This window comes from Thermobia domestica, chromosome 15 (genome assembly GCF_964235325.1).
Source record: "Thermobia domestica chromosome 15, izTheDome1.hap1.1, whole genome shotgun sequence".
Taxonomy (NCBI): Eukaryota; Metazoa; Arthropoda; class Insecta; order Zygentoma; family Lepismatidae; genus Thermobia; species Thermobia domestica.
The window spans coordinates 176914707-176986795 of record NC_137468.1 but is presented as its reverse complement, the minus strand read 5'-3'; the positions used below and the strand labels follow the sequence as shown (position 1 = coordinate 176986795).

General features: G+C 37.2%; 2 protein-coding genes across 2 annotated transcripts; both read left to right on the top strand.

The window, feature by feature from the left end:
- Window positions 1-38791: 38791 nt before the first annotated feature.
- On the top strand, window positions 38792-39238 carry LOC145671732 (uncharacterized). The gene has a single exon (XM_081740936.1). The coding sequence runs from the start codon at window positions 38792-38794 to the stop codon at window positions 39236-39238; it is 447 nt and encodes a 148-aa protein (XP_081597062.1).
- Window positions 39239-39268: 30 nt separating this feature from the next.
- LOC145671731 (uncharacterized) lies at window positions 39269-40582 on the top strand. Its single transcript, XM_081740935.1, has one exon. The coding sequence runs from the start codon at window positions 39269-39271 to the stop codon at window positions 40580-40582; it is 1314 nt and encodes a 437-aa protein (XP_081597061.1).
- Window positions 40583-72089: the final 31507 nt, after the last annotated feature.

Below are 72089 nucleotides of genomic sequence, written 5' to 3'. Positions count from 1 at the left end.
ATCCTATCATCCTATTCACCTCACTAGCTGTCTCTGCAAAATCTTGGAAGAAATCCTTGTCCGTCGCATGCACGACCATCTTCACTCACATAATCTTATTCCAATACACCAAGCTGGATTTCGACCAAATTTTAGTACGCAAGATCAACTATTCCATCTCACCACAGCTATTTACAATCAATATAATACAGGTTTTCCTTCTTGCCTTGTAACGTTTGATTTGGAAAAGGCTTTTGACAAAGTTTGGCACCCTGGCTTACTATATAAATTTCGTAACTATCTTCTGCCAACTTCGTACATCCGCTTCATACACTCTTTCTTAATAGGACGACTAGCTTATATCTTAATCAATGGAACGCTCTCTCATCCTATCTTGCTGCAATCTGGTGTACCACAAGGCTCATCATTGTCTCCTTTATTATACTTACTCTACGTCGCTGATTTTGTTATTCCTAATAACACCATAATATATCAGTTTGCTGATGACACTGCTTTTTTCACATCTGGCCGCACCGTACAATCTCTTTAAAAAACCATGCAAGTAGCCATTGATGCATTTGTGCGATGGTGTTATGTTTGGAGGTTAAATATTAACTCTTCCAAAACACAAACCATAGTTTTCTTACCACGTCGACGCCGTTCACGAGTACATCGAAACCCGAATCTACTTCGCCTTCAGGTCGATCTTACGCCTATTCCAGTTTCAAGTACTATTACGTATCTCGGTGTCATTTTTGACACTCATCTTACCTGGACTCCACATCTCAACAAACTCATAAGTCAAGCGCAAAATCTACTTAATCTTCTCAAACGATTAGTGGGCTCGACTTGGGGATTAAGGGCACATACCGTTCTCAATACATATAAAACCTTCATGCGGAGTACATTAACCTATGGACATACAGCCTGGGCATCTGCGCCCCTAAAGTTCTATCAAAAACTTGCTATACTAGTACGCCATGCTATACACCTAGCATACCGCATAAGCCTACCTCATCCAACACGTTTTCCTTATGAGATGATCGATTTTCCGCCATTATTAACGCACCTCGAACAACTACGTATACGTTACATCAGCAAACGTATGGCACAGCCCCATCCTATGATGCTTGATATACTCCGCTACGACCCTGACAACGATGCACCACCAACTTTCATTGACACCCCTCTCCAACACTTCATGACATTATATCATTTACAATTAGATTATGACATATTGGACCCCGAAATCTATACAATCTACCGACCGCATGAACTTTCATCTCATATCTATCCATCATATGCACAGTAATACCTATTAACAAGGGTCTCCTTCGTCTTCATCAGTTCCTGAATCGCCCCAGGAACAGAAGATAACTTCATTCGTCTGAACTAACATAACCTTGTGATGTGACGTCCAAAGCACTGCATTTCATCCATTCATTACATTTGTTCATTTTATTACTGCAGCCCTCAACTTTCTTTTCCTTTCATATTTGTGTTTATGTAATAACTGCCAATATTCTCTTCTAGCCATTAACCTATTAATGTTTGTGTTATATATATGTTTTTTCTCTCCTGGAATCATTTCAATCCATGTATGTTTAATATTAATATGATGAATAAAGAAATAATAAACCTGGCAACTCTTAGACCACCTACATTTCCATAGAGACACTTGATCTCCAGTACAACACTTACCCGAAGAAAGGGCACAACCCTTTAAACGGGACGACGAACAAAAAAAAAAAGAATTACAAGCAGTATAACACTTCTTATCTTCCGTCGTATAATTTTATTTAAAAATATACAGTGAATGTAAAAACTATTCATACACCTCGGAAAGTGGTTACATGTAACTTATTACGGTGAACAAACACCACTTGAACTGAAAATCTGTATTTTATTTCTTCAAGTTTAAAAAAACATAACACAAAAATACACTGATATGAAACAAATTAGGACTGTAGCAAACAAAGAAGCTACTATTCGTGCAGGAAATTCAAAAAGGTAGTGAAAAGAAAGAAATATCAATCAACAATAAGTATTCATACATTTCACTTAGTGTCTTTGTTTACGTCAGATTGGGCCACTTTAGTACTTCGTAGGACATCCTTTTGCTGCTATAATAGCTTTAATACGCTTTCACATTGACATTACCAAAGCCTTGGTCTTTGATGAGGAAATTTTCTGCCATTCCTCTTGCAGAGCATTTTGTAAGACTTGTTTATTTGAAATCGGGCGTTTTTTAATCTGTTTGTCAAGGTAGTCCCATAGATGTTCAACTGGATTAATGTCGGGGGATTGCGGAGGAGTTAGGCATGTACTTCGGCGTATTGTACAAGATTCAAAGGCGTGTGTTTAAAGCGGAATGCTTTAGATCGTTGTCCTGCATATATATATATGAAGTTTTGTCTAATGCCCATTTGTTCAGCAGATGAACGGAAATTCGATTTTAATATATCAATGTACTGATAATGGTTCATCGTACCATCTATAAACTGCAAGGACCCCACACCAGATGCACTCATACACCCCCAAACCATGAAAGAGCCACCACCATGTTTCACTGTAGGTTTCAAGTTTTGTTTTCGAAACTCTGAATTCTTTTGCCTCCACATCATGGTTCGTCCATCCGATGCAAAAATTTTGAATTTGCTTTCGTTCGTAAATATCACACGGTTCCAGAATTCTTGTGGTGTATATATTTGTGTACTTTCGCAAATGTTAACCTTTTCTTCCTATTGACTTCACTCACAAAATATTTTCTGCGAGCTACCCGACCATGAAAGCCACGCTTTCACAAGTAATTGCGAATCGTAGACTGTGAGACATGCACTTCAAGTTCATTATAAAGCTCACTTGCAAGCTCTAGCACACTCAGATGCGGATGCGCTTTTATTTTTCGAACTATCAATGACTGACAGCGCGTATTAAAATTCACTGGACGACCTGTTCTATGTGCATTTTTCAACTCTTTTCTCTCTCCCCCAACAATGCTTGCGATTTCAGAGAGTGGCTTACACTGGTTATGCGGACGAATTATAATTCTTCGTTCCTCTTCTGTAGTTTCACGACCTTTATGCCCCATACTGCCGCACTTCCAAACTACACGATAATGTTGTGAACTTGAATGCACTCCACGGAAATGTAGAACAAAATATAGTGCCCTTATAGGCCTGTCGTTCGTTTCTGTACACGGAGAGTGAGGTATTCCTATTAGAGTTGTAATACTGTATGAATACTTTTTGCAAATTAATTTTCAGACTTTTCCATTTTTGTCTCTGTAAATCAAGGTTAAAATAGCATTTGTTGTTTATACTTCCCCCAAGTCTTCCTTTCCGAAACATCTTTTTCTAATTGCCCAGTGAATTGGATCTACATATAATGGAAGCGGGACAAAATCACATTTTTTACAAAAATATTGCCTGTATGAATACTTTTTACACTCACTGTATATCTCAGAACGCTTTGCTTATGACAGAAAAGTACAGCCAACTTAGATTATCACTGTTATTTATAAAATATTCTGTTATTAATGGAAGGAGTATTTGAATGTTGCTTGAACAACTTCGTGTACGTTATATCTGCAAACGATTTGCTCAGCACCATCCCCTGACGCTTAAAATCCTCCGCTACGACCGTGATAACGGTGCACCGCCCAATTACGTTGATACTCCTCTTCAGCACTTCATGACACTATATCATTTACAGTTAGATAACGCTATGCTGGACCCCGAAATCTTTGCAATTTATCGCCCGCATGAATTTTCATCTCATATCTATCCATCATACGCACCGTAAGAACCTATTAACAAGGGCCTCCTCTGTCAATCATCAGTTCCTGAATCGCCCCAGGAACTGAAGATAACTTCATTCGTCAAAACTAACATAACCTAGTGATGTGACGTCTAGAGCACTTCATTTCATCTATTTCATCAACTCCATTTGCACCTTTATTATTATTATTATTATTATTGAGTTCAATTTACCTTTTATTCCATGCTTTGTGTTAATGTAATGCCTGGCAATGTTAACATATTCATTTGTAGCACTTAAAATATTCCTGTTCATGTATGTGTGTTTCATTTTCTGAATAACTTCACTTAATCCATGTTTAATATAATGAATGAATGAATAAAGAAATAATAAATATGAAACCTCTTAGACCGCCTATATTTCCTTCAAATCAATACATCAAATTGAAGCACTTACCCGAAGAAAGGGCGCAACCCTTCAACCGGGATGACGGACAAAAAAATATAAAATTTTGCCATATATACTTTCCCAGAGCTTAGCTTTGCTCTGCTCTGAAGCGCCACTAGAGCATATTGACGATTTTTGTACGTTCCTTTCCTCTATCCTGATCACTGAAGCTTGACATCTGTGTGTATCGGTTGAGAGCCTGATCTAGCTCAACTCATCAGATACCCACGCAGGTTGATAGCCTCTTTGGCCCACCTAGACCACTATCCAAGCGGGTGGTCTTCAAACCTCTAACCTAGACGACCTTCGCTATGGCTTCTGGACAAGGTACTGGTCATACTGGACTACCTCCTATTGTTGCTCAGGGTCCTTCTCTGACGGCGGCAAAGATCGACAAACGTAAAGCCCGCCAAGAATCAGAGCCGAGCAGTCCGACAGCTCACTCTACAACAGCTGCTACCTTTTCTGCTGCACTTCAGATGACATCTCCAACAAAAAGTCACCATACACTGAGTGAGTTCTCGTCTGCGTCTAGTAATAAGGATATCGAGATTCAAGGAAAATCATCCAAACCAGTAGTCCACTCTTTTCTTCTCCCCAACTATGACGCTAAATACCATGATTTAAAGCATATTTACTTACGTCTACTCAAGTACGTGCCACGGTCGGATGTCACGCAGCTAATACCAACCAAGAATGGTATTATCATCCGATCATGGCAGCCACTCTCCGTAACACCTACTCCTTCGAGATCTTTGGCACCTCGGCAAACCTACAAAAGCTTTCATCAAACCAGGCGAAGCAGCCTCCACCTCCTCGCAAGCCTCCAGCTCTATCTGTTGTAATACGAGGAGTAGATCCCCAGTTCACGGATGCCGAGGTCGCTGATGAACTTAAGCTGGAGGGACATTCAATCCTGAAATGCCTTGGCATAAAGAACGCATCCGGACCCACTTATATGGTCCGAGTTCTCACAAACCGTCAAGAGACCGTGGATGAACTTCTTAGCAATGGTGCCTACATATAACTGAAAAGACCGTCTCACTCACCTCCGCCTCTTCCTGTACGTTTGAGCGATGTCAAGCTTATAACTCCCATCACACTAACGACTGCAGGAACCGTTTCAAATGCGGGTACTGTGCAGGTCTCCATTCCACCAAGTCTTGCCCCAACCTCAGTAATCCACCGCAATGCTCGACCTGCCCAGATCAGCATCCTACGTACAGCTATAAATGTAAGGCCAAAACCGCTTCAGAGATGCTTAAACCAGAGCTCACTGTACCTATCTGCATTCATAACACCGATTCTACTACTCCGCCTCCTAGTTCTGCACAACAACCCATTACCATCGACAAATTTTTGTCATTTCTCACTGTTACCCTGCAGAACATACATCCATTTCTTCGTCAACATATCCTCCAACAAGTACAACTCGCTGCTAAAACTATCCTGCATGTCAACTTGAACGGCACTTATTTCAACAACTACGCTCATTTTCATTCTACAGTCCATGAAACTGCAGTCTAACTTCTCTCTCCATCTATTCTCGTTATTTTTCATTATGGCAGTTCATTTTCTCTTTCTGAACAATCGATCTCTACAGAAAAACAAGCCTTTGTTTGAGCAGCTACTTTTGGAGGAACACGTTCATTGTTTTCTTCTCAACGAAACATTTCTTACTCCTAAAATCTCATGCAAACTCTCACCTTATCTCCTTCTTCGACACGATAATACCGTTCCCACTCGACGTGCTAATGGTGGCGTCGCTATTGGTTTTCCACACTCTATTTCACATAGAGTACACGCTACTGGAGATACATCACTGCCTGAACATCTTATCGCTACTTTATATTTCAAACAATGCTACGTCACTGTTGCTACCATCTATGTACGAACAGTCCATCCTATTCCTCTACGTTTCTTTCAATATATTTCTGACAATTTCCGGACCTACATCATAATGGCCGATATTAATTACCATAGCCGCTCAGATAATCAAAAAGGCACCTTTTGCAATTATATTCAGACCCAAACGACGGGATTCATATATCCCATTCCTAAACCAACTCGACCGGCTTCGAATACAACTCCCGATATAGTCATAACATCGCCCAATATTCTCTCCAAGCTAACTCTTTCTGTGCTTGATCCGCTTGGGAGTGATCATATCCCAATTAAAGCTACTCTTCAAAATCCAGGTACACCAAAACTCGCTCCGCCTACAACTCCCCGCACAGTGGCTCGTTTCGACCGTGCTCGTTGGCCTAACTATAGGGAATACCTATCCAACAGGTTAACACCTTTATCAGCACCAACTTCAGAGTCTGAACTATACGACACTATTGATGAGATCACTGATAGTATTCATCAGGCGTCCTCGCAGTATATTCCTCAGACTACAATTGATCCCTATAGACCAACATTGTCACCACAATACTTACCTTTAATACGTCGTTCTCGTCAGTTGTATCGTGATTTTACTCGCACGGGCAATCTGGAATCGCTTCGGCAACATCGTCAATACCAGCGGGCGGTGCATAACTATCTCGTTGCCTATAAGACCAGAAGCTGGATTAAAACCTGTAACACTCTCTCTGATACAGCACATCCAACTAAGTACTGGAAACGCTTTCATCAGCTCACTGGTATAACTTCTCGCCCTTCATATCCATTCATTCTCAACGATACGCCCTTACACAGTGACATGGACAAAGCCAATGACTTTGCTCATCAACTTCAAGATGTCTTCACGCCACTTGGACCTCCTCTATCTGCTCGCACTCATCCTACTAACCGGCTCAATCTCAACTCGCCTTCTCTTCAACCTCATGTTGACCATCTTCTACCCGCCAATTCTCCTTTGACAGCTCCTGTCACCGTTACAGAAATCACCTCCAACGTCTCTGGTAAACGCAACACCGCTCCAGGACTAGATTCTAATACGTATAGCCATATCAAGGAAGGACCATACATTCTCCATTATCTTCTGTCTCTCATCTTCACGTTCATCCTCCGTACTGGTTTTATCCCTAGCGATTGGAAAACATCCAAAACCTTAATGTTCCTGAAACCGATCAAACCAGCTTCGTATGTGTCTTCCTATCGTCCAATTCAACTCACCCTCGTCTTCAGTAAGATACTTGAACGGATACTGGTCTCTCGCCTCCACACACATCTTGCCGATCACAACCTAATTCCACTTCATCAGGCTGGATTCCGCCCAAACTACAGTATCATTGGTCAACTTCTCCGTCTGACCACGTACATCACTGCTCAGTTTAATCAATCTAAGCCTTCCTGTCTCGTCCTTTTCGATTTAGAAAAGGCTTTCGATAAAGTTTGGCATCTCGGCCTTCTGTACAAACTCTTTTCTTTCCGACTTCCAATCTGTTACATTCGCTTCATTTACCACTTTCTCTCTAGCCGCCTGACCTACGTTTCTTTCAATAATGTTCTATCTCACCCTGTGTTTATTCACTCTGGAGTTCCTCAAGGCTCTGCCCTATCCCCGCTTCTTTACTTATTGTATGTTGGTGACTTTCCTGCTCTTCCTCCAAACGTCAGTCTTTTTCAGTATGCGGACGGTACGGTATTCCTGGCAACGGCGACAACTATTCAAAATATCAACCACATCCTTCAAACTGCCATCGACGCATTCATCCAATGGTGTGATATGTGGTGCCTTAAACTTAACGCCAATAAAACCTAAGCAATTATCTTTCTACCACCAGGTAAACGTAGTCGTGTCCATCGCAATCCGGCCAACCTCAGAATCGAGATTGCAGGTACTCCCCTTGCTGCAAGTCCCACTGTGACATACCTGGGCATTGTTTTCGACTCCCACCTAAAATGGTCTTCTCATCTTAAGAGTCTTGCTCTTAAAGCGACAAACCGTCTGAACCTACTCCGACGCCTAACTGGGACTAACTGGGGATTAAAACCTCACATCCTTCTTAACACCTACAAAGCCTTTTTACGACCTGTCTTAACATATGGATTTACAGCTTGGCTTTCTGCACCCGAATCATACTACCGGAGACTCCAAATTCTTGAGTGCCACGCCCTCCGCCTTGCCTTCCCCATTAGATTACCAAGCCCAACCAGAGACTTGTACGAGCAAACGCCTTTTCCGCATATCCTTTACCACCTGGAAGATCTCAGACTCCGATACGTTACGAAGCGATTCCAGAGTCACCATCCGCTACTGTTTGATGCTATGCACTACGAAGCCACTCTCCGCAAACCCTCTTCTATTATACAGCCTTCTCCACTTTCTCTACTGTTGACTCTCTACCATTACGTTCTTTCGCCAAATAGTCCGGACATGCAACTTCTTGATGATTTTCTCATTGCCATCCCCCCACCATACATCATTCCATCTTATGTTGCACAGTAACCCTAGCGTACTAATTGGGCTCCCCTCGTCCTCATTGCGTCCAGAGCAGCCCCTGGACAGAAGATAACACTCATTCGTCTCTCTAACTTCCTATCTGTGTTGTGTTGTGATGGGAAGAGCACCTCATAGTTTCATTTTATCACCAAAATTCAGCTCTTATCATTCCCCTGATGTATTGTTAAATAGTGTTCCTATCCTTACCTATGCTTATGATTATGGTTAAAGGCCATAATGTCCTGCAATATGGAAAACATGGTTATAATAAAGTTTATGAAATCTCCTTTGTCTCCCGACAATTGCTTTCCACATATAGTTCCTCCTCCATTCTCCTCCCAAATAAAGGGCGTAACCCTTTGGGTGGGTTCTAGCCTCGGCTAGCAAAAAAAACAATGTTGCCACTCTCACTTAACCAAGAAGCCTAGCCTCTCTAGTGTTAGTTACTGTGCCAGCGAGGAGCAAGTATTGCAAAACGTACTTGTGAGCATAGCACACTTACGCACTTAGAGGATTGACGAAAGTTCTCACTTTAGGAGGGCAAGCTTGCTTTTTGAACATCATCTCATCATCGTTCATCTTGCTTCTATTTTCATTTGGGCTTCGGCCCTAGGGACTATTCTCATCATGACAGACCTTGGCGACGCTACGGGACCACTGTATTCCGATCAACAAATTCCTATTAATATCGGACCAACCGGACGTCAGAAAACTCAGCTCCGTCTTGTTACTAAGGGAACCAATAATGCACAAATAGGGGACAACACTGATACCGGGGACAGCTCACCTAGAGATCAACGAACTCGCTCTAGATCACCACTCGGACGTGACTTTACCTCTGATCATTCAAAACGGCCACGCACTGGTACTGACGACAACTAGCAAACAAATAACATGGATTGGGCTTCAAACACTAATGGATCAGATACCTCAACAACCTCTACTTCAGACATAATCTATAACTTCTTATTAACCGATTTTGACACCAAATACGATTCAGTACTTGCCGTATTTCAACAATTAGTCAAATTTGTACCACAACCTGAGATCCGTGAAATTATCAAAACACGTAAAGGCATTATCATAAAATCAACCAGGTCTAATTTTGCGACGCATGTCCGGAATAAGGCCACTTTCGAAATCTTTGGGCCAAAAGCAAAAACCTCTGCCTCGACTCCTTCCACACGTAAAACACCTACGCCTCCTAAAAGTCCACCAATGTTATCGGTGGTAATACGCGGAGTAGATCCATACTTGACAGACGAAGAAATCTACGAGGAACTGCATCAAGAAGGGTTTACAGTAAAACGTTGCATCCGAATAAAGAATATCTTAGGAGCAACCTACCTTGTACGAGTGCTTACAGACCAACCACAACTAATCGATCAACTTCTGTCTAAAGGAGCGTATATCTATCGCAGACGCTATAAGGTCGAGCCATCCCGTACACCGGCACCTCTTCCATTGCGCTGTGAGCGATGCCAGCAGTATAACTCACATCCCACGTCGGAATGCACTAATATCATTAAATGTGGCTATTGCTCCATGCAACATCCTACCAGGGAATGCCTTAATCAAAAGGCACGACCACAATATAGTGCATGTCCTGAAAAACATCCGACATACAGCTACAAATGCAAAGCCAAACCACAACCTGAACCTTCAGAACCGGAACTGGTTGCTCCTATTCGCTCCGTTGATCCGCCGACTCCACCTGCCAACTCATTACTTCATCCAGTTACTGTTGAAGACTTACTACGCTTTCTCACCATTACTTTACAAAATATCCATCCGTTTCTTCGGACTCACATACTTACTCAAATCATTCATGCAGCAAAAATACTATTTAATATTCAGCTTCATGCCACCTATTCTGGGCCCACAGTACACTTTCAAATCCAACCTCTTGAAGTTTATGTCTAATATGGCGAAATTCATCTCTAAATTTTTCTGTGTATTTATTATGGCTTACACCTTACTCTTTATGAACATCCGCTCCTTACTGACCCATAGAGTGCTTTTCACGCAATTACTACAAGAAGAACGAATATCAGCTTTTGCGTTGAACGAAACATATCTGGCTCCTTACTTGAATTGCTACATACCGAAATATACCATACTCCGTCACGATGCCCCTGCAGGACCAATTCTTTATGGTGGCACAGCTTTCGGTATTTGCAATCGCATGCCATATCGATCCGTAACAGCACCTCATAAAATTACTCTTCCTGCACATAACAAAACTACTATCTACTTTCGAAGCCTTACCGTCACCTTTGCTACGATCTATTTTCGCCCAGGAAAACAACTCAACTATGATTTCTTTCGCTACATTGACTCTCACTCTAAGCATTACATTATTATGGCAGACTTTTGGATCGGCATTTGTAACTGTATGTAGGGTGAGAATGATCTTGACATGTGGAGCAGGTTGGAGGTAATTGCAAATTTGTACCGCTTCTCGTAGGGTGAGGGCCGGAACAATAACCAGATTTGAACGGATTTTTACATTAGGAAGTAGAGTGCTGACCATAGACCTGACACCGTTCACAGCTAATGGGTAAAGGAGCGGAGGTGCGTGATGGTTCAACACGATGGCGTTGTTTATAGATATAGGCGCCACGGGTGAGTAACTCATCGATAGTCTGTTGAGAGTTTGTGAGAACCGGCACCATGTAGGTCAACCCATAATCGTTTTTGATTCGGATACATTTTATAATATTGTCCCCTTCCAGTTTAAGTTCTTCAAAGACCTCCTCGTCACTATAGCTCGGATCCACCCCGCGTATAACAACAAAAAATGTTGGTGATTTCCTCGGTGGTGGTGGCTGTTTCGGGCGTTGGTCGCTAAGCTTTGTCATGGTTGATTTAGAGCCAAAAATCTCAAAGCTGCACTAGTTCAATGTTGTATGGAGAAACTCCGGGTCAGGCGTCTTAATAATCATGCCATTCTTGACTATTTGAGTGATGTTCGCCTGAGGCATGTATTTTGTGATCTGTACTAAAAGTAGCTTTGGATTTGAAAATTTTGGATCGAAGTTCTAAAGGAAGAAAGAATGGATGGTTGGTCGACTAGGAGGAAGCGGGTTTGGAAACTGGCGGTCATCCTGAATGTCAATGATCATGGATGGCTCAGAGCTGGCATCGCTTAGCTTATGATGACGTTTAGCGGGTGGTAATTTTGTGGATGCTACAGGAGAACGTCGACGAGCTGATGAACCTCGACTGTTGGAAATCCTTTCCAGAGAATGGCAGCGTCGTCTAAGCGGTTTCCCGGATGAGCAAGAAGGTTCCGGTGCTATAGGTGGTAAGCCAGAATTTTGTCCAATGACAGGCTGGGACGCCATAAGTCACGGTGTAGGTAATGAATGAAACAGTGTAACGAAATGAAAAGCTGAAATGAATGAATGATGAAGCTAAGCTTCCAAAAATATGTACACTAATGTGTACGGTAACGCAGTCTCCATTCGAGTGAAACCCTTAATCTCTCCCACTCTCTCGCCCGTTGTTGAGACTTGCCGTACTTGCGTTCACAAATACGTAATAATCACAGTCTGGACTTGACACTGAGAAAACAATTCCTCCAATGGGAAAGCTGGAAACCAGCGTAGTATGATGTGCAACATTGATTTTTTTGTCGTTTACCCGGTTAAAGGGTTTTGCCCTTTCTTCGGGGGAGTGATCATAAACATTTTGGACTCCATAATATTATAGTAGGTCTATGAGATTCTATTATTATTCATTAAGAATTAAATAAGTTAGACATACAATTCTGATAATGATTAATCAAGGGAACGATAACTAAGCAGTAACAATAATTCGTGCGGTTGGTATGCACATATTGAAGCTGTAGTACAAACACAAAATACATAAATACCTTAAGAAAAATATAAATATCGCTAGCCACCACTTTTGCCCATCTGTCAGGCAATGTACGGATTCCGTGGCGAAAGAAGTCCTCATCCTTGGAAGCGATCCAGTCAGAGACCCATGTTTCGATATCTTCTGAAGAAGTAAACCGCTGTCCAATCAAATCGTTGTTCATGCAATCGAACAAGTAGTAGTCCGAAGGAGCAACGTCTGGTGAATACGGCGGGTGGGGTAAAACTTCCCATCCGACATTTTCTAAATAGGTTTTGACCGGTTTTGCGACATGTGGGCGAGCGTTATCATGTTGAACAATAAGTTTATCATGTCTGTTCTCCCATTCTGGTCGTGTTCTGGCCAGAGCTTGCTTCAAACGCATTAATTGTCGTCGATAACGTTCTCCATTCATAGTTTCACCCGGTTGCAGCAGCTCATAGTACACCACACCTTTCATATCCCACCATATGCACAGCATAACCTTTGCACAGTGAATATCTCGTTTTGGTTGTGATGGACCTGGTTCACCTGGTTTCACCCAGGCCTTTTTTCGTTTAGGGTTCTCGTAATGGATCCACTTCTCATCACCCGTAATAATTCGATGCAGAAACCCCTTTCTGCTCTGTCGTTGAAGCAGCAATTCGCAAATGGTTTTTCGTCTTTCAACGTCTCTGTTTTTCAATTCATGTGGAACCCAATGTGACATCTTTTGAATCATTCCCATGGCTTTCAAGCGTTTGGAGACTGTTGTTTGATCAACGCCTAATGCTGCTGCAAGTTGTTCCTGCGTTTGACACGAATCCTGCTCGAGCAATGCTGTCAATTCTTCGTCTTGAAATTTTTTTGGCTGTCCAGCTCGCTCTTGGTCTGCCAAGCCGAAATCACTACTTCTAAACCGTGCAAACCACTTCTGACACGTTCGCTCAGCTAGAGCATGGTCACCATACACTTCCACCAAAATACGATGACTTTCAGTCGCACTTTTCTGCATGTTAAAGTAATGCAGCAGGACACCCCGCAAAAACACTTTATCAGGCACAAATTGCGCCATGTTCACTTAACTACAAACTGGTGTTGTTGACGCTTTAATCCACTGCCCTATACTACGAACGATACGCGATGACAGGGGTTTGCAACACATGTGTGGATACACGGATCTGTGGGACGCTCCGTTCGTTGCGCCATCTCTTGTCCACCCGCACGAATTAATTCCTAGACCAAATATATTGATATAGTTTATAAATAAGACCAGGATGCCAAACTTTATCAAACGCGTTCTCGAGATCAAGAAGAAAGAAAACCCCGGTTATATTGGTTATAAACGGCCGTGGTAAGACGTAATAGCTGATCTATAGTACTAAAATGAGGCCGGAAACCAGGTTGATGGATAGGCAGAAGATTGTGACTTCGGATATGGTCATGAAGTCGGCGAACAAGAATACGTTCCAAGATTTTACAGAGGCAGCTTGTTAAATGAATTGGTCTATACGACTGAACATCCGGTGGGGGTTTCTTTGGCTTGGTAAATAAAAGAACCTTCGAGTATTTGCAATCAAGTGGAAAGAATCCAGTACGAAGTATGAAAGTATAAAGTTGGCTGAGGAATAGAAGAAAAGATGGAGGCGCATGTTTGATGAGTACATACGTGATGCGATCAAAGCCAGGTGCAGTATTGCGTTTCTTTTGTAGACTTGTAGTGACATCGTCTGGTGCGATAGGCTGTGTAATTGGATTATTTGGTTCAAGAAGATGATTATCTGACGGTTGTAAGTGAGCTGAGGTCGGATCAGTGTGGCGGTTAATGATTATTTGAAGTCGTTGTGGCGTGCGCCACCAAGGCAACGGAGTAAAGATACCTTGAAAAAAGAGGGCGAAGGTATTTGCTTTCTCTAAGTAAGTAGTGAGAGCTTGATTGTTCTGAGTAATGGCGTAGATGAAGTTGTGCCAGTAAGTTGATGAAACTTACGCCAGTATTTGCTTGGATGAGTTTCGGCAGCAAGAGTATTAAATGTACGGATCCACTGTCGTTTCTTGTACGCAACTGTGTAGTTATGTGTTATGCGTAGGTACTGACGATGGAGTCTAAGTGCTTCTAAGTTGCCACTCATTCGGTACTCTCGGTAAGCTCTACGTGACGCAGTTATTAATGAAAGGTAATGTGGGTTTATGAAGATGTGTGGTAGTAGTAGGAATCGAGCGGTCAGCCGCATTTTGAACTGCTTCAGTTAGTGTAGTGGCTTGGACAGCGAGGGCGAGGGCCAAAGGGCGAGGGCGAGGGACAAAGGGCAAGAGCGAGGACAAATTCCCAACACGAAGGCGAGAGCGATGGTCAACTCTCTTCGAAGATGAGGGCGAGGGTCAATTCACTGTGAGAATGAAGGTGAGTGAGGTCGGAGTAAAATGAACACCTATGGTACTAACATTACAATATTATATATATCCCACTTGCGTGATCCTAATAAACATCAAATGAAAGACTTAAGACGTGACTCGTTTATGGCGATCTTTATAATACTATTAGGGTTGTCACGTTCTGGAAGGATTAATATCAATTGAAATAAGATTATAAAAATAAGGAAATTGAAAGGTAACCAAAAACATTTCGATCTGTTTCATCTATGCAAGACAAGGAAACAATAAACCTGAAAATTAGTCATTTCTTCCTATGTGTGACGAAAAAAACAACATAAGTGGCGTTTTTTAGCGGAGCTTCCTGAATCAATGATTGTTCTGCCACACTTAATACATTTACTCAAAGTCGAACAGTTCTAAGAAAGACTATGAGTCACCAACATAAGTAAAATCCTCTTATTAGTTTCCTTTACTGTTTCCTTTCCAGGAAAAAAAAAGAAACAAAGAAACAATGAATCACACCACAAATTCTAATTTATATAAAATTTCACCGTTATTCGATTTCTATTTTTTCAGCAATTGTTAAACGAATTACTAGAATGCTTTGAGAACAGTAGCGTAACTAAGAATGCATACCCCCCTCCCCCCGCGAAAATGTCAAAAGGGCTCTTCCTGTTTCTACGTTCATGGCACACGTACAATTTATAGAGTAGTAGAGTTATTTTTCCATCTAGTCAGACACTACTTGCTAATATACAAAAATTGCACATTATCATCATCATTATTATTATTATTATTATTATTATTATTATTATTATTATTATTATTATTGTTATTATTATTATTATTGTTATTATTATTATTATTATTATTATTATTATTATTATTATTATTATTATTATTATTATTAAGAAATTACATGGGACTAAAAATTGCTTAAAAGAAATAATTTCTAGGAATTAGGAATTAGATTTCTGGGCACCTAAGGCCACGTTAGCCCATCCCGTATGAAGGATGACGTCTCTCAGCGAGCCCATTATAGGATGAAAGGGAAGGAAGAAAGGATTGGGAAAGGAAGGAAGCAGCCTGGGACCATTATATTAGGTACCTCCATCCCGGCATTTGAATGGTATGAATGAACGAAACCCAAGAAAGACTTCACTCAAGATGGCAGGTCTGAAAAAGCTGTTACACTCTTTCGGCCGAGTGTCCCCACCATGAATCGAACCTGGGACCGCTCATCTCAAAGGCAAGAGCAGAAATAATTTCTCCCTAACGTTCACATTACAACTAACATATGAAAACTCGTCAAAACTTCTGGAACTTGCTCACATATTTGTAAACCGGCGTATTTTTTTTTCGGAGAGTAATTCCGTTGACTACTTTCTCAATATCAATGTGGTGCCATTCTTCGCTTTCATTGCTCAGGATAGGCAAAGGGCTCAACCAATGCCGTAACTTTTGCGGGGGAATGGGGGAAACTGCCCTCCCAATTAAGCTTCCAGTTGTTTGATAGGATTCATGTGAGTTAAAACTTTGTTGCTTTGTATGATGTGATATGAACAGGAACTTATAAATAAAGGTTGGAATAGGTTTACCACATAACAGGAAAAGAAAATGAAACGAAAATGTGTTCCGAGCCTCATTCAGTAAAATGTGTCCTATTAGAGCCCAAGACAAAATATATATTTAGTGAGGCTTCCAGCTGGGTGAAATATTGTCTCACTTAGTTAACTTGTGAAGCACCGCACTATTTTCAAAAGCATTGCAAATAATTTAAGGTGTTTCTGCTGCCCCACTATCTGAACGAAATACATTCCTTTAAGATGTACCATATATGTAATCTGGATCTTACTTTAGTAAACCATCAACTGGCGCCACAAGAAGTATCGAACACGTTTAGTAAGGATTTCACTTCAAATGACATCATTATTCTAGGGGGACTCAACTCGACATATTTTAGGAGGTCTAATTAATGTTTGGTCTTCCAACAAAAAGCCCAAGTTACGGGGCTGAGCTCAATTTCATCTTCAACCTTGTTCTACGAATATAAAGTTTGATGTCTTTTAGTGTACAGAATGATCGCTCAGGATTGGCTTCGTCAGAGGCACAGTGAGATACAGTTGCAAAGAAGTACACAAATCCAGAACACTACTAACATAGGAAGTTACCTACGACTAAATAAGTGGCTAATTAATTCCAAGTTAAAATTTCACTAAATTGTTTCTTCACTACTCATCGGAAACTTGTTAGTTGTTACAACAAAAGGCGATACATTTTCCGAGTAGAATTCACTAAATCTATTATAGCTGGTTCCGTGATTTCTTTTTCCTCTAAGTAGAGTACTCTTGCAATAATATAAAACCTGCAAAGTGCTTTTGAATGGAGTTGAATTTCAGTTTAGCGTCCCTTTCAGCAGCGAGGCTATGTGAGACGTGGACCTACTGGTTGACGTGTAATCCGAACCACATGAGCTCCCGCCGGGAATCAACGCCGCGTACGCTAACCGCTTAGCCACGGAGGAACTCTGCAAAGTGGTTTTAACATCCAAACATTATAAAGTTATACTCCGAAACTTAATTACCGGGAGCCTGTTAGTTACGCCACTGCTTGAGAATACAGATTCTTTATTCATAGAAAGGAAACTTAATGACTACATATCAGGGTTGGCTGGTTTAAACCAGCTGTTTTTTTCAAAAAAAAAAAAAAAAAAAAAAAACTGGTTTCAACCAAAAAACGAAAATGTTCGTAAAAGTGTAAGTGTTTGTAAAATCTTGATGAACACACATTTGTGGGTTATCACGTTTCACTCCGTATATTATTCGTATTATATTCAGACCTAAATTCCCCATTCATTACTCAAAAACATTATACTACAAAAACAACTTTTTTTAATGTAAGTTTATAAATGTTTGTTTTGTGTATTTTTTTGTTATTATTGTTATGTAATTGCAATCAAAGAAACATTCTAAATATTGTTTTGTTTACTATTGATAAAATACATCGAAATGCCGTACTTTGTGTGTGGGGGGAGGGTCATACAGACCCCACGAAAGGCATTTAGTGAAATGAGAAGTATCTTCGATATCTATTTAGTATAAATGAGTCTGAGCCAAAGTGGACTCAAATAATTCGTATCTTTCTGATATGCAAATTAAGTCGTTGCATTTCTTTAATTTGGACCAATAAGAGTCGTTGTTAACTAACTTGAATTAAATCAGTTCTTCTGTACTCCGTAGTACTTTGAAATTGTCAATATGTAATTCAGTATAATGGTTTCACTTGTGCAACTGTTTATCTTTTTGTCCTTCTGAAATGACTCTTGAGAGCTATATTAAGAAGCATGTAAAGATCAGTACAATGTATTTTTATCAGGATTCCTTCGTGAGTGAGTCGGCAAACGTATCGCATTTGTGGCCAATTAGTTCTGGTTCCGAGTTCAAATGGAGGACATTTTCTCTCGGATGTAACTCGAGAAGCAGTTTTTATTCCGCTTTAAGCTTATGTGACCCATTCCAGCATAACTCGGCTGTAGCATAATAACATCAAGGCGAAACAAACTTATTTCTGTGCATATATGATATAAATATATGGAGCAAATTATTTAAACCAAAAAAACTGGTTTAAACGAACAAACCCGTTTTTTTTTTGGTTTTTCAATAAAAGCCATGTTTTTTGCAAACCCTGCTACATATACAGATGACGTTAGAACCATCCATTACTATGCAAATCAAATTATTGATAAAACCATCCTTCTATTAAGATATTTCCAAAACGTATAACCTGGAAAGTAAATGTATTAACTCTGTAATTATGAAACTATGACTACAATTGAACGATAATGGACATATTCCTAATCAGGAAGGTATACAAAAATTATGCGTCCAATGAAACCCCTGACACGACTTATCTGTAGCTCTGCAATGACGTATTCGTGGCTCCTGTAAGGTGCCGGCCTTCTCCTTACTATTTTAGCTCCTTTCTTACGTATGATTACACCTTGTGGTAGTAGAAATGGAAGCAAATGTAGTGCGCAATTGATTGCTATAGAGAGAAAATATGACTAAGTCAGTATATAATAATGTTTGGAATTAGTAGATATTGCTATTGTCTGCCAAAATATTTTTTGAAGTACAATGTAAATCACACTAAATTATTCAAAAACTACTTCCATGAGTTGAAATAAGGTTTTATTTAAAGTGTACTGCTTACTAAAGCCCTAGACAATTGTTATATTCCTTAACACAATGATGTTGAAACATTTTGGGCCGCAGGCCAAAGAAAAACAAAAAAAATATAGGTGGGCCAATATAATTTTAAAAAAATAACAACAGTGATTGTATCACTTGTAAAACCAAGCTCTATTAATACTCGAAAGATCATGAAGGGGAATGTGATTAATGGTATTGTGAATGCATTTTTAAACATTTCTCATAATTTGGCTGGAAGTATAATCCACTGATTCTCAGAAGTGAAGTTATATTCGTCAGGTAATGAATCACGTCGTGGGCTGGGTGGAAACGTTTAAGGAGCTACATCTAACCCGCCGGCCATGCTTTGTCCATCACTGTCTTAAGACGTGAAGATAATAAGCCAAAGATGTGCAATTTTGAGTTTATGTACGTTTATTTAAAAGGTATTACGTGTTTCAAAATACTGACTTATTTTTACTTCTCAAAGTAAAGCATATAAAAGCTACTATTTGCTGCGATTGAATTATAACAATAAAACAATGTTTGTGAATAGACACTATAAAAAGATAATGTAAAGAAAAAAAAACAAATGGGTGCTTTGCCAGAAGTAGGGTTGTGTTGATAACAAATAAACTCTTGTGTACATATTTATACATGCAACCTGAAATATTACAAATATACACGAAAACTTAAACTTAGTCACCAAGAACTTTCTCTAGCGAAACCTTAAAGAAAATTATCACTGCCAAACAGATGACATTGAAAACATACTCTGTCCCCCGAACCATTTTTTAAATTCAGCATCGATCTGAAATATAAAGATTTAATTGTTATACAAATATATCCTATTAAATAATATATTTTACCTTTTTCTAGTCATGAAGTTCCAAAGTAGTTCATTATCATAATGTTTTACTGCAATGTTAGAAATGCGCATACATGAATAATGTGAAGTAGCAATTAGACTCTTGTTCAGGCAAAGTAAACTATGATAAAACCAGGCAGATCGTGCTGTTACTGGTTGTACGTACAACTAATAAGTCAGATATTCCCGAAATTAGTATGATAAATTTCTACCTAATAACATTTAGTTTTATATTAATTTGGTATCTGATAAAACACTGAAATAAGACTAAACTTTCGAGCTAAACGTGTAAACCTGTTCTTCAAAACCTCGAAGTACTTTCAGTTTACCTCGTGATCTTTAGTATTGAGTATTATATTAGTGGCATTTCGGTAGCGATTGCTACCTTCTCAGCTGCACGAATAACTCACACGGAAAATATTACACCTCTCACGATGTCATCGTAGAGTTTTGCATGTATGCGTTGCTTGTAAAATTCCCAACTCTAATGAGGAAGGCAGTAGGGGCTACCGAAATTGTTTGGATTAGAATACTGACTACTATAAAAGACAGAATAAAAGATAAATGCCAGAAGTATTTCGTTACTATTAAAAACCTGCCAAATCATATCGTTGCAAACATTCAAATGAAACAAATGAAATCAAAGTTTCAGTATAATGGCTTACATTTATACTCTGTATGCTACAGAGGTTGAAGTCTTGAATGCCGAAGTCCCATAACAATGAGGTCGTGTGTTTTGTAAAGCTGTATATGAGAATGGTTATTTCTTATTTTGAAGGGAAAGAAAATCAGAAGTTTATTGGTTTCTTCCGAAGCCTACTTTTGTTTAATTGTAGTAATAACTAAATATGATAATGATTGATAGACTTGGATTTTGGGGACTAGTCCTTTTCCATCCAGTGGCGTGTACAAGGAAATTGCGGGGAGGAGGAGTAGAATAGTACATAGTAGTCATAACTATTGAATCTTGTCAAGGAGATTTTTAATTGTAGATTCCATTACAGGGAAAACGAGGGTAGTAGTTGAAAATAAAAAAAAAGCTTGAAAAAAGCTGTATCCCTTAAACAACGTGCTTTTCTTTCATGTGTACGCAGAAAGAACGAGAGATGAATTTGTCACTTGAGAAATAAAGGAAATGGGGGAAAGAGAAGTGGGAGGAAACGGGAGAACTCTGAGAAAACCCACGCACACGGTGTTTCTCTACTACAAAGTTCACTTGGCGGAAGTTGGGATCGAACGAAGAACACTATGCACTGTCAGATTGATATCCTGACTGAAATGTACCCATATAAAGTCCCAGCATTGTACGGACAAGACATTAACCAGGTTTAACTGCACCAAGCCAAAGAATCTAACCAGACGGTAAAGGGAGACAGTGATGGATGAGACGTATGAATAATAATACAAAAATAGGTACAATGAAGGAATTGACATGAAACTCAAAAAAACTAACCTTCTGTGCAACTCGCATACCTTCATTTTTCAGGATCCCACACTTCCCGATGAGTAACGAAACCAACACCCGTGTTAAACAATAAGTAATTCAACTGAAACAGACACCGTAGTGTTCGTAGTTTGAGGGAAAGTTCCCTAGTCTGGGGCTCTAATAGGACACATTTTACTGAATGAGGCTCGGAACACATTCTCGTTTCATTTTCTTTTCCTGTTATGTGGTAAACCTATTCCATGCTTTATTTATAAGTTCCTGTTCATATCACATCATACAAAGCAACAAAGTTTTAACTCACATGAATACTATCAAACAACTGGAAGCTTAATTAGGAGGGCAGTTTCCCCATTCCCCCGCAAAAGTTACGGCATTGGTTGAGCCCTTTGCCTATCCTGAGCAATGAAAGCGAAGAATGGCACCACATTGATATTGAGAAAGTAGTCAGCGGAATTACTCTCCGAAAAAAAAAATACGCCGGTTTAGAAATATGTGAGCAAGTTCCAGAAGTTTTGACGAGTTCTCATATGTTAGTTGTAATGTGAACATTAGGAAGAAATTATTTCTGCTCTTGCCTTGGAGATGAGCGGTCCCAGGTTCGACTCCTGGTGGGGACACTCGGCCGAAAGAGTGTAACAGCTTTTTCAGACCTGCCATCTTGAGTGAAGTCTTTCTTGGGTTTCGTTCATTCATACCATTCAAATGCCGGGATGGAGGTACCTAATATAATGGTCCCAGGCTGCTTCCTTCCTTTCCCAATCCTTTCTTCCTTCCCTTTCATCCTATAATGGGCTCGCTGAGAGACGTCATCCTTCATACGGGATGGGCTTACGTGGCCTCAGATGCCGACAGCCCAGAAATCTAATTCCTAATTCCTAGAAATTATTTCTTTTAAGAAATTTTTAGTTCCATGTAATTGCTTAATAATAATAATAATAATAATAATAATAATAATAATAATAATAATAATAATAATAATAATAATAATAATAATGTGCAATTTTTGTATATTAGCAAGTAGTGTCTGACTAGATGGAAAAATAACTCTACTACTGTATAAATTGTACGTGTGCCATGAACGTAGAAACAGGAAGAGCCCTTTTGACATTTTCGCGGGGAGAGGGGGGGCATGCATTCTTAGTTACGCTACTGTTCTCAAAGCATTCGCCGTCACTTTCGAAGAGAGTTGACCATCGCTCTCGCCTTCGTCTTGGGAATTTGTCCTCGCTCTAGCCCTGACAGTGACAGTTGGCCCTCGCCCTCGCTGTCCAAGCTTGTCATTGCCCTCGCGTCATTATGGTGGAGAGAGAATTTGAGGGTGAGGATGCCCTCGAGAGGGCCATCCTCGCAAGGGTAAACACCTCTGGCTTAGTACGTTCGTTACACCGCTCAATAACTCTTCAACAAAAGATAATTTTAAAATTGTTTTCTGCAATCAACAACTAGATAATAATCTCGGAGGAGTTCGTTAATGGATGTGATCCACCTACTTGTAGTGATAGAAATAAACCATTACCGGTTAACGTTGACCACTATAGAGCATAGACAGTAATCTCACATTGCATATTTTTTAATCGATTAAGCGTCTCCAGAATATATTCCATTTCCACTCTAATCACTCTGCTAAAACACTAAATGGTAGATCTACTACAACTTCTGGTTTCAATATTAATTGAAGAAATATTGTGTAATTCTCTTTACTGTCTTTACCAGAGTCTATATTATCGTATTTCAATTGATACTAATTCAAATTAGAACGTAGCAACACTAATATTATTCGAGATATCGCTATACACGATTAAGATTTATAAGTATTTCATTTTTTTTTTATTTCTATTGTCACTAATTACACAATCTCTTTGTTTCCAGGGAAATGAAGGCATAGACACATTTATAGCAAATGAAAAACTTCTGGGAGGATCTCGAACATAGCCGTTTATATTGTCCATTGGCAGTCGACACAGACAGTTTTCCAACGAATGCATACATCTGTCATAGTACTTTGTAGGCATATTCAGAGGGTTCATGTATCCTCAATGTCTTATGTAAGTTGTTATAAAAATTGTGCTCATGTATAGACTTAGTTTATTATTTGACAAATAAAAAATACAATGTACAAACATATTTTCCTTTAATCAAAATGAAACAAATATATATACATTTAAGTTTGTTTGTTTGTTTGTTTGTGTGTGTGTGTGAACCCTCCAGTTTAGTAAAAACGTTTGCTTTTCAGATGGTCCCCACAAGTCATTTCGTAGTTGTGCGCGAGATGTGTGTACGGGCACTTGGCCCGCAAGTCGGTGCATGCTGACCTCTGTATATATATATATATATATATCCGTGTGTGTGTAACGTCGCATGATTATGTTTCAAGGCTAAAGGAGAGGGCAATGATAATGAAGTGATGCAATGAAGTAAGTAGGAGGAAACGAGAATACATCGAGAAAACCAGTGCACATAAAATTTGTCCACCATATCAGGCTTACTTGTTTAAAACTACGCAAACCAACATCACGAAAACTTTAAGTTACAAGGAGCTTGTGTGTTGATTAAATTAAAATTCTCATCTATGCTATTTATGGAAACAACAGGTATCAGCATAAAAATGTAACCTTGCAGATTCAAAATTGAGTAAAATAGTACTTTAACAATTAGATTATATTGGTATTCATTCCGCTGCCTTGCTGGCAGAGGGAAAATACCCCAAAATTACAAAGGTACATGAATTTCACACTGCACTAAAAAATTTATAGTAAGTACGCCTTCTACACATTAATATTGATGTTAGACATTTTCATCTTCAAAGCTGGGAAATAGAAGTAATTTTTGAAGTACTCGTATTTTTTCAAAAACTGATTTCTATTTTCCAACTTTTAAGAGGAAAATGTTTTAACTTCAATATTAATGTGTAGAAGGCGTACTTACTATAAATTGTCCAGTGCAGTGTGAGAGTAATCTACCTTTCTAGTTCCAGGAAACCTTCCCTGCGCCAGCAAAGTAGCAGAATAAGTAGTTTTTTCTCATTTTTGAATACTAATGAAATCTCATTTTTGAGTACATTTTACTCATTAAAAAAAACTCATTTTTGAGAAGAGTTTTTCTTAAATTTGAGAGGAAATATTCTCAATTTTTGAGACGTGTGTTTCTCAGTTTTGCGGCTATCTGAGCATTTCGAATACTTTTCTACTCACTTTTGAGTATACATGTTCTCAATTGTGAGGAGAGCATTACTAGTTTTTGAACAAAGAGTTTCTCAATGTTGATTACATTCATCTCATTTTACGGCTAACTTTCTCATTTTTGAGAAAAATATGTTCTCGTTATTTTTGAGAAATAGCAGTTTCTCATTTTATTTAAGAATATTTTATCTCGCTTTTAAGAGAATTTTTACAGAAAAGTGAGTAAAATTTACTCAAATTTGAGTACATATTGTTCTTATATTTTGAACACTCACACTTTCTCACTTTTGAGAACAATGTATTCGGAGCTATTCTGAGAACACAATGTTCTCAAATTTGAGTCAATTTTACTCATTTTAAGTAAGTATTTTTAACAGTGTGGCTTGACTCATTGCCACCAATGGTTTTCCGACCCGCTACACCTGTGCGGACTCGCTGCGAGCCTGCAGTCCCCGCAACTCAATTTTTGCCCGCTGTGGGTCCGCAGCAGAGTCGAGCGGGAAAGTCTGCACTTGTGGCATGAATGATAAGAACCAATGTATTTCCGGCTCGCGCGGTTCCGCGATAGTGTTTTCTGTTGCGGGCCCGCAACAGACTTTTCTGCACGTCTGAACCGAGCCTTATTGTCTGTTTCTTTCAACGATCACGCGGATTCTCGTAACAGTATCGCAGTTTATTCATGAACCTGTATGTCAGCTAGGGTGGAAGTTGATCTTGACCAATGCTGAAGGTATGGCTTCTCGCTATTTATTATACACTGTTCCTTATTTATCATCGGACCAACAAATAAGGCGTTGTTGATGTCAGGTGCTTCTGGAATTTGGCCGAACGCATTGGTCGTACTAAATTAGTAATCGGTATTCGGCCGAACGCATATTCTACTCAGTTCTTCATTTAACCTTCCGTTTCCTTGATATGTGCTGCAAAGAATAAATGCTATATCTTTGTTCAATCTAGCGGTACAAACAGGGTACAAACAAAACTTTTTTTCGGTAGAAACGGTACAAACGATTTGCTATCGAATGGTGTATTTCAATGTTTTGTGCTGTGATACGGAGAGGCTATGTTGGCACGTAGATATACCCTTCAGTTGATCACTGAAGTAACTCTCTAAGGCAAATGGTACAAATAGCGGTACAAACAGGGTACAAACAAAACTTTTTTCGGTAGAAACGGTACAAACGATTTGCTATCGAATGGTGTATTTCAATGTTTTGTGCTGTGATACGGAGAGGCTATGTTGGCACGTAGATATACCCTTCCGTTGATCACTGAAGTAACTCTCTAAGGCAAATGGTACAAATAGCGGTACAAACAGGGTACAAACAAAACTTTTTTTCGGTAGAAACGGTACAAATGATTTGCTATCGAATGGTGTATTTCAATGTTTTGTGCTGTGATACGGAGAGGCTATGTTGGCACGTAGATATACCCTTCAGTTGATCACTGAAGTAACTCTCTAAGGCAAATGGTACAAATAGCGGTACAAACAGGGTACAAACAAAACTTTTTTCGGTAGAAACGGTACAAACGATTTGCTATCGAATGGTGTATTTCAATGTTTTGTGCTGTGATACGGAGAGGCTATGTTGGCACGTAGATATACCCTTCAGTTGATCACTGAAGTAACTCTCTAAGGCAAATGGTACAAATGAAAATATTTTCGATATAAACGGTACAAATGTAGTACAAACGAAATACCTGTGTAGCCATTGTTTCAATTTTCTAATGTCGGGGTGGGGGGCTATCTTGCCTTAAGTGTAGATGCTCATCTGGAGGACTCGAAACTCAGCTCTAAGCAACGAAATAATAAAAAACGACGCCATTACACTACACTATGGAAATTAAAACAAAAAAAAATCAGAAAGTTGTCTGAAAATTATCGCTTGCGCCACTTCGAAATGGAACACTATTGTCGCTTAGAAGCCAGAGGCTAATTTACGTGAGGCGATGTTCTGGTGTGTGTGTAGAAAGAGTAAACTGTGAATGCGAAATTTATGTGAAAATAAAGTACAGTACAACAATATCTACGAATTTTATGTGAATGAAAAAGAGAATATTATACTTAAAATATTAACATGTTGTTGAAAAAGAAGCTGAAATGGTACTTTCAACCATGTGATTAACAAGAGTATTTACGGTTTGCAACTCAAGCAATTCTAAAAGCTTCTGGTAAATAGAAATAGTACATCAATTTCTAAAAAAACGGTTAGAGAAATTGATTTGAAATGTCATTGGAAACTCGTCAAACATACGTTGTTAAATGTAAACAAGAGATTTGAAAATTTCAAAGCACTAACACAGTCTAATTCTGTTATTGAAAAAAAGTTTTCAACACGGAATCGCAGGGAAGTGTTTGGCAAATTCACCAAAGAAGTTAAAGAGCTAGAAAATGAGATAATGTTCAAGGTCCTCAGATCGACCAAAACTTTAGGTAAAGTCAGCAATAGTCAATTGCTTACAAAAATGATATCTTTACCTTGTTCTGTTTCATTAAACAAAAACTAGTCTTCCTTTACGACAGCATGTCAGCGATTTCGTTCTAGATCTTCATATAAAGAAACGTCAATTAGTTTATAAACTATGAGTAATTCGATGAAGAAATCGATTTTAATATATTTGTTGGAAGAGATTAAACTAGTAATTTACATATATGCATATAACTAATGCAAACCATATTATGCTTTACTTTTTGTTTAATTATGATTTATTTTTAACAAACTATGCTTTATTGTTAATTTCAATCATTGTTTTACATTAATTGCATATAAGTATAATGTTTACTATACATGATATATTCTAAATACCTTGCTCTATTTATTAATATTTTATGCAACCAATTTCTTTCATATTCAATGAACTTTCTACTTAATACACTGTAAAGAGATATGCTTCACTCAAGTCAGTTTTTCTATCACTTGTATGTGCCCTAGAGGTACATATATACAGAAAGGGAAAGTAAAAGATGTCACCAAAAAGTAAAGGAAGTGCTAGATTTCAACAGGTACGCATAACAATACAGTGTAGAGTTCTTGTATACTATTCATTGTCGGCGGCAAGTTCTCTTCTTCTTGTACTTTTTTCTCTTCTCCACATCAAAGGATTGCACCGAAGACCGAAATGAAGATTACAGAAATAAAAATAAGCTTTTCATTGTTGCATTGTTATGTTGTCAATGATTTTGCATTGTAAATATTGGTTTTAAAAATATTAATACAGTATTGTGCTTTATATTTTAAATTATGCTTTATGCTTTATTTTCTAAAATTTTGTTTTTAAAATTTGTTTCTTCTTTACCCTTAGACAACCACAACCATGTGCAGTACCATTCATATGTGTAAATTCCAATTATGATTTTTATGCTTTTGGGTTGCCCTGCATATAACGTTAAAACAAGTATAAAGTAAACTATCAATTTTATTATCTACACTTTATTTAACTTTCTTAGTATCTGAAACTAATTGTATGATGTGTTTATAAGACGAATTTGTGTTCATATCTTTATGTGATAAACGCACATCAGGTAACCTTAAAGCTCTTAAAATGTACGACAAATGAATAAATTGTTATTTCTCTCCAAATAAGCAGCAAATCCGAATCTAAAGCAGAGATACTGTGCTCAATTTAAGAGGTTCTTCTCTGATGTGCCATCTGACGGAAAGAAAAAGAATTTTTCTCAATATTGCCTATCATGCACACCCTCAAACTATGTTTTCCATAATGATAATAATAATAATAATAATAATAATAATAATAATAATAATAATAATAATAATAATAATAATAATTATTATTATTATTATTATTATTATTATTATTATTATTATTATTATTATTATTATTATTTTACTAGCTATGAAATTTAATCTCTATTTTTTTGGATTCTCTGTCACTGCATGAATATTTATAGTGTATTGAAAATATTTTTAATCAGGTCGATAGCCAGCTTAAAAATGTAGAGGGGGCAGTAGAAGTTACCCACCGTAGCGCCCGTGGATACGGGTCTGTTCTTAAACATTCAAAACATTATACTTCTCAGTAGAAAAAGAGGTAACTATAGTTACATCTCCAATATGTTTTCAAAGTACCTTGCCGGATGATGGGTGGTGTCTGAAATTGGCCCTCCTCCATTAGATAAAACATTGCGAATACTACCAAAAATTAGTGCTTAATTTGTGCTACACTGTCTCGAAAAACTTAGAATTAGTGAAACATTACCAACAACGGAATTTAACGAAAATGGTGGAGGGTAATTTCGCACTAGGTCCCCCTCTAATCCCGCATTGATTCAAACCAATACCAGTATATGTTGCACAATATGTGCTGATTTGTGCCGCAAGTTTTAGAATTTGTGCTATAACTAAAAGGAGGAAAACCATGACGCTGATTTGGGACAAGTGTGAAGTTGTCCGCCGTACGAATTCGGATTCTATTCGAACCTATGCCAATATTTAAGGCGCGAGTTTTGCTGACTTGTGCGTAAGTTTTAGAATATGAGCTATACAAAGAACGGGGGATATCAGAAATAATTTTGTTGAAGTGTGAAGTTGGTTCCCCACAAAGTCGGATTCGTTTCATTCTATGTCAATATATAGTGCTCAATTTGTGCTGGTTTGTGCCGCAAGTTTCAGAATTTTTTGCTATTTCCAGAACACCGGAAATGAGAAACGATGATTTGGGGTAACTGTGATAGTTGGACACCCCAGCAAGTCGGATTTTATTCAAACCTATGCCAATTTTATTGTTCAATTTTTGTTGAAAGTTTTAGAACTTTTGCTATACCAAGAACGAGGAAAATGATTAATGATTGTTTTGAGGAGTGTGTGAAGGAATTCCCTCCAACGATGATTCGATTCAAAACAATATCAATATTTCGTGCTCACTTTAGTGTTCATTTAGTTCTCCTGTCACATTATCAATATTTAATTTTAGTTAGGTGAAGATTTAGTACTATCTTTGCTCCACTAAGAAGAGAAGTATGTACCATTCGAATTTACAATTTAATTCCAAAAGAAAATTTGAGCCACTTCGATCATCTGCAGTGCGACGTCTTCAAATTCGAATATTTTTGATCTCAGAATTATTTTACTTTTATGGCGTCCTACTAGCACTAAGAAACATTCGTAGTATGGAATAAATGAAGGGGTGTCTATTTACTTGAAGAGTGACAACTACAAATTTGAATTGTAACAACATTAACACTGTGTTCAGCTTTTGTATATTTTTGTAGCACCAAGAAGAATTTTGTACCTTTTAAATTAACAAATAAGGGCCAAATTTAAATTCTATTTTTTTTAGATACTCTGTAACTGCATTAATATTTATAGAGTATTGAAAATGTTTTTAACAGGGCGCTAGCAAGCCTAAAAATGCAAAGGGAGCAGTAGAAGTTAGGAGCTCGGCCTACAATAGCTCCCGTGTGTACGGGCCTCTTCTTAAATATTCAATACATTATAGTTCTCAGTAGAAAGAGAGGTAACAATAGTTACATCTCCAATCTGATTTCAAAGAACCTGGAGATTGGTGCGGGTGTGTGAAATTGCCCCCTCCTCTCGACAAAAGATTGCGAACACTGCCAAAAATTAGTTGTTAAATTGTGCCGTAAAAATTGGAATTTGTTCTGCATTACCAACAACGGAATTTAACAACAATGGGAGGGGGCTAATTTCACACTAGCTCCACCACTAATTCCAGATAGATTCAAACCAATACGAATATTAATTATCTCATAATTTGTTTAGTTTTACGCCGTCCTATTTACGCCTCATGTTCAACTGGGAGATGCGTTTCAGTGCATCAGTTTCCAGACGCTTTTATTTCTGGTTTCCTGGACCGGAGCTTGCTACCTCTTAATTCAGGTAGCTCCGCAATTGCCTCATGATGTTAGTTCGATACTAGAAAATCTAATGCTTCTGAAAGAATAGAAGCAGAAACCATGCACACTAAGGTCGCGCTCGGTAACAATTCGCTAAACCATAGCTAGTTATTAATAGTACTAGAATTTAAACACTCACTTTCTTCTTTTAATGTCGTGTATCAACACCCGCAGATGATATATATTTTTATGGCTATGGTAACGGAAAAAGTTGTGAAAGGTTAAGTAGACAGTATATAACTATAAGAATACAGTATATAATGCTAAACTCTTGTGTAGGTTGAAGAATAAAAGTTAGTGGTTATAGGAAGTAAGGTTTTCTTTAAACATGTCTGTGTAATGATTGTATTCCGTGATTAATTAGTAATAACATACTTATATAAAAGCCATAAATGGAACAGAGTGTACGAAAGCAGAATCCGTATCGGTATCACTGAACTAAAGAGGTGGAGGACTTGGACCGAGTCATCCCTTCCTACTCAATTGATACTATTAATCCTTTTCATTCACTGAAACAGCTACTGTTTGCTTACGTTTTACTGTAGAATCTTGGCTCATAACTCGTTGTTTTCAGGGTAGAGCATACTTTACAACGGTAACACTTGTTTGTCCGTATTATGCACCAGAAACGGGAAAATCGGGAAATCAGAGAGATTTTTCGAGAAAAAAAAATCAAATGTTTTGCGACCCTGCAGCATGTCTCTTGGTTCACTTGGGGATCTGATTTTTTTTAAATACATCCGATTTTATGTTTATAATAAGTGTGCAAAATTTCAATATTGTATCTTGAAATTTCACCCTACTCTTCCTTATGTAGAGGAGGCCTGAAAGATGTAAATAATTCAGATATTCTGTTTTGCTTTACTTTCAACAGATCGAAATTGCTTTATATTTAGGACGGTATCTAGATTGAATGAACGGAACCACGACGGTGTAGCCCTCGGAAGAAGGTGAAGAGTCGGATGTATATTGTACAAATAGATAAGTTGTACTAAATAAAACAATAACTTAAGTCTCCTCCAAATGTTAATAAAATAGTCATTATTCAATCATCTCAAATAAGTTGTAGATACATTGCAGTGTTAAGATGTTCAACGAGCCCTGAAAATTAATGCAATTAATGATGCGTCACTAATACACATTTTATTTAGAGAGTTGCAAACCATATCATGTCAGCTCTGCAATTATTAGCAGTCACTTGCACATTGGACATTTGAAAAAACTTCATATATGCACGGTGAAATAACTGCTTCTATTAATTGTCTCAGTAGTAACTAAATATACCACCAATATCGTAAGAGTATTCACAATAAATAGCGACTTTTTGGGTTCTCACAGTCGATTGACCATCCCTACACATGTACACATTTTCGGTACATGAAATAATGACCGAGGATCTGAAACCATAACAATTCATCAAGCAACGCGTCCTTCATCGTTACAAACTTTCTAGTCCGGTGGTCTCACAACCTCTTACAGTCCCAACTTGGCACCGTGCGTCTTTCTTTGTTTCTTTTGTTTCCCGGACTAAAGAGAGAGCTGAGAGGAGAGCATTGGGATACCATGGAAAATATCCGAAAACATTTTACAACTTTCCTGAAAGACATTCCGTTAGAGGACTTCCAGGGTGCCTTTCAATCGTGGCAGACACGTCTCCGCAAGTGTATTCTTCCAGAGGGAGAGTATTTTGAGGAATTTTAAGAACTTGTAGAGGTCTGATCCATAAATCTATTCTTTTAAGAAAATGCGATTTACTCATATAATGGACCCTATATATATATATATATATATATATATATATATATATATATATATATATATATATATATATATATATATATTATATATATATATATATATATATAGAGAGAGAGAGGTGACATAATTGATTGGTGTACAACCAGAGTGAATCAAACATCAAATAGTAAATGGAAAAATGTAAAGATATACTTTCCACTCTTATAAGCTTTACTCCAAGCTTCATTTTTTTAACGGGACAGTAAATCACTTTACGAGTGCTACAGGCAAGTCATTCTACCAGCACAAACAGTGTGCCAATTCAAGAATTAAAAAATACCAATATCTCAACATCAGTTAAAAGTGAATTTTGTTCACTCTGGTTCTACACCATCCAAATATTTTTCCACAGAATTCGACAAATTAATTTAATCCGAGTATAAAACCAACATTTATGAAAATTTTCACACTTTCAGGAATCTACTTACAACTTAGCGACTCTCAGTTGTAAGTTTGTTTCAAGTATTCTTTTCAAAACTTTAAAAATGCATGTATGAGAGTTTAAAGATGGATTTGTATTGTTCATTTTTAGTAACAGCAATATAAGTATTGTGTTATTCATGTAATACATTCTGAGTGACATTATTCCAAGTAATTATGTTAGAAGTATTCCTAAATAAGTGAAAGACTAAACTGCTTACTTATATTATGTTACAAATTATCTAACGGTAATGTATAATGTCAGATTTGAGAGACAAGCAGATTGCGGCTAGTCTCGAAGACAGTTTGCGTAGTTGTGAGGAGAATTATTTATGAGAAGTTTCAAGGAGTGAAATTTATAGGGTAGAAAATGACCCAGTATCCAGTAAGGGATCATTTGAAGACACTATGATTCTGCCCATTCAACAAAGAGAAAATCTCTCCTTACTGCCAGTGTTCAGAAATACAGTAACGACAAAGATACTATTTAGAGTAATGTATTACCAAATATTTCAGCTGCTAATGTGAATTTTTTCCTAAGTGCTGTCAACGAAGGCTACTACGGAAATGTAACTTATGACGAAAGGTTATTCCAGGAACTTGATTGACAAGGTTGAGGAACCTAATATGCATATGAAAAGTTTCCCCTGTACTTCAAGATCATGGCTTGGTTGTCATGTAAATATTCGACCTGGAGTATCCTGTGGTAGCAATGAAGACCTCAAGCACCAAAGCAAATGAGGTGATATAAATGTCCCAAAACCAGCAACAGGAAATCTTCAAATTTTTCCATAATTCCAGTAATGGTGTATATTCAATGAGAAATCTGTTGCATTTATAGTTTGTGAAGACTGAATTTAGGAACTGTTACTTTTTGGAAATTAAAATGAAAACAGAAAATACTGACTATACCAAGCAGCTGTAATACCAACTACTGGAAATATACACTTCATCACTTGTATTTTTGAAAACCATTTTGTGATTCCTTGCTTTTAGAAATTGTAACTGTGTTGAAGATGAACACTTTGCACTTACAAATACATTTTCTTTCTACTGATCAATAATTTTGTCTGCAATAGCAAACAAAATTTGCTACTTTTATGTAAATAATAGTGCTATATAGTGACTATGTTACTATTTTGAATAAATATCTAAAGTAAAATTTTAGAAGTATCATATTAATAAATTCCTCAAACTAAAAGATCAATAAATGAGTAAGTTGATCCTATTGGATTTCCCCTTATTATTAATATTCAGTATAAAGACAATCCAAGGATTTGATAACAATTTTTTTTTATTTTCATTTTCTCTTTATTTTCTGTAGATGATGAAAAGCAGTCTTAACTCGGAATAATAAGATAGTCACAAACATTTCAAAACTCTCTTCAGTAGACGTTTCCAATTCTTCATTTTTTAATTTTATGTAACTTATGTAACCTGATTTAATAACTGATTTTTTCTGTAACTGTAGACAAATAATTAAATAAATCGAGAATTCCATTTACCTTGCATTTTCCTCAATCCTTACACACGCCTACTTTGGATCTTTTTCGTATTGTCGAAGGCCATCTTCCTTCTTTGGATGGTATAAAAACGTCTCATTACCCGGAAGGTAGGAGGAGTACACAAGAAGCGGAGGAGTGCACGAGAAGCGTGAGATAAACGCAAGAGAAGCGAGTGTGAGCAACAGCAGGAGAAATTTCACGACAAATCCATTTCATCTTTCCCGCCGATTTTTTACAGAGGCTAAGCCATGGACACGACCAGTCGATGTCCCGGAGCTGAGATATGGAACACTCATCCAAAATGCTAAACGCCCTAACAGTCTTATTTCTCTCTCTTCCCAAACCAAAAACTTCGACTTTCTTTTCTTTAAATGTGTTTTCTTATTATTTCAACTCGCATACCGTATAAAACGGTTGCAGGGACCTAATGATTTAGTCACCTTATCAGCTAAATTAGATTTAAATTGCTACTTTATGAATACCTTATCATTAACTTGATATGTTACAGGAAATATTCTCTCTTCTTACGGTGCCAAGCTTTTTCCAAATTCTCTAAAGCTGTAACCCATACATTTTTTGTCCTTTTGTTGATTTCATAATTATCAATTTCCCATTTTACATCAAGGGGATCGCATACATTATAATTATACACAAGCTCCATAATAGAACATTTTGATTCGGTATGTTGACCTGAGTTTATAGAAAATTCAATTTCATGGAGACCCTGATCCAACTTAGTTTGTTTATTCCGGAAACAAATTTTCAGACAATCCTTCAAAACGCACAAGTAACGCTCCGATTCGTTCGAAGCAGCGTGATACGAAGATATACAAATATCCCTACTTCCTTGTCCGTACAGAAAATCTTTAATAAATAATGAAGAAAAAAAGAGACTCGAATTATCGTGGGAAACCGAATGTGAAAACCCAAATCGGCACATAATTTTATACAGCTTATATCGTACCGTTTTTTCCATTTAAGGTTGTAAAAAGCTCTAACCACATACATTTAGTACAAGAATCTACTACAATAAGACAGTATTTGCCAGATATTAACTCACATAATGGTCCAGATACATCAAAATTCCATAGGGCGTTCGGATGTTATTCATATTGAGAAATAAGTTGTCCCAGAGACTGTCTATTAGCACTGTTATTTATTTGGCATTCCTTGCACCTACAAACGTAATCCCTAATGTCGGTAATTATTCCATTCCACGTGTATCTAGCACATATCTTCGAGATACTTTTCTGCGTTCCAGCATGAGCACCCGGGAGTATATTATTATGATAATAATCAATTATAGATGTTATCTAACTCATAGGTAAACAAATTTTATAGGGATTTTTAATAGCGTTCGTCTTTTTACATTATATCCATTTTACCAATTTATATCCATGTACGTTACATTATTTTCTAATTGTTCAATTATTTTCATCAATTCTTCATCCCTTCTTTGATGTGTAAACAGCCTCAGACGCAAAAAGCATTACGTACAAGTTAATTTTACACATAATTGTTGCCTCATCTTTTCAGGTAGGTTCTTATTCAACTGCCTCTAACATTTGCGTGTTATGGACCCTGGAAATACAATCTGAAGGCGTGTTTTACACACTAGGTACATATTTGACTACTTTGTTACTTTCTTTAAATTTCGTATGGCATATGCCAATCCTTGGTGATCAACTCGTGCCTCAAATTTATTATGTAAATATGCTTTAAAACGTTCCATACATTCAACCAAGGCCATTAATTCCAATATATAGGCTTATTTAAATCATAAGGACGAACTTTTCGACTAAAATAAGCTATAGGCCGTAACATCCCATTACTAACATATCCTTCGTTGAATGTATGTTTTCTTGATGCATCCGAACTAATTAGAATCTTACCATTTAAATTAGGTAAACATAATACAATATGAGCCTCAAATAAATATTTAATTTATCAAGAGCCGCTTGCTGCTCAGAACCCCATACGAACTCAACTTTAGCTGATTTTAATCGGTTAATGGGTTCCAGAACATCCTGAATATGTGGAATAAATTTGGAATAATATTGCAAAAACGCTGTTAAAGCTAACAAGCCTCTTCGATTTTTTGGGGGAGGCAAATTTTTAATAATTTCGACTCTAGAGGGATCTAGATACAAATCATTTTTATGAATAACATATTCAAGGTACGATACCTTAGGGTGAAATAAGGTTGACTTACTTAAAGATAACGTTATTCTTGCTTCTCTGAATTTGTGCAATACAAATTCTAATACTCGCTTATGTTCATTAATAGCATCTTGAAAAACTATTATATCATCGAAGAACCACTCAATTTCTAAATGTTTTATTGAATACAATATTTCTGTCATAATTTTTGATAACATATGGGAACCTGCTGCTAAACCGAATGGCAAAACACGCCACTGAAACAGCCCCTATGTGTCATAAAGGCAGTATATTTGTTCAGAACTGAGCGTTCTTCTCAATAGAAACTAACGCCAGTAAGTAAATGAAGAGGCAACAACATAAAAACTAATACTTTTTCTCCCAGCAGGGGTGAGTGTGTGTGTAAAAACATGACACCAAGAAAGCAGCGGTAGTTACGTGTATTGTGTTAATATCGCATTAATCTACATATAATAATGTTAATCTAGCAAGTTTGTTTGTATTTTTTGAATTCATATAATCTTGTGTGTTATGAAATACAAATATATTGAACAGTCTCAAAGCAACGTCGAAGAATTATTAAGAAACCAGCGCCTACACAGTGATTACATCGACCAAATTGTCCTCCACGCCAGATCAGGATTCTACAGTGCAGTTAACAAGGTAGGTAATGAGTGCATATTTCAATGTAATATTATCCTTGTATTACTTATACAAAATAAGCCTGTAATAGCAAATCCTCATTTACAACGTAAGTGTTAAAAGTGTATTTGATCTGAGTGAAGCATGACGGACAGAATGAAAGAATTAGTTTTCAAGAGAGGCAAAATTAAGGACAAACTCACTCGGTTTAAACCTTTTGTAGATAGCTTCACAGAAGATCAGAATATCACGCAGTTAGTGTTACGTTACGAGAAAATAAAACAGTGCTATGATGAATTTGATGCAATACAATCCGAAATAGAAATGTTACAGGGTTCATCAGAAATTGATCAGGAAACGCAAGAAAGAGAGCAATTCGAGAGTACTTATTTTGATTTAGAAGCTAAGGCGGAAGTGTTCATAAATCAACACAGCTCCAATGCAAAGAAAAATGAAAACAATGAAGCAAGCAATTCTAATCCATCAGTTAGGTTGCCGGTGATAAACCTTCCGACCTTTTCTGGAGCTACGATGAGTGGTTGTCGTTCTATGACACGTTTCAGGCATTAATACATAACAAAAGCACATTGCAGCCAGTCCAAAGGTTTCATTATTTGCGTTCTTCTCTACGTGGGGAGGCGCTTGAAGTAATACAAGCCTTGGAAATTTCTTCTGAAAACTATGACGTAGCATGGACTTTACTCAAAGAACGTTTTGAAAACAAAAAATATATTGTTAACAAACACGTCAAAGCTTTATTTGAAATGCCAATGGTAGAATGTGAGTCGGCTGTTTCGCTTAAATCTCTTTTAGACAGCACAGTCAAACATTTGAGGGCTTTAAAATCATTAGGTCAACCGACAGAAAGCTGGGATGCATTACTTAATTCTTTGATTGCGACCAAACTAGACAATACAACACATAAGGAGTGGGAGAAAACACAATCAACGAATAAATTACCGAGCATGTGACAGGTGACAAAATTTTTACAACAGCGTTGTGGAGTTTTAGACGCAGTTGATAATAAGCGTAGACCTAAAGACACACCCTCAGTTCCAAGTAACAAATATCAACAAACAAATAAAGCAGGCAAAAAGAGTTCTTACTCACCGACAGCACACGTAACGTGTTTCGACAACAATGCATGTCCCAGCTGTAAAGGCTCACACAAATTATTTCAATGCCAATCATTGTTGAGCAAATCTATAGGAGATAGAATTAAAGAAGTTAAACGTCTTTCTTTGTGTATAAATTGTCTCAAACGAGCGCATAAGGCAAATGAGTGCTTATCAGTCCGATTGTGCTTCTCAGTCCAATTTTCTAGCAAACAGAATGGTTCAATTGTTGGGACTAACAAAGAGTAATAGCGTTGTACACATAAATGGTATAGGTAATGCTAATACAAGGTCATGCCATAGCGTTCAGGCTACAATTAAGTCAAGACATAACAATTATTCAGCCACATTAGACTTCATCATATTGCCGCAAATATCACAAGACTTGCCTATGGTTCGTGTAGACACGTCATCGTGGGAAATACCTTCCAACATTGAATTAGCAGATCCTAGCTTCAACATACCAGAGCGTATTGACATGTTATTGGGGGCGGAAGTATTCTTTGATTACTTTGTGAAGGACAAATTAAACTCAAGGCAGGGTATCCAACCTTGCACAAAACATTGTTTGGCTGAATTGTAGCTGGAAAAATAGACAATCAACCACACATTTCGACAAATGTGTGTTACCTCTCCACAACAGAAAAAATACACGAGCAATTACAAAAATTCTGGACGATAGAAGAATGTTCAACAAAACATCCATTAAGTCAAGAGCAAGCAGAATGTGAAAAACACTTCAAAGAAACACACCGGAGAGACGAGACTGGGAGATTCATCGTCAGATTTTCCTTTAAGGAAAATGTGGGGAATCTTGGTAAATCCAAGGAGATTGCAACGAGAAGACTTTATTCAATGGAAAAAAGGCTTAATCAAAACTGTAACATATGGTACTGCAGTAGCTCCTTTCCTAGCCACTAGATGTCTTCAGCAACTAGCCATAGAAGAGAAGAAGGATTTCCCTAAGGCAGCAGAAGTTGTAATGATGGATTTCTATATTGATGATCTTCAAACAGGAACAAACACGAAGAAGGAACTACATGAATTACAAGGTCAACTCACAACTCTTCTGCAAAGAGGTGTTTTTTGTTTGAGAAAGTGGTGTAGCAACGACACTTCACTGCTTTCAAAAATACCCAGTGAACTTCAAGAATCAAATTTCACCATTCAACCAAATGAAGATTGCATCACAAGAAGTTTAGGGTTGTTGTGGAATCCCATTAAAGACACAATTTCTTTCTCTGTCTAACCAAGAAACAACCCTCAACAAATCACGAAGATGACTATTCTTGCTACAGTAGCGAGCATATTTGATCCCTTAGGATTAATAGGACAAGTTACTCTTAAGGCAAAAATATTTCTGCAACGTTTGTGGGAATTAAAATTGAATTGGGATGAAGAAGTTCCAGCCCCATTGCATTCAGAGTGGGAAACTTTTGAGCAGCAACTTCAAGAGTTGGAATCACTACATGTTCAGCGGAAGGTTATTCAAGAAACACAATCGCAGATAGAAATTCATGGATTTAGCGACGGATCTCAGAATGGATATGGAGCTTGTATATATGTAACATCTAGTACAAAAAATGGAAAATTCACAGCAAACTTACTATGTTCAAAATCTCGAGTAGCACCTTTGAAGAAGACAACTATTCCTCGCCTAGAACTTTGTGCAGCTTTGTTACTTGCACAGCTAACTCAGAAAGTAATACAAGCATTACATTGCAAGATCGATAAGGTTGTTTTATGGTCAGATTCCACCATTGTATTAGCATGGATAAGAGGACCTTGTTCTCAATGGAAGACGTATGTTGCAAATCGTGTAGCGGAAATTCAACAGTTGACTTGTAACTATAAATGGAGACACATCAGAACAAAGGAGAATCCAGCAGATCATATATCGAGAGGATTAACACCGTCAGAAATTCTTGATAATGAATTATGGTGGCATGGGCCTTCCTGGCTATCTGATAAATTAGACTCACAGACGAGGGAAGATGTTTGTGACCTAAGCGATGTTCCCGAGCGACGAAAAAATACAGCAGTAATGGTTTCTACAACACCGTGTCAACTCTTAGACAGATATTCATCATTAAGAAGATTGCAACGTGTAACTGCTTATTGCCTACGATTTGCACACAACATGAGAAGATCTAATTGTGACAGACAGCATGGACATCTTACAGTAAGTGAGTTACATGAAGCACTCGAATGTCTTATAAAACTATCACAGCAACAAGCATTTCACAAGGAATTAAATGCGTTGAGATCAGGAAAAGAAGTCGACAACCAAGGTCAACTGAGAAATTTGAACCCATACTTGGATGAGAGGCAAGTCATCAGAGTCGGAGGAAGATTAAATGCAGCAGATCTTACTGAAGGACAGAAACATCCTATTGTACTTCCAGCTAACTGCAATTCGACAAAGTTAATTGCCCAAGAAGAACATAGAAGCTATTGCATGCCGGGCCTCAATTATTGTTATCATCCTTGCGACAATCATATTGGCCAATACGTGGACGAAACTTGGTTCGTCAAGCTGTGCATCAGTGTGTCACATGTTTCAGAAACAATCCTAAAGATGGTAAACAGATGATGGGAGATCTACCAGCTGTCAGAGTTCAACCAACAAAACCATTTCTTCACAGCGGCGTTGACTACTGTGGGCCCATTTACCTTAAATCGAGTAACCGAAGGGGAGCCAAACTCCATAAGGCATATATAGCACTTTTCGTGTGTCTTGCGACTAAGGCGGTTCACATTCAACTCGTAAGTGATCTAACTACAGAGGCGTTTATTGGAGCATTAAAGCTATTCATGGCTCGTCGAGGAAAATGTGCTAAACTGTATTCTGACAATGCAAGTAACTTCGTTGGTGCAAAAAGGGAACTACAAGAATTGAAGACTTTATTTGAATCAGAACACCATAAAGAAAATACATAATTTTATAGCAGCTTATAACATCACGTGGGTTTTTATTCCAGCAAGATCACCAAACTTAGAAGGCTTATAGGAATCATCAATTAAATCTCTCAAATACCATTTAAAGAGAGTCATGGGAAATGCTTCACTCACCTACGAAGAGATGAACACTATTTTGACACTGATTGAGGCTTGCTTAAACTCTAGATCCCTAACATCATTATCTAATGATCCAAACGACCTACATCCTTTAACAACTGGTCATTTCCTAATAGGCGATGCGATCACTACCATGTCAGAACCTAACTTGAAAAATGTTCCTGTCAACAAACTTTCGAGATTTCAATACATTTACATACAGCAACTTCATCAGCAATTTTGGTCCAGATGGTCAAAAAAGTATGTATCAAGTCCTCTAGAACGATCCAAGTGGAGAAGAAAATTCCCCAATCTTCTGGAAGGTGATTTGCTGCTCATCAAAGAAGATAACATTCCACCTCTAAAATGGAAAACTGGACGTACTGTGCAATTGTTTCCTGGGAAGGACGGAATAGTACGAGTGGCGACAATGAAAAATTACCAGAGGTACAAAAACAAGATCTATTCGTCAATTATGCCCGCTTCCTAAGGAGAGTTAATGTGTTGGTGTTATTCATAGTGTGTATATCGTGTGATGCATAGTGTTGTGTTGTGTGTGCATTGTTCTGTTTATGTTTATATCATTCATTCATAACTTGTGTTATCTATTGTTGTGAATATTAAGTTCATGAACCAAATTAATCATTCATAGATTTGTTGAAGGAATTCCTTCAAGGCGGGCGGTATGTTCAGAATTGAGCGTTCTTCTCAATAAAAACTAACGCCAGTAAGTAAATGAAGAGGGAGCAACATAAAAACTAATACTTTTTCTCCCCAGCAGGGGTGAGTGTGTGTGTGTGTGAAAAACATGACACTAAGAAAGCAGCAGTAGCTACGATTGTTATGTTAATATCGCATTAATCCACATATAATAATGTTCATCTAGCAAGTTAGTTTGTACTTTTTGAATTCATATTATCTTGTGTGTTATGAAATGCAAATATATTGAACAGTCTCAAAGCAACGTCGAAGAATTATTAAGAAACCAGCGCCTACACAAGGATTACAGCGACCAATTACTATATATTTGATCAAAAGATACGTATTTATGAAGCTGATGGGAGGGGGATTTACACCCTCCTGTCCTGCCCAAATTACACCCCTGAAACATTTGCTTGCAATTACTGAAAAGAAATTAAATGAATCTTTGAATGACACTCATTTCTGTTGGTAGATATTTTAGAACTCTGTCCGTGCATTACAGACTTTAGAAAGCACAAATCCTGCTGCCGTTATTGGCAATTTCCATACATTTCTTAGAGAGCATCTTACTAGCTTGCAGTCTTTAGAGAAGGGAAAGAATGAAACTAAGGATATTTAAGACGTTGTGGGAACATAGTGTGACTTTTTTTCTCAATTTAGGTTCTTAAAAATATTTCAGAAGAAATGAATGGAAAAGACTGTTTTGAATGTTGTAAACTTTATTACTGTTTCTTTTTAAGCTGAATGGAAAGAGTGCACTACGTCACACGCACTGCTTTAGATAAGGATAGGTGGAGGAGGGGGAGGAGTTGGATTGAATACTACAAGCAACTAATCGATTGAGACATGTATTTCTGGACGGATAAGATAGCGGGACAAGGTTCGTTATTAATTTTGACTTAGAATTTGTGTAACGATTTCTATGCCGCGAACTGTACACAACATTTTAAGGGATGAAAGTTGCGAAATCTACCTCCCACAAATAAATCGCTACCTCCTTTTAAATACTTTCACCATTTCCAGGAGGAGAGAGTATGACATATGTTCTGTTAATTATTTTTAGTATTAGAGGAAATGGAAATCAGTTTTCTTTCTTTTCTAAAACGCAAGACACCATAGCCAAATTTCACATTACTCTCAGCATGAAAATTGGAAAATTTGTAAGGCATGCGTTAGCGCATGGTACCCCTTAACCCTCTGTTATTTGCATACTATCAGAATGTGTGAATATTACAAGTTCTGTTACTCACAGACGGGAATACTTCACGAAATTCCCTACTCGAATATTCTCGCATTATTAATATATTTTCAGTATTTATTTCAGTCATCCTATGCGGACTGTTTCCCCATCTGATTTGTGCAAGTTATCAGTGACTGGTTTATTAACTTTAATAAAATGTACGAGAACTTGACACTGCTTTGAACCCGGAAATTATAGAAATTACTTGGAATGTGTAATTTAGAACACTCCTAATTGAACACTTTCTTCGGAGATTAATGTTTGATTCTCACAAGCGTTTGAGAATGTGCGAATTACATTCGATGCATTGTTTTAATTTGATATGAAATTGCAAAATATTTTTAGACTAAAAATCAAATTACTTGAGTTATTTCTATCCCTTTACTTGAATTATTTATGTCCCTCCCAAAAAACTTATGCGAGTCATTGAAACCCCCTCAAGACATCATTGGTTTTGTAGGTGCTAACAGTGTAAGTTAATTATTACCATTCTTATTTAAATAAAGGTGGTTGAATCAAGCACTTCTCACAGTGTACTTACACGAGATGAAGTTTAGTAATACCATACATTTAAGGAAGTATACAAACCACATTAAACTATGGAAATGCTAAGTGCCCTGATTAAGATATAAGGATGCATGTCATGCCCAGATATACTTTTATAAGGTGACAAGCTTGAATTGTGTAGCTACTTTAAGGCTTGCACTTTTTCTGATTAGGAAATATACATCAAAACAATGATATCGCTATACATGGCAATATAAATTTATGAAATATGAACAAAATGAAATCTGTCATTTTTCAGAAAATTGTATGGATAGAAACTTATTTCAAGATTAAAATAACCGTTGCGGATATTTCCATCAGAAAGGGCTTATTCCGTGTTATAATATGTATCATTTATTTATGAAATTCCAAAGAAATTCAAAAATGATCTCCCGCAACCCGCCACACCGAAACTTCTACAAATAAAAAATACATACCTGTTATTTGAGATGGAAAATTATTGAAAACTAGAAAAGTTGTGAAATAATGTTGATATGAAGTTATATTTAAGAAGGGTCATGAAGCTGGTAGGATTATTGGCTGAGCAGGACACATATCATGAAAGAAATGGTAGCAGGTAAAGTAACAAGAAAAAAAAACAGTGAGAGGAAAAATAGGCTACTGCTTATTTAAGTCTATAATACGTGTTGAACTAATGCTGTGAGTTCAACATTAAGCTGTCAAATGCTATTTTCTTTTATACAAATGTTACATTTAAAGTAATGAGGCAGCACGATATCTCAATGATGGAACGCTTACCTTAATGAATGAGGGTCTCTGGTTCGGTCCCCACTCAACAGCGACGCATCTTGGATAGTTGTGGCTCGTGGCAAAATCTCACCTTAGCTCCCCCTGCCTTCACCAATCATACCGAAACGCTCACCTACTACACCTATTGATAATACACAATAATTTTCCTATTCCATTTTCCTTCAAGTGGTAAAGCTTGATTTCAAACTCGCAGTAGGCTACATAATTTAATTTTTAGTACAAGATAAAGCAACAAACTAATTAGTATTTCATTGGCAAATAATCTGAGAGTAGCATGCTTGATATATTCTTATAGTCTTATCATAATAACTGCAAATCACAATGTTTTTGGAATTATATCGTGATGTGCATATGTCTAGAATAAATCAACAGTCTGTCGCTTTAGAATAGAGCATTTAATTATGACAAACAGTCAAGCTGTAAATATAAATATTTGACCATTTTTGCGTCCCACAATCCGTCGCCCGGAGCACAAGTCCCGTTTGCCCTCCTTTAGTTACGTCATTGCCAGCCAAATAAGATTGCGCCTGAAACAAAAAGAAGTTCTCATTACTTTAAGAGTATAGCAACCTAAATCAACATCGTTTTTATGGCGCCAACGGCACCACATCCAATTTCAAAACTATGACGTGTTCAGAAACTTTTCGGGACTGAGCGTCCACAACAATGAGTGAATATCTTCTATTCCAGCGTTTTAGAGAATAATGGCAGTCCAGTTAGACCTCTACATTTATATCATAAAACTCTCTATAACCGTTTTATCAAACATTAGTTTCACCGCATAGCACACTTGCAGTTGCAAGCAAAACCAAACAAATATTTTCATACAAAATTCAAGTAATTCATACAAATTATCCTTAGACATTGACTTATTTTAAAGTGTACAAAAAATTGCCCTGCGAACATACAATAATCTAAAGCTGCTTAATAGAAAAACATGAACAATTTTCGTTTTATTGATTTCATGAAAACAGAATTGGTATTTAAAATTATCTTAAGTATCTCTGTTAAGAATAAGGCCTTACTGCTTTAATCTTATCATCCACGTTCTAACAGTTTTTATTTTGACATCTTTCAACAACTGGTTCTTTGCAAATTCAAATAGCACAAGGAGCAACTAAGAAAACCTCATGGGGATATATTTTTGAGCTTAGTTATGGTACACGTAAACATATAATGGATTAAAGAGAATGCAAAAAGGCAACGCTGTTACCAGAAAAGAAGTGATAAAAAGTTAAGAGCAATTCTAACTTCATAAAAAGTGCAATTCTACATTGCAACAAGCAGTGTTGCCATAGCCCTAGCTCTCAAGTAGGCTGAATATAGTACCAAATTGAAACAAAAACGGCTGAATTTTATACCAGTGTAATACACGGCTTTATAACACGAAACTGAAAAAGGTGATGTTCTAGAACAACCCCCATCTTTCAAGAGCAGAAATCAACGTTTTGTTATAGAACTATAAAACGCAGAAATGTTCCACTAATAAACAACTTAGGCCTCTAAACCAACAATTATGTCAATGTATTATTTTTGGTGTAGAATGTTTGCAATGAAATAAATTGTAGACTTCCTTGAGCACACGCTGATCTTCTTCAGAATATCCAACACTTGATTCAACGTGTCTTTTTGTTTTTTTTTAAGGATTTGAAGATAATATTTCCACCACACTGCTTCATTCTCGTCTTCTTCATGCGCGGAGCGGAAGCGCCAATCTAGCGTATTTTTTTCCTAGTATAGTTCGAATTACGAATTTTCAACCCAAAATTCCTATTATTAAGAGTTCAACGCCACAGAATGCAAGTTCAACAGCATTTTTTAAGAGTCCAACTCACAGTATAAGTAACGTGAAATGTAGGAAAATCTTGCTGACACTTTAGAAAATGTGACAAGTAATTGTTAATTACTGCTGAATTGGGTAAAATTGTACCAACGTTTTCAAAAAAGGGGCTGAAAATGCCAGCGTGGTACTAACCGACCGATTAATGACAAAAAGGTCTGAATTTGATACAATTCTACCAAATGTGGTAACACTGACCTATAGTCATCATTAATTCCATATGTGGTAATTTTTCACCTATATCAGACTCCGACGGCTGAAATATTTCTTCTGTAATACCCACTGATTTGGAAATTAATAAAGCATCTCTTAAGGACAATTACACGTTTACGTACAGTAAAATATGTCAACATTTAGGATGTTGCAATTAATTATCCTCCTAATAACAAATTTTTCCACCTCTACCTATACCAACCCAGGAAGATTTAAGATCGGGAAAACATTCTATACCAGCCATCATGGAGTTAACAGTTCGATGCCAACCAGCCGATCTTCTCAATGGACATCTAGTACCACAGTACTTTCTTCTTCGACTCTTAACTCCAGCAAAAGGAGATAAATCGAGGAAAACAAGGATACTGCCTTTCATCTCAATGACTACTGCATCTCTTCTGCATGACTTCCAGATGCCACATCCTGGGAGATAACAGTAATTCATCACCACATTGAGTACCATTACCTCATACATTATAACAAGTGTAAACATTATATCAGAAACAATTAGGTTGTTCTCCTTTGAAACCTTGTTAACACAAAGTGTTCTTAAAAAATTGGACATCCCTCTAACGTAAGTATTAAACAATTATTTGTAATATATATTAACCCCTCTAGTTTGACAAGGTGACCAACACCTTTTACATATTTGTTTGTGATAACTGAGTCATTGCAGGACAAGGAATTTAAGATATTTAACTTTGAACAAATACCCACTAAGAAGTAATATACGGTATTTATTCACTTTCAATGTGGGAGTGTGTTTAAAAAAGATGAAAATTTAAAAACTAAAAATAATAAAAGAAATATGTAATAGGATAAAAATGTATGATTATAAAAATATATACATATTATTATTTCTTTTTTTAGTGCTGCATTATAAAGTTTATGAAAAAATAATTCTGAAGCCTATATTGGAATTAGCATTTCTAAGTGTATAATAATTCTTCAATATCCAGGTTTTTATTTAATCAAGAACAATATGCATAAATAAAGATAAGTGTCCAACTTTAATGGAAAATAAATTACCTAAAAATAAACAGAAGAATTTTTAAATTGTCAATAGGCACGTACCTTTCTTCTTAAGATGAAGATTTTTCTGTATTATAAGACACGTATGATACGTAAAAAAAACTACACATCATGTTGTGGAGGATTCTGTCTCACACAAAAGTGTAAAAGGCGGTCTCAAGTAAATCCCAATGTTCTGTAATCTGTTGTAAGGACCTCTAGAGAGTGATGACGTCATATATAAATGTAATTTTCGTTTTATTTCTAAAGTATGTAAACTTTAGTTATTAGTTAATCTGACGCATTTCTTAGAGGTTCTCATGCACTGTGAGTTTTATTGTGAATGTGATTCTATGTTGTGAGGAGCATTTATTTTCTACAAGTATTTTAAACTTATGATTTGTAATAAATGATATAATTCTGATATACTACCTTGGCTTGAGTACTATACTACCAATACTATAAATTTGGTTTAGGATTACTTGTATTCTAGTGTAACATTCTTAGAAATTAATTTGAATGAAATATATTTTCTGCCTCTATAATAAAACAAATTCGACTTCATTTTGCGAAACAATGAAATTTCGTATTATTTCGTGACAACTTTTTCACAATAACGACACTGGCTTTTATTTTATCGGGATCCGACAGGCGAAAGGGCAGATTCACTTTTTTGGGGCACCTGTTTATTTCTACATTGAAAATAATAGGCTACTTTTAGATTACACCACATATATTACTATACAATATATCTGGGTTTAGCCGGGGGACAGACAATGGCATTCGGGGGACGATGCTGTTCCCTTGCCCGTCCTCTAGCGTCGTCACTGGTTCTTTATTTCTTTTATATTCTAAGTCTATAACAATCTAGCAACACCCTTGACGTTATCACGTGACATCACAGCTTATTGTGAAACTAATGCAAGACATCTTTGGTTCAAAGGCGAACATTTATTATTATTATTATTATTATTAATAATAATAATAATAATAATAATAATAATAATAATAATAATAATAATACCCCAAACATTTTGAAGCATTTTTTACATCAAATTAGCTTTACGCCATGCAGAAGAAAGTGTCCATGATTGCCTTTAATACACCATTTCTTCTTTCGGTATTCTACTTGACGGTAAATTGCAAGTCTATTAACCCTAATAACAGAAAAATAGTATCATCTAATCAGCACATGCAGTGCTCCAGGAACACTAGTTCACTTCCTTGTATCAGAGAAAATGCATCATGGCACTTGAAATTAAATATTAGAGTGGCATTGTACATCAACGGAATACTTTGATTTTCTTACGTTGATATTCGCTCAAAACCTCTATCCAATTGCAAAATAATGTAGCTTCTTATTGTATTAAAGGTAGAATTAATTTCATACCTGGAACGTCTTTATGGACTAGGATAAGAATCAAGAATTAGATTTCTGGACTTTCGGCAGTAATGGTAACGTTATTCCGTCACGTGACGTCCTAGGTGATCACACTGCCCAGAAATTTGGAAAAGAAGAAGAAAATATTAAAGGAAGAAATGGACACTATGTCAGGTACCATATCAGCATTGTCTGGTGTGAATGACGAAAACCCAGAAAGGCCTCACCCATATGTTTTTTTCTGAAAAAAGGCACCATTTTTCGACTGACCCCACCGGGATTCGAAGGCGAGAGCGTTAGGAACTACATTGTGCCGCGCCATAGCGTCCTTATGGGATAATGGTGTGAATTGACCTCCGAAGAAAATAAATATGAAAGATTTGAAAATCGATAAACTTCATACTCCAAAGAATTCCCTCCTCTCTTCCACAAGCAAACCCTGAAACGTTATTCGTCTTCTAAAAATGTTAAATCTGTTATTTTAAGTTTTTAACGAAGTTCTCGTAAAGAAACATAGTGAAAATATTGATTGGTTTGTTTTTAACACAAAAAATGGGTAAATATAACTTAGACAAATTCTTAGTTAGAAAAGTTCCAATACCTGGGATATAGAAGTACGTATTGGTAAAAGAGGCACAACATTTCCTCAAAGTTGAGAAAAATATCTTACGTGTTGTTAGAACTCATGAACTCTTGAAGTTTTATGTTTTGACCTCACGGCTGTGCTTGTCAACCAAGAAAATCCCCCGATACCAAAAAGGAAGCGTCCATCTAAACAAGATAGTTATTTCAAACTTTTTGAAAAATCAGTTTAATTTTGAAATTTTAAAGCTTGTAATTCAAACAAGCTTGTGATCAAGGATTCTCATAATTGCTTCATATGTAAAAAAAGGACGCAATTAGCATAGTATCGTGTAACACCCACGACCTTCTCTAGTTAGAAATGCCATGTGACTACGGTGGAAAAGATAGAGGGAATCCTACAGAATGTGTCAATTTGTAATGGAGACCAAACGGGTCCATTACATACATTCATCGTATGTTATTAATTTCAGTAATTCAATTAGATATAGAAAAAAGTGAGCATGCCATTTATAATATGAGATTAACTCTCGGAGTACTACGGTGGTGTCAATTTGACACAAGAGACAGAATTCTGTAGGTTTTTAAGCGTTAAAAATATATGCTGTATAAATCTTTCAGAAATTCTTCTATAAGTGTCTCTTTAATAATGTTGTATACTTGGTAAGTTTCTCAGATTTTAATTTGTTTGTTTATTTACAGAAATGGTGAATTGAATCAAATTGACCCCATCTTAAGCATTCATGGAAAAATGAAAGTTTTAAATCATTTATCATATTCCGAGAAGAGGAAAGAAAATTTGTCTCTGTCTGCAAAATGTAGCTCACTAGATGGTGCTGATGGTTAGCCATTTTCGGGCAATCCAGTTTTGGAACCAACCTTCTTTTCGTTAGATTCTGCTATGTGCAAAGGATGTTCAAAGAATTGAATCGTCACGGTTTGACTATCGAGAAGACGCATGCAACAAACGTAGGAAGGTTATGTTTATTTTGTGTTTTGATTCTCAGAGAAATGAGAAGCAAAACTGAAGTACTTACAGTGAACAACTATAATTATTCGAGACAGACACACTTTCCCAGAGCTTGCTCTGAAGCGTTACCTTGTATATGGTGACGATTTTTGAATTAACCTTCCTTTTCCATATCCTGAGCCTCTTTCTCTGTTTCTTTCTAGAGATCCGTCCGTCAGACTCATCAAGCCAAGGGCGTCCGGATCTACGTATCGAGCCAGAGGAGCCGCTCCTCCTGGGCAACTATCCAAACGGGTTGTCCTACCTTCATCATATTCATAACTCTCTACACATCATCTTCGGGTCTCACGGCTCTCTAGAAATCTATCGGTCTCTGCTATGGCAGATCAAGCTGCTTCTGGACCAAAGGTGGATGGACGGCACGGTGGTCTTCCTCCGGTATTTGTCACTCCGTCCGCTTCGAACACGAAGGTGTTCAAGCGGAAGGATACTGGCAACCGGCAGCGAACCATATCCGGCAGTTCTACCGCTTCAATAGCTTCGAATGTCTCCACCAGGTCTAGGTCTCCACGAAACACACAGCTGTATGCTGATACTGTTAAGCAGCCTCGACAACAGTCGAAGAAGCAACACAGAGACAATATTTCAGACAACTCTGATATGGATGCAGCCGATGACAATAGCAATACAACCATTCCAAATTCTCAATCATCTCACACCAATAATCAGCCTCCTCATCACCCGATTCTACATTCGTTCCTTCTTCAAAATTATGACACGAAATACAGCAATGAAAAGTTCATCATGTTACAACTTAGGAAATATCTTCCAAGCATTCCACTAGCAGAAATAATTAAGACACGTAACGGTTACATCTTAAAGTCCATAGATCCGCAGTTTGCTATCACCATCAGAAACAAGGCCTCGTTTGAGATCTTTGGGAAAAATGCTACTCTTACATCTCTCTCCTCTACTCGTCAGAAACAAACACCGCCTCCAAAACGTCCACCATATCTATCAGTTGTCATCCGGGGGGTTGACCCAACATATTCTGACGCCGAAATTCATGAAGAGCTTCAACATGAAGGGCATAACATTCATAAGGTCATCCGCATACGAAACAATCAAGGCGCAACTTTTATGGTACGCATTCTCACCTCTTCCCAAGATACAATAGACGCATTACTCACTACTGGCGCATACATCTATAAACGTCGCCACAGGGTTGAACCTTCACACTCTCCAGCTCCTCTTCCAGTGAGATGCGAAAAATGTCAAATCTATAATGATCACAACACTGTAAATTGCAAAAATCAGCCAGTCTGTGGACATTGCACAGGACCACATCCTACGCACCTCTGCACCAACCTTCAACAGCCACCTGAATGCCCCACATGCCACGAACAACATCCGGCCTATAGTTATAAGTGCAAGAATAAACCTCAACCTGATCAACAACATCCTGATTTAGTCGTACCGCTCCGGATGCCAGACTCTCCACCTAAAACCTATCTTCAAACCACTGATCCAGTTACCATCCAGCAGCTTCTTCAATTTCTGACGCTCACCCTACAAAATATTCATCCTTTTCAACGCAATCATATTCTACAACAACTTACCAAAGCTGCTAAATCAGTGTTCAACGTCAACTTCTACGCCACCTATACCAACAATTACGTTCATTTTCATACATCCCGTCAAGAAACAACTGTTTAACCTACCCGTCATTATGGATTTAGTCTTTCTTTTCATGGATATTCGCTCCTTACATACCAACAAAATCCTTTTCGAAGCACTGTTACTCGAAGAACACGTATCTGTATTTTTGCTGAATGAGACCTTTCTCACCAAGTCTACCGTATGAAATATTCCTCGCTACACACTCACTCGTCATGACAATACAGCTCCTGCATTACGGGCCAATGGGGGAGTAGCAATTGGCTTTCGCAATCACATACCATCTCGCCATCACATTTGTCCTGTTCCACTCCTCCCTGAGCATATCATCATAACATTGTACTTCAAGTCAATCATCATCACTTTTGCTACTATCTATGTTCGACCCGGTCATCCCATCCCACTTGAATTTTTCAGTCATATTTCTAATACCTATAAACATTTCATCATTCTCGCCGATATAAATTTTCATAGTCGCACTCCGAATGAACGCACACGCTTTACAGATCATATCACCACTCACACTACCGGCATCATACATACTCTTCCATCTGCTACTAGACCTGTGTCCAATACCACTCCCGACATCGCCATCACCTCAAATACACTCGCTGCTAACAGTACATTCACAGTTCTTGATCTTCTTGGTAGTGACCACGCCCCGGTCAAACTTTCATATCATTTTGGCACCACTCGTTCACATACTGCACTTCCTCCACTACGAACGCTTCGCTTTGATATAGCCAACTGGAATCAATATCGCACATATCTTACCCATGCTGTCGCAGATCTCCACCCTCCTACATCATCTGACGAGCTATATGCCCACGTTTCTACTATCACTTCTGAGATTACCCGTGCATCCGAATTCTTCATCCCAACTTCTAGCTCCACTCCATACCAACGTAAATTACCTCCACACTACCTAGCTCAGATCAAACGCTCTCGTCAAGCATATCGTGACTACGTCCGGACATGAAATCCCGAAGCACTACGTCTTCACAATCAGCTCCAACGTTCTGTAAAAAAATATATTGAAGCGTACAAAAAACGCCAATGGATTAAAGCTTGTAACACTCTTGCAGACACAGCACATCCATCACGTTACTGGAAACGTTTCAATGCGCTTTGTGGTAAATTCAGCAAAACGTCTTACCCTCTCATCATCAACAACAATCAAGCCGCTTCTGATCAGGACAAGGCGAATGCGTTTGCCGACTACCTCCAAGACATCTTCACCCCTCAACCCTCTGATCATATTTTTTCTCATCCAGTCGATAAAGTCAACACAGCGAGTCATCTCTTCCAACCTAGTGTCAGCCATACATTACCGCCCAATGAACTCACTTCTCCCATTACTGTTGCCGATATCACTTCCGTTGTCCGGACTAAACGAAACTCTGCTCCAGGTTTTGATTCAATTACATATCGCCACATCAAGGAAAGTCCGCCGTCACTACTCCTTTTATTAGCCTCTATCTTCACTTTCATCCTTCGAACAGGCTTTTTTCCTGCCGAGTGGAAGATGTCTAAAACGCTCATGTTCCTAAAACCGAAAAAAACACCCAGTGCTGTATCTTCCTATCGCCCTATACAACTCACTTCAACTTTTAGCAAAGTACTTGAACGCATTCTAGTCAATAGGCTCCACCCTTATCTCAGTGCACGCAGTCTCATCCCATCTTTCCAAGCCGGTTTTCGCCCGTCATACTCCATCAATGATCAGCTCCAACGCCTAAGCACCCTTATCACAAATCATTATAATTCTGTACGCCTATCCTGTCTTGTGCTTTTTGACCTTGAAAAAGCATTTGATAAAGTCTGGCATCTCGCCCTCATCTTCAAACTCATCAAACTTAAACTACCAACATCATACATCCGTTTCGTCTATCACTTCTTGGTTTGCCGTATTACATATGTTCATATTAACAATCATTTATCTCATCCAATCTTTCTACACTCAGGTGTCCCTCAAGGATCAGCTTTGTCCCCCTTACTCTACTTTGCTATTCGTTTCCGACTTTCCACCTCTGCCTGAAGACGTACATATCTTTCAATATGCCGATGATACCGCCTTCCTTGCACTCGGCCGTACTATTAGACACATCAACCTAATATTGCAGGAATCAATTGATCGTTTCTCTCAGTGGTGTCGAAAATGGAAGCTCACTATAAATGCTTCAAAAACTCAAGCCATAGTATTTCTTCCACCACGCACACGCTCCAGAATTCACAGAAATCCATCACTTCTCTCTCTCTCCATACAGAATTCGCCAATTCGTCTCAGCAGAACAGTAAGTTATCTCGGCGTTATATTTGATCAACATCATACTTGGACTCCTCATCTGAACTACGTTAAAACTAAAGTCTATAACCGCCTCAATCTCCTAAAACGTCTGACAGGCACGGTATGGGGACTTACATCGCACCTCGTTCTAAACACGTATAAGGTTTTTCTCCGTCCCGTCCTGACCTATGGGTTCACGGCCTGGATATCAGCTCCACCTTCGTTCTACTTCAAACTGGCAACCTTCGAGCGCCATGCCTTTCGTATCGCTCACCGTATTTCTCTTCCCAGTCCGACTCGTTACTTGTACTCTCTCATAACCTTTCCTACATTGCTTTATCACATTGAATCTCTACGCCGAAACTTCATCACAATTCGCTACCAGCAAGAACAATCACTGCTTTTCGAAAGTATGCATAATCTCGCCCTCTCATCTATTCGCCCCCGATACTACCATCTCCCACTTAATTTACTCTTCACACTATATTTCTATACCCTACCGCCTAATCATCCAGTCTTAGCACTTGTGCACGATCACCGCCTTCATGTCCATCTTTCGCATATCTACCCGTCATATCATGCACAGTAACCCCTCTGTCATCTAACAATACCTCCTCTGTCTACATTGGCCTAGAGTCGCCCCTAGGCAGAAGATAACCCGCATTTGTCTTTATTAACAATACCTATGTGTTGTGGCGTGCATCGCACCTCATTTCATACCTCATATTCATTTATACACATTTGCATTATTTCCACAATAATGTATTATATCGTTGTAATCATCATAATTGTATTTATAACTATATATAATTTTGTTAATTACCTCACCTCTAAAATGATTATAGTCGCAAAGACTATAATGACCGAGTATATACAGTAATAAATAAAGTAACATCTCTTAGCCCATCGATTATAACCTTTAATTCCTTAATTTCCATTTCATCCCTTTCCTTAAAGAGGGTGTAGCCCTCTACAGGGTAGCTAGCCCAAGGGTTAGCAAAAAAAAAATATTCGATAATCTTCCAATTGGTGAGCTACCAGCATATATCCATAAATATAGCCTAAACTAAACTAAACTAACAGATATTCTTGTAACTGGTTAGTGTAGTTTTGGTTAGGTTAGCTTAGTTTAATTTGGGTTAGGGTAGGTTATTGTTATAAATATCATCAATTAGATGAATAGTATTCCAATTATTAATATGAAAAGTTCATGTTTTCGTAATTTACTATCACTTGAAGTTTTGTGTTATTTTAAAAGTTCGTAATGTTGTGAAAATCATGTTTTGTTCTATAACAAGTGTTCATTGCCAGCATCATTCGTCCAATGTACTTGCTCTAACTTTATAAAAACCGATAGGGTCGAAATGACCCCATCTTAGACATGCAAGCAATATTTTGATCTTAGTATTCGAAGGGTTAAACATCGAATATCTGGGGGCTCAGGGTCACGAGTATTGTTCATGACTAGTACGTTCTATTGTATCAATACGTGTGGCGATGCCCGCAAACCATGATGGAATGGACTGTAATGAATACTTGTGCTCACGAGTGACATCGTTCAGTCAAATCAATGAAAGATATACAAGGGCATGATGCTGTAATGTTTGGCGAACCTTCCCAGTCCAAATGAACGTTATTCCAATGCGAGACAAAGTTTCTCGAAATAGGTTGTTTCAAAGACAAACCCCACTCAGAACGCGCAAACACTTCTGTGCTTAGAAAATGATGATGTACACACAGACATTCTGGAAGGAAGTGTTTTCTATAGTCTCCTCAGATAATACGTGCTACCTATTACTATATTCTATTGATTTGAAATCTATCAACATACGAGTTCGAAACGTATATAGAGGATTGTAGAGTCTCCCGTTGACACTGTACACCATTATATATATATATATATATATATATATATATATATATATATATATATATATATATATATATATATATAAAACATTCACTCATCAACACAAAAGCCATATTACTATAGCTAGAAACTTAACATTGGGCAGAAAGATAATGTTATTACGAAAATAAGGGATAAGAAAGTATTTTTATCAAAATCGTGTTCTAAGGGGAATAAAACATGACTTCGCATCTGAAATGAATCACTAAACTAAGGAATATAAAATTCGGTATATACACTCATGTCAGTAGTTTTTATTCACACTTCTTTGGAGTGGGATATTGGGGTTTGATTCCTGGTGGGAGCTCATGTGATTCGGATAACACGTTAAGCTGTAGGATCACGTCTCATATAGCCTCGCTACTAAAATAAAATATTTTTTTAATCTTCGCTACTAAAATAAAATCTGTTTCTAAAGAGCACTGGGGACAATTTCTATAATATTACACTTGTATGGTATTATATTTGTGGCTATGATGTTAATAGTTTTATTAAATGTATAATCGGACAAAATGTTTTTGACATTACATTATACAATTTTTGCTAATGCTACTTGTTATGCCAAGTGGGCTTTCAGGTGGAAAAACTACGTGGGTGTGTGTTTTCTGATATTTCTCCTTTTTCTTGAAACTTCCTTCATTTCATCATTTTATTAATTTCTCATCATCGTCTTCTTTAACCTAAGAGTATAACCGTGGCAATAAAAGATTATTATTAATTGTTTGGAAGGATTATTTTACTTGTTATGATTGTGTATTCCGTGTGGAAACATAATGAAAGAACTGCTATGTGTTTTGTCAAAGTAATATAATAAGTTCAGTTAAAGACAGTGGAGAGGTTATCAGCCGAAAGTTATGTTCAAGATATTGCCCAAAGGCAATACTCAAAGGTGTATATTTCCTCCCATATCCCTATTATGCGAGAGTTTAACCTTACAAGTATTTTTTGAAGTTTAACCCATAAAATCTTATATTTAATTTTGAGCTGATGCCAAAAAATAATAATATTTTAGGTTTTACATATCCTTTCATACCAACTTTAGAAAATATACGCTATAACCCTCTCGTATCCCAAGTATAGGAAAATTTATCATCGCCATATGCATTGGGGTTTATGTAGAAAATATTTTACCTCCCGGATTCATATCTATTTTGCATCAGTTTAATCAACAACAATACTCTAAAATACGCACCCTTGGTGTGGGAGCCCCGGCCTCAATTTTCGGTGGGAGCTCATTTAGTTAAAATTCCTCATTCGAATTCTGTGGTTCGAACGAATACGACCACTTCTCATGTATAGCAGCCTTGCTGCTTAAAGGAATACCAAAGTAAAAGAATGAACTAATCATGATTTATCATGTGTCTCTTTCAACTTTCCCTATATAACAGTCTGAACCTAGGTGCTCCTTTCTCTATTCTTATCGAGAAGCGTAGAAAATCCATTGTAAATTGTTGTCGTTTCTCCTTCTTCTAAGTCTCGCTTTTTCATGCATTTTGCTCGTGTTGCTGTTTATTCTTTCTTTATTTACAACATAATCCCATACTTTCCATATAAATAAAAGCAAAAATTAAAAAAAGAAAGACAAAAGAGAGCTACAACAGCTATATGAAAGAGAAAATAGCTAGAAGGTACTTCCCTGTTCTTACTTATATATATTTTCTATATGCGTGTTTCTACTGTAGGTGCTAATTAGATCATATGTAGAAAGAAAAACAAAAAGAGTTGAATCCATCTTTTTGTGACAGGAAGAACCCGGAAATTACACATTTGACAGAAAAACGAATGACATACAGGAGTTGTTAGAAAAGTTTTTTTGTTAGAAAACTTTATTTTCTTCATTTCGCTAACACACTGGTATGTGTAAGAACAACAAATTAAACTTGAAAAATACTGAGATAACGATTCGTCTTATTTTATTCAATTTTCAGATTATTAACTATACTACAGGGTGACCACAAAATCCCGCTAACCATGAAAATGAGTAACATAAACCACTATACGTACGTAAATAACTGCACGGAAAAAACTGAAGGACATGAAAATAATGCTTTCGAGAATTTTTATTGAGATAGGAAACTTTAAGTGTCCAAAGGATCAGAATGTCGACCGTCATTGTCTTCACAAAGGATAATCCATCGCAAGGTTCCATGCGACATTTTGCAGAACACTGAACGTCGAACTTCAGTGAAAACTTGTTTCACAGCTTCTATCAGTTCAGCAACCAATCGGGTAGATCAGCAACCAATCGGAGGCCCAAGAAAGACTTCCGTAAGACATTCGAGTAAAGGAAGGGCGTGATGCGCAGGTGCCCCATCACACTGAAACCAACAATCTTCTTTGAATCTGCACGCACTTCTGCCAGTGTCTTACCCTGTGTGATTTCTCTTATGCACCCAAATTGCAATAATACGTTCTTGAATGCTGTAATTGAAGGTATCAGCCATAGTTCACAAAATTTGAAACTAAGAAAAACTTGTACATTAGAATTTATAAACACGTAAAGGGAAAGCTTACGTTAGCCTTTATCAAGGGATAACGGGACTTTGTGGTCATCCTGTATTATACAATAAAACAAAAACAAATCACTTATCAACACTCAGTTCTTACTTACCGCATTAACAAAAACGTGAAATTTAGACAAAAATACTTTGTTATTGAAGCGAGAGGTAAGAAACAATTATTTTAGACACATATTCTAAAAATGGTTCTTTTACTCTTTTTTGTTACTAATATAAACGACTGGAAGCTTTCAAATGTGGATGTGTAGAAAAATGAAAAATGAATGAGAGGATGTTAGAAATGGTCGAGGAGAAAGGAACAATTTTAAATATTATTAAGAAAAGAAAGAGGAACTGTGTCATCATGGACGTTCTACAGAATATGGTGGCAGGAGAAGGAGGCTACAATTAATGGGCAATATCACAACAAAAAATTTTACGTGAAGACGAAGGTTTTAGCGGAAGACCTTGCAGCATGGAAGCGTCTCAGTTGCCGCAAACGAGTTGCCAATAATGGCATTATACCTATAATGATGATGACAATGAATATAGTAGTTCGCCGTCTTTTATATGAGGGAGATGATAAACTCTGGGTGGCAATAGGCCGACTTTATTATGGGTCAAGATACGAAAAAATGGAAAGAGAGAAAATTATTGAAAATAATTAGTTCTCAGCCTAAAAATCGTAGAACTTTTTCTGTTACACTAGCCATTTGCCTTGCATCTTGGTAAGGACTCCTATGTAAATTTAAAAAAGCTACGTTGTCAACAGAATGTAAACAGAATGTAAGGAAACGCAAAACTGTAACGAGAAACGTGAGTATTTTTAGGTAATGGAACCTAGATCACCTGGAATTCACATCCAAACAACGCAGCATTCTTCTTATGTTGAAGGCCTAAGGAAACCACATGCTAAATTGGAGAAGTTTATTTTTTTACTTTATTGCAATTTTGAAATGAAATGAAATGAAATTTTGAGTTTTACGTCCCACGGTTATGCCGGTTAGGCTAAAGGAGACGGTGATAATGAATGATGAATGAAATGGTGGAATGAAGAAAGTGGGAGGAACGGGAGAAACCCGAGAAAACCCACGCACACGGTGTTTGTCCACCACAAAGTTCACTTGGCGGGAGCAGGGTTTGAACCCGAGACCCCTAGCACCAGAGGTGAACACTCTACCACTGAGCCACCGCGGCCCAATTTATTGCAATTTTATTTTATCAAATATTTTATTATTGTATTTAACACATGATGCCTTACCATCGTAGAACCCGAATGGCTGGTGCGATTTTAAAAATGTCATCAGTTGTGATTAAAATGTCCATACTTGCAACAACTTTCCTCTACTTCCATTTTGCGAATCTACTCATAACGTCACATTCAATGCAGTCAAGTTTAGTTACAAGTTGTGCCAGGTCTGCCTGTGCACTGCACATCTGAATGGAATGGTTTATTGCTTTAAAGTATTTAATTTTCAGGCATTCTAAATTTTTCGATCATGTAAACGATTATGCTCATAAAAACAGTGATAATGTTTGGCGTGTCTTTTTAGTTTAAAGTCCCGAAATTATTCACCAAGGGTAAGGGAGACAGTGATGTTAAGATGGATGGTAATGATAAAATAAGGTAATTTGAAAGAATCCCGAGAAAATGCCGCACACATATTGTTTGTCCACCATAACGACTATTTCGCGGGGCTGGAAATCCACGCGCCATAGGTCAGACGTGGTGGCGTACGTCAATGAAAACTTGATCCACGACTTCGAACCCACCATCAACCATGATCCAATCTAACCCACGGCTCACCATGACGCACTTACCAAACACTCTTCAAAATTCATCGTCATCAACTCTGAAACATGGTCCACGCCCTTCTCTCAACTGACTAAAAAGTTTGTACTTGTAATAAAACAAGTCTGTAAAATTACCACTAATCGGAGTTTGCATTTTCAGTGGTTAATCACTCAACCACTTTTCTGTTTCAGTAATGGTGAATCTGACCATTACGAAATGGCAAAGTGTTTGTCATTGACCATATTAGCATAAATTTCAATTAAATTGTCATATATAATTATTTTCCTTTTTAATTACAGATGCTTTCCAGTGGAAAATACGATGACGCTTTAAAGTTTCAATTCAAGGTATAGTAGGCCAACGTAAAGTGAAAAATAAAAACGATGTAAAAGTTGATTGTCTCCTGTAAGTCCTATTGCTATTATTACACTTACAAATATCAATATCATATATTACCTGAAGTTTTGTCTTCACTTTGATATAGTCATCTCAGTCAAGTCAATAGAAACAAATGAAAAAGAAAAATGGAGGCCTTGAAAGTAAAACGTAGACAAATTTACCAGTATTGTGAAGATTCTGTCTAAAATGCACTTAGCAGAGTATATTAGGGAGTCGGAGTGGGTTAGAGTGAGTCGATGTTTCAAAAGGGCCATGTGGTTGGTTGGAAATGTTGACCCACGACCCACTGATCCACTTACAAATTTTGATCCACTTGACACACGACAAACTGGCCATTTCTGTCAGAGTTGAGCGCTATACAATCGAACCTTAATGATCATTGTTATGAACGTAAAGGCGGAATGAAGAGGGTGGTAGAAATCAGATAGTCCTGAGGACACAATGTAAATGTTGTACATAAACCACAAATTCAATGCGCATGAGCTGAGATCTGAGAACCCTAGTCGTTAGCGGGTGAACACTCTAAGTCTTTGACAACCGATCTCCCTAAAATTGTGTTATCTGTAGTTCTTTCATTATAACATTGTATTTAGTTTTAAATACGCATTTAACTTCTTATAACGAGGACGTAAGAATGTTTACTAAGAGAATGTCAAATAAAAATTTCTGTTTTAACTGTCTTTGTGCACAAACAAACGAAAATTCTCGTTGCGCCCATGGCTACCGTCGAGTTTTGATTGTAAAACCTCTGCTCATTTTCTGTTGTAGTTGAATGAAATTTTAGTCCGAGTGTTTGATTGAAAGACGACAAGGTGGAAATAAAAGACAGACGAACATATCCGTTTTATAAGACTTCAAATCCTTATGAATAGCTTAGAGGTAAGTCTAAAAAGTGACTAAATCATCTCCCTTTTCATTTTTATTCGCAGACGGGATTAGTCACACTCGTGGGCTAAATTGGTCCACCATTTTAATTAATCATCACTGATCTAAAACTACACTTTCAAAACCTATTTTTATCTTTTCTCAGCAAAGGAGAAATTTTGTATGTAATGCAATTAAAAGATGAAAAAATTATATCTGTACTATTTTAAAAAAACAAGAAAGAAAAGTAAAGAATCTATTTATATATTTTTGAATCCTGGAATCAAAATCATTAAGTGTGTAACATTTGTACCTCACATCTGAATTTGAACAAATGCCTTCAAAATTAAAAATTACTAGAGATTCCAAAGCTGGGTCGGCATTTTGCCAGTACAGGTCTACAGCCGATTACGCCGCCACTGGTCAAATAGACACCGCTGGAAAATGCTGAACTTTTGTTCCAAGTGCACGGAATAGAGAAGACAAGAAAATATTGAAAGTATAAAATCATAAAGAAATAAGTATGAGATGAAAGCAGAAAGACAACGGTTGTTATAAGCGTTGTGAGTTCTAAAAACACTGGAAATATACACTCCCGAAATCTATATCTATCTCTCTCTCCAAGTGATTATCACTTGAGCAATTTTAAGTTGAATTATTCATCAAGGAAAGGACCCTTACAATTTCTTTATCATATCATCTCTTCATTCTCTTTAGAAGAAAGTTTAAATTAGTCTTGGGAAAATCAATAATAATTTTCGAGTGAACTATAATTCTTTAATGTACTCTATTATCGACTGCATCGCAAGCATACTATTATTTGCTTTTAATTGGAATTTAGAATACCAATGTTTAATTTCCTAGATGGTAGCGATAAGTTGATATGCTTTTAAGATACAACGGATTAGAAAAAACTGTACGAAGATTATTTTAAAATTCTGAGAATTCCCTTTGTTATTCTAGTTTCACCAATTTTTGTCGATGCCACAAGCCCGTCCTTCTCAACCCAACATTCCAATAACTATGTCCACTACTCTTGATATGAAACTGAACTTTCTAAATTATCTTAAAGGCTTATCTTTGTCTTCTAAGGATAATTAATTCTTGGCAGCTATTAGGTTGCATTCGAATCTTATCGTCGGACACAATTAATGTATATACCAGAGATCATGTTTGAAAACAAAATTGAAGTGATTGGTGGACAAGGATGTCGCATATTTCACTTTCACAAATGAACAAAAACATATTTAAAGCTTTATTCTTCTGAAAGAAATTTGGTGAAACGTATGACGTTACACTTTTCTGGAAAGTTTCACGATCAAACTGAGAAGGTCGTAGCAGAATCATGTAAACTTTCTGTTCTAATAGCCAAGGATAAGAAACTTTAAACGATTGGTGACAATCTTATCAGACCTTAAATACTTAAGACAATCAAAATTGTGCTTGCTTAAGAAAGGCAGAAAACACTGCATTCAGAAAATACTGTCCAACATAAAATTAAATGGCCTCCGTTTTAAAAGATCATTAAATTGAAAAGGTACAACCGATTCCGTTTTTCCCCAGTGTGATTATTTCACCGACACGGACATTGCAATTTTATAGTGTAGAGTCGATTCGTAATGGAATAGATATTGTTTCTTAAGTTAGGACATACCTTCTAAATGTTCTGAAGTTTCGCTGCTGTCAGATTCGTTTATATGGTTAGTTTTGCTACATAGTGGCAGGAATATATACTGACGAAGCTCCAACATTATTAGGTTAGTGGTTTGAATTTGTAAAAGCGGCAATGGACAGAATCCCTACAACTATTGGTTCGAACTGTTGAATCACGGGTAAGCCTTATCTTCAGAAACACTGAAGTAGGCAATATAATAGATTAATAAAATTTTTATTTTTTAAAGTAAGATGTCCTAAATATTCTTCTATTTGAGGGTATGTGTGGCAACTCAGTGCTGAAAATAAAACTATATTTGGTCAGAGACGGGTTTTAGGAACTAAGATAATTGTTTAAAAATTGTTGTTATTCGATTCCACACGTCATGCTTAGGCTACACATCCAAATTGCAAATTGCAGAACTGTTAACATTTTGACTTCAAGCCTGGTGTTAATTATTCGACTTTATATGCTTTATTTAGTCTACACATACATTTCAATGTGCCCAAATAAAGGGATCCAAAGTTGGGGAGGTCAAAAATTTGCTAAAAATGTAGGACTTTTTAGGCTTTTGTTTTTCAATTTAAAATTGATGCTATTCGATTCTACAGGTCTTACTCTGTCTACACATCAAATTTCAGCTTGCGCAATGTAAGGAATCAGCAGTTATGTGGGTCAAATATTGGCCAAAATATATGGCTTTCAAGGACTTTTGATTCTTTTACTTCAAAATTGATGTTTATCGATACTACACGCCTTAACTAGCCTAGACACTAAATCTTCTCCACCTTGTCTATAGTAAGGAATCCAGAGATATGGTGGGTCAAAATTTTGCCAAACAACAGGAACTTTTAGGATTTTTGATTTCAAGATTAACGTTATTAGGTTCCATACATCTTAATTGGTCTGCATACCAACGTGAATCTTGTTTAAAGGCACGAAGTAGATATTATGGGGGTCAAAATCTTGCTCCGAAAATTCTGATTGTGTATCCATCTTACACGTGAGATCAGATGCCAACGGTATTAGCTAGTAACAAGTGGTTTTCGGAAGCGGACAAACCACTCTTCCCCTCTATTTCTACTGAAACAGGAAGTGGAAGAAATTGACTACTACTTCCGGCTTCAATATTCATTTTCATAGATCTAAAACTATAATAGCTATCGACATGCAGTTTTCGTGATCCTATTCAACCACACAACTAAAAGGTTCCATCTCCATAAATAACCTTATTCTTAACAGGAAGTGGTAGAAATCGACCACTTCCGATTTCAAAAGTAATGATTATAATTCCAAACCGGTAGTAGTTAGCAGCAAACAGTTATCGAAAATCAATTCAGAGTTTTATTATTGGATTTGCATAGTTTGGATATGTATTGTAGTTTCACGCTATGTAACGATACTCACATTATTATCCATATATTTCAATCGCTACGTTCCGATAAACATTATTTCTTCTTTCATTCCCTCCATAGCTAATAACATAATTCATCTATTCCTCCTGTGGGTTCGTCCCATTTCTTCTTTTAGAAATATTCCTCAGTATACTCCTATATTATTCCTCCACTTTCAATACTCCTACATTGAATACATTATCTACTCATTTAGTTTTCAACATCCTTTTATAGCACCCTTTGCGAATGTTTCCAAACTCCGGTCTTCTTCTTCTTCTACTTCTACTAGGTCCATGTCTTACATGAATGCAATGCAACACTTAACACATATTCTTTTTTTAGCTTTTTCTTAAGTTCTGTGGTTAGAAGCTTTTGACTTGGCATTTTGATTGCACCTGTTAATCAGTTCTTAGATTACCCTGCTGTAGAAGAATTTCTCCTCTCTTTCACCAGGCGATCTGCTCTTCTTATGTTCATTATATTTAAATTTTAATTTCATCTTAATGTATGGCGTTCTTATGGTACAATATGAATTGCTGGGTCTAAAAAACGTTTTCTTTCATTTTCTCAAAATCTAACTAACTATTCACAAAAGTTCTTCATTAACTTCTGTTCTAAACCAACTGATCCATTTTCTACTCTATTCCTATTTCAGCGAGATCAATCTGAATATTGTGCTCCCATTTACACCTAGGTCTTTCTAATGATCTTCTATCCCAATTGGGTTTCCAGTTACAATTTTGAAAGCGTTCCTACTTTCTGGCATTCTGGCTACATGACTTGCCCACCTGAGCCACCTTGATTTAATAACCTTAACAATGTCAAGCGAGCGGTATAATGAAGATTGTCGTTATGAAGTTCCACCATTCCTCATTTCCGTCTCTCTCTGTCCCAAATGGGTTTTATTTTTAAATACTTTCAGTGTGTCGAAACAATAGGGGATCAATGTTGTAACCGGAAAATGATGATCGTTAGTACTTCCGGTTTGAATAAAGCACCTACGGACTAAAATGGGTGTACTATTGAGACGCTAAATCGAATTCAAAAGAAAAAAAAAACGATTCTGAATATTTCCTACGTTATTCTTCTATGGATTTCAAGATTGAAACCGGAAGAACGATTCATCTACCACCTAGACAAATACTAGAGTGATAAAAGCGGAGATTATATTTTTGGGGGAAGTAAAATCGAATTCCAAAATAGAACGTCGTTATCTGTTACTGTGTTTATTGCAATCTATGTACAAAACGGGAAAATTTCTTTTTTGTCTTCAGGTAAACATAGAGGTTTAACTGATAAAAGCAATTATTTCTTCTGATGCTGAGTCGATTATAAAAAAAACACACTTCGAAATGTCTCGTATCGTTATGCTCTATGGATTTCAACATTAATGGTACTAGTATTATTTGTCTAGTACTTTCTGTTTAGTAAAGTAATAAGGTTAATGATAGTATATTTAGTTAAGACCTTACATCACTTAACGAAAACCGTTTGTAGGTAGCTGCTGTAATTGACACCCCTCCCATTTTCGGAGTTTGTGTGTGAACAAAAATGCATTCTTATGGGATTGTTAAGATGAGTAGAATCGAGTAATATTAAAAACGAAGTCAAAAACTTAAATTTCTAAAGCTACCTACTTAGTTGACAGAAGTAGCGCCACTTAGTTGGCGCATGTTGAAAATTATGACCTTTACTGGGAGGTGTATAATGAAACAACATCCAATTCGAAGCCAAAATATCAAAAGGTTTTAAAACTCAATATATTTTATAAAAACTTTGACCCTTCCAATTTCGGACTCCATAATTTCTGATGTTCAAATTGACGTGCACACGAAGACAGATAAAATCGAATAACACCATTTCGAAGTGTAAATTGGAAGTCCTAAAACGCAATATATTTTTTGTCAAATTGTTGATCAGTCCCTAAATGTGAAACTCTTAATTTTCACTAGTTGAAATTTGATGTTTAGATTACAGAATGGATTAACATAAACTTTAAAGTGAAAAAGTCAGACGTCCTAAAACTACATATATATTTTGTCCAATTTCCGAGCCCCATAACTGTTTATCCCTTAAAAATGGTGCAAGTTGAAATTTAGTATGTATAAAAACTAGGAGGCTCAGTGGACAAAATCAAGAAACTTATCAAAACTTTACTTATTGAATTCAAAACTACGCGCTCAAAATATCGGTTCTGGTGATCTTAGACTTGGGGGTATTTCCCTAAATCCGTAAAACCATTTTCCCGGCTTCTTTCTTTTCAGAGTTAAAAGTATATGAAAACTGATTTTGTTCTACCAGTTGGAATGCTAATTTTCAGATATCTCCATTCTCCATTTTTAAGATGTAATAATAAACCACTTTCCATTACGTCGTCTAAAGTATTAGTAAAACGTGAAAGATATTGCTGTATTTCCAAAGCTATTTGTTCTGTTACGAATGTCTTGTACTGAGTGTCAATTTCAGCACCGCGTTCCTCGCTGCTTTCCTTACAGGCATCTCTTTCCCCTGACATCATGAATAGCTGAATTCATATTGGCTTCAGACCAATTACAACGGTCGGATTTCCTCTTGATGTGCACCGCAGGAGCCATCCTCAAAAAAGGCAGGGAAAAATTGTTCTTAGATATGGGAAGCGAAACAAAATAAATGCCATAGGCGTAATGTGGGACCATGTGGGAAATTGTTCAATCAAATTTCTTTTAACTTCAATAAACTGTAACTTACAACTTAGTTTTGATTTAGATTGCAATTTGAACTTCAAACAGGGATTTTGCACCACCACCCAAACATCTGTACAATGTTACACTTACATGGAACATAGACATTGGGATTGGCTATAGATTAGGTAGACCAAACGTTCCGTATACCATATGCAAGGTTGTCTTAAATTCAAATTCTTACGTTGTCCTAAGCAGCTAATTTCAATTGCCTATACTCACTAAATAGAATTGTCTTAAGCATACTGAAAGCTTCTTCAAGGAATATTGACCTATTTACTAAGCTTAAAACGGGAAATGTTTCGTTGTACATTTTCTGCACGTTGTGATATATGTTTGAGCAATTGCCATGAGGTGATATGCTGTTGCATCTTACGCTCACAGGTACTGTCCTATATTACGAAGACGCCTTCGTGCTTTGTCAACATTCATGTACTTTACAATTGCATCAACAGAAGAACTAGGTCAAAACTGTCACTTATACCAGTACAGGAAAATATACATAAATGCAATTGTTACGCACATACATCTTCTTGCAACTCCTCACAACTAACTTCGTGTCACTTTTGCATACTACCTCTACATACTAACACTCGAAACTGGTCATACGACGTGCTTACTAGAGAAATGTTGCCAACATTCCATTTTATAAACCATCCCAACTTGTCCAACTCTCCGTCATTGAATGATAGATTAAGCTGCTTCATCAACTCCATCCCATTTTCCGCGTAGAAGAACATTTCTATGTGGAACATGAAGGATAAAAGAATGTGAGCAGCAGCAAACCATTGTGCTACAAACCTTTCGTGTGTATGATAACCGCGAAGCGGTGAGGGCAAAACATAAAGTCGCAGGTCACTGTGCCTCGCCTGTAATATGATTCTTCTAAAAAGTCAACGTCCCATGGTTAATTATTTCGTCCAAATTAAGCAGTTGATTAAATTATTAGAAATGAATTAATTGAATTTTGATGTGATAGGAAACAGAAGAACACCCAGAAAAGCCATGGACATTTTGTTGTCCACCATAAATTTTCAAGATCTGAAATCGAACTAAGAACCCCTAGGATCAGAACTGAGCACTCCGTTACTGCGCCTGCATTCCCCTTTATTAAAGCGTTTTTGGAGCTATTTGCTACAGAAATTTAGGTATATATTACTTAAATCTCAGATATCCAATTCCAACTTAAAGCCCGTTGTGGCATAGGACAAAATATCAACCACATTTGGAACCATTTGTCCTCCTCCCCTGGAAGCGACATCTTGTAAAATGTGGTTAAATAGAGTTTTATAAATCTTTGTTCTCCTGTGGGTGTCATGTATCTTCTATTTGTGTCTAGTCTAATTATCGCCTGAGATACGAGCAGTTGAAAGCAACCTTATGAAATATCCGTTTCTCTAGACATTACCCCGTACCCTTTGCAGAATGGCTTTGGTAACAAACAAGGAAACATTTTTGCAATTACTAAGTATATTATGATTACCAGCTATACTCTTCTTGTCAGGAATTGAGTTAAAAAAGAAAGGAGAAAATCATACAAATTTTCAGTTTTTATTCTGGGATCGGATAACATACAATAGAGGTACATATTCGGCGAACAGACCCGCATTAGGCAAACACTGGTTTTGAAGTAGTTTTGACTCTCTGAAACCTGGTGGGAGCCCGTGTACATCATATCAAACGTTAAGCTGCAGATTCACGTCTCATATAGCCTCGTTGTTGAAAGAAACGCTAAACCAAAGTCGAATTCAATCCATTCTTCAACGTTTAGTTTCTGGATAACTGGGCTGTTGTGTGGCTTTCTTTGATTTTAGTAGTTCAGTGAATGCATTTCATGTGTGTAGCCAATAGATAGAAGTAATAGGAACAAATTGGTAAATAATGTAATTAGCTATATATACAATAAACGAATAACAATTTATTTCAGCGAAATAAAAACTCTCAAATATTATAGACAAATTAATGACATATTTTAACAATCCGAAATTTATCTTTCTTTATTAGTCATGTTATGTTAGTCAGTGTACTATAATCATTTAAGCAATCTATGACCTAGCTTCGGGCAGGATTATATAGTTAAAGAGACATTAATCCTTTTCCGGCCGTGGGAAGATATATTCCCAAAATTATAGTGTCAAAAGTGCATTGTTTAGGTTGGTGCGAATAGCGTTTCTCCCTTGGTTATCGTACAGTAAGGCAGGTTAAAAATGACTATTTTGGAGAACAAATGCCTGCTTCTGCTGACGTGATCAGCACGCACGTTAGTGCGCACCATCTGGCGTGTAAATAGTAAGCACTTTTTTATTGATTTCTGTTTCCATACAATACGATCCATACCCATTAGCATCGGGAGGGGAAGGCAAGAGGGTGCATTTGGCCTCCCCTGGAAATTGAAATACCCCTAATGTTATGCAATTTGAGGTACTTTTGAGACAAAATTTCCTATTTTTAGGTGTTTTGGGCCCCCTGGAAAAAATCCTCCCGGCGCCCAGGTCCATATCATTCGCTTTCCATGTGCGTTCTTGTTTTCTCAAAAGAAATTTACCTAAAATACCGAAAATAGTAATTTTGGTGATGTATCCAGTGACGGCGCCAAGGGATTCAGGGGACAAGTGGCCACAGTTCTTCCCTTGTCCTCCCTTGTGTCCCCACAAAGTTTTATTATTTTGTATTATTATTGCACATATTGTAATTATATTGCCAATTCTTCATGTTTTGTTTGATTTACCCCATTCCAAGCTTGTGCACCCCAGGGCCATCGCAAATCTGAGAACTTAGCGACGAACCTGTTTGTTTCTGACAATTCGTGAGTGGCCAGCATGCAGTTTTGCTTGGAGGAGCATGCGACTAATTATTTAGTTTCTATCGATAAGTCTGTAGTCAATTGCGTGTGTGCAAAATAAAAATATATTTCGTAAGTACGTAAAATCGTTATTGGTGACGTGGTATCTTGTAACTTGTATGTGGAATTTGCAATGACCTGGCAGTAGTGGTACACAATTGTTTATTTACTGTAGCCATGCGTGAAACGATTGTAATTGCTCGACGTACTTTTTAGTTTACCAAGTGATAGAGATGATTCGGAAGATGAGGCCGATGAAGAAGCTGTAAATGATTTGGCAGAACTGGATAAAATTGAGCAATATGTAAACGCACCGGCGGACATTACCATGTTTTATACAGCACCCAATGTTGAAGTAGTGCCTGATGAAACAGTAGCTGAAGGTGACGAGGGCAGTGTACCAGTGGAACATTGGACAGATGATACATCGTGGTTTGAGAATATGAATCTAAGTTTTGATAAGGAGCTTGATCTCAAAGTGTTAGTGAACTATGGTGCAAAGGAAATAGATTTTTTCGTTGATATTGACCGAAAATATGATCAAAAATATTGTGGAGGAAACCAATCGGTATGCGACCCAGAAAAAGATCAAACGGCAATCTTGGATGCTTGTGAACGATACGACTACAAACTGGCATGACACCACAAGTGAAGAGTTGAAGGTCTGCATTGGGATGCTCATTATTATGGGAATTCATGTACTACCTGAAACCATACACTATTGGAGTTCCGATCCTATTCTACACGTTAGTGAAGTAGCAAAAGTTATGACATGAAAGTAGTTCAAGAAGTTCGTTGAGGCAGTGCATGTCAACAATAATGAACTCAATCAACTGAAATTAAACCCTGGCCATGACAAAATTCATAAAATAAGACCATTAGTTACAAATCTGAAAAAAATATTTCATCTGTGTACGAAGCATCATCAGTGGTATCAGTGGATCAATGTATGATTGCGTTCAAAGGACGCTGTGCGGTCAAACAATACATACCAATGAAACCGACCAAACGTGGTTATAATGTTTGGTGTTTAGCAGATTCTAAAACAGGGTACATTCTGAAATTTGACATTTACTGTGGAAAAGATAGCACCTCCATATCATGTCTCCAAAATACCCTTGGTGAACGTGTTGTGATGCAATTATGTGCGGAGATACGTAATACAGGACGCCTTGTGGCATTTGACAATGGTTTTACATTATTTCGTCTCATGAAAGATTTGCTTGCCGATGAGTTGTATGCTGTAGGAACAGTACGACCTACAAGAAGAGATCTTCCTGACTTTCTACGCACTAAGTTATCTTTAGCAAGAGGGGAGTTTCAGTACCAAACAAAAGAGAACGTGGCTGCTGTAAAATGGATGGACAACAAACCTGTGATCATGTTGTCTACAGCCCATAATCCGCGCGATGTAAGAAGTATCGGACGTAGAAATAAAGATGGAACTAAATCATAGATTTCTGGTCCAGTAAGCATTGCTGTTTACACAGAAATTATGGGCGGTGTAGGCCGATTCGACCAGCGAAGAGAAGTCTATGCACTTGGCAGGAAGTCTATGAAGTGGAGGCACAGGATATTTTATTTTCTAATCGATCTTGCCATCGTCAACAGTTTCATACTCTTCGCAGTGGCAAAAAGGAACCCACGTCTTCATCAGCTTGAGTTTCGCCTTGCACTTGCACGGCAGCTCATAGATGGTTACTCATCTAGGAAAAAGAAGGGATGTCCTCCAAAATTTCTTGACAAGA

What these genes read in the sequence shown, in the direction of transcription:
- LOC145671732 (XM_081740936.1), top strand. Translation starts at nt 38,792, where the DNA reads ATGTGGGGAATCTTGGTAAATCCAAGGAGATTGCAACGAGAAGACTTT.
- LOC145671731 (XM_081740935.1), top strand. Translation starts at nt 39,269, where the DNA reads ATGACTATTCTTGCTACAGTAGCGAGCATATTTGATCCCTTAGGATTA.